The following is a 71850-nucleotide window of genomic DNA, read 5'->3' on the forward strand; positions in this document are numbered from 1 at the left end:
GCAAAAGTCGCCGATGCCCTCCCACCGCAGCGCAGCACTCCTGAAAAATATGACGTATTGCCGCGAGAGAGTCATTCACTCGCGCTTGAATATTAACGAGCGATTTGTGTCGCGCGGCAGGATTTACGATAATTCCACCGAGAGAGGAACACCGTCGCGGCGGCGATTTATCGTCATTGTCCGCATGTTCTGCCCGCGATGCACCGTTATATTTCGTACGTGCGTCGCGCGATTGCCCCTTACCCTAAACGCAAAGTATACCGCAGGTGCACCTAGACGCAAAGTGGCAAAGTATTACCGAAGCAGCGCAGCACACTTTCAGAGAGGAAAATCTGGTTTTGATAAAAAATAAATGAAACACTGATTTTTCGAGTTAAAAAATATCGAACGTTCCGTCTTTTACATTTTCTTTATTTTTTTATTATTCATTGAACAGATGACTCGATCTGTCCAACCAAATATAGCTGTACAATGTATGCTTATTTGTATTTCGTGTATTTAATATGCTTCGCATACACAGTCAACATACGCATATATATTAAACGTATTTTCCTATTAACATGCAATAATTTTGTAAGTTATTATAAATATATTACTGTATCAAATATATACATATCGGCATTATAAACGCTTCGATTTTATACATGTAAAAAGTATCTTAAAGTACATAGAGAAGTGCATTATTTCCAGCAAATAATTTTATTTTACTTGTTTTCTTAACATCTTAATCTTTGTCTTGCATAATATATTCGATAGATAATCTTTTTTAGTCTTTTGACATTTTTCAATCAGATCTCAAATTACTTACCAAACCTCGGATTCTCGATTTATTCGACACAATTTTTTTTTAAATTAAAAAAAACAATTTTTAAATTAAAGTGTCTCTTTCCAATAAAATCTCAAATCGCTCGCACGATGTTTAATGCAAGAACACACCATGATAGTTTTTGCCTTTTGAGAAAACGCCTTAGCCATTGACAAAGTTACTTCAGAAATAAATCCTTAAACGCTGCCATAGGGATATTTCCTAGAAAAGGTTGTTACAAAACTATTTGCGCTGATATGGAAGCTCGATTACTCTCCTGAGTCCGACGAGTTACTTTCAAATACGAGGAGATACTTCCTGCAAACGGCTGCAGACTTTTCGATTGTATTTGCAATTGCCGTGTTGTAACCGACAATTGAACTTGCCGTGTTGCAATCACATGTTGCAGTTTCGGCGAAGGAGCTATTAACCGTAAGATACGCAATAAAGAAACGATGTATTCCTCGAATCCTTTTTGGTATAAGAGTATATAATTACTGAACGTATGCAAAAAAGAGATGAGACAGAGATTTCGAGTTTCAGTTTTTAAAATCGAAATATAATATGTTCTATATATTTCACGCGTCAATAGATGTATTAATAAATAATGTTATTTTTCTTCTTTTGCTTCGTTTACTTTTCTTCTACTTTGCAATAATTGAACTACCTAATTTGGCACCTAAAAATCGAATAGAAAAAAAATTTATAGTATTGTGGATTGAACGAGAATCAAGAATCTGCGAATTTTAAGGTTTATAAAATCTTAAACAAATTAAAGATTTTATAAATATCTATTTAAACCGGATATTTTTTAAATCGTAAAATCGAAAAATAATCAAAATCTTTGAGATGCGGGAATTACTAAGATGACGACGGATGAAATAAAATAGTTTTGCCAAATCGGGAAATATCTTCTATGGAAAATTTGGCATCATTTCCTTGATTGTTAAATATTAGATTAGATTAGAACACGGAGTTCTGTGTGTGTATAACGAGATTAGTAATAAATACAGGAACTGAAAGGCATAATGCAACGACTATCGTATCACATCGAGATACGCAATCTTGCTTCAATTATAACTAACGTGGCTCGAAAATAAATTGCGTATTTTTTAACACTAATTTGAAACAAATTTTACTGATAATTTTGTAACGTTACGTTAATATATACGTAAATGATTCCATTCGTCCTAGAAACTGTTTATGGACGTTCTCGAAACTTGCAAACGGTTTGCGGTCTGCTTCCGGTCGATTTACTACCGACAAATGCATTTATCATATACCCTATCTACTGTCAAATATTTACTATCGTCATCATAAAAATGGTGATTGATTGGCCACGATAGTATTTTTACGTTATTGTTCGCTAACTTCGCCCACACTCGAGATTCTGTCTTTCGAGCAGGAGAAACCGCTATGTGTTGCTTTCTATGGCGACAGCGTTTTTTGAGATCGGTGTCAGAATACTGGACTCCTGATCAGAGTTGGGCGGCGTCAGGACCACCTGCGGCGCCATGCCGCTTTCGGCATCGGCGCGATCAGGACCGGCTTCATCACCGGACTTTGCCGTCATTCCGGCAGTATTGTTGACGATGCACTTTTTAAAGTGGGTCCTCATGTTGCTGCTCTGCGAGAACCTGCCGCCGCAATTAGTGCAGGAGTATGGCTTGGTGCCGGTGTGGTAGTTGAGATGAGTCTTGAGGTGATGCTTCTTGGTGAAAGCCTTGGAGCACAAGGTGCATTGGTAGGGTTTCAGACCGGAATGTAGTCTAGTGTGTAGGGTCATGTTGGAGCGGTCGGCGAACGCTTTCTGGCAGACCTGGCACTGATACGGCCGCTCGCCGGAATGAGTCCTCAGGTGCTGCTTAAGCAGCATCTTCCGCGAGAACGCCTTTCCGCACTGATCGCACTGGTGCGGCTTCACGCCCGTGTGTATGCGCACGTGCATGTTGTAGGCCACACGCTGATTGAAGCTCTTCCCACATTCCGCACAGCCGTACTCCTTGCGGTTCCGATGGATCTTCATGTGCGAGCTCAGGTAGCCGCGGTCGTTGAAGTACTTGCCGCATTCCGGACAAGTGGCGGCGAACTCCCGCGTGCCCTCATGCACGCTGCGATGGTACTTGTAATTGCGCAGCTGCGAAAACTGTTTGCCGCAGTCGGCGCAACGGAACGGCTTTTCACCGGAGTGCGTTCGGCTGTGCACCTGTGACGATCACACGGCGATGTATAGCTAGGCTATTTACAAGGCTACGGGGCCGAAGACAAAGGGCAAAAAAAGAGAAAATTTAGCATAGGCCGCGTCTTTAACTCTCGATATATCATTTCTCCTTCGTAATCGGCACAAACGCGGCGAACAGAACAGAGTTGCTATTTAAGAATATTAGGCCAAAAAGGGGGAAAAAAGTAGGTATATGGTACGACTTAGAGACATCAGTATCTCATTCATCATAATCGATATACGACATGAGAGTGTGTAAACGATCAAGTATGAAGTTACATTGTGCCTGTTTGCGCCAGGCATAATGTAATATCGTAAGGAAAGACGGCGGTAATTTAACTGACATTAAGTCCAACGTAACTGACACTTAAGCTCTGCGAAATTCCGCGAAATTAGAGACTCGCGGTGTCTAACATTAACAAAAAATGAAAAAAACATACGAGGAGGCCGAGGAGGTTGTAATTTGCAGTGACTTATGGAACATCATGCGTGAGGAACATCATCAGTGAGAAACGGTCGGGATTTGATAGTTTAGGACTTGTGTAACCCAAGGTGATCAAGAATCTATGTTAATAGTGAATAGAGTGAGGCTCCATGAGATCTATCAAGCTAAATCTCTGGTTAATGTGTGAGAAGATCAGATCTACGTGAGATAATGTCTACGTTTCTGTTCGGGAATCTAAATGTGTAGCCTTTAGACTCTGTAGAGTGTTAATGTCTGATTTAATGATTGAGAAGCATACCTTGAGTGATGCTCTCGTGACGAAAGTCTTTCCGCACTGATCGCACTTGTGGTCGTCGGTCGATCGTCCGCGCTGCGCCGCCTCCGTGCTTACGATCGTCTCGTTGTTATTGTTATTGTCGCTATTAATAAAAATCCTCGTGATCCTCTCTTCTCCACTCTTCTCCGCGCTCGCCACTTCCGTCTTCGGCGTCTCTTTCCTCTCGTCAGCCTCGATCGTGTCGCAGAGTCTGCTGATCGGATGGGACAGTTCGGGTTTCGTTGGCGTCTGCGGAACCACCTGTGTCGGATATCCCCCACTTTTGCCGGCACTCGCGATAACGCTGTCGTTGCTCGAGGATAACGGCTGCGTGGACGCGTTGCCGACATTCTGAAAGAGGGGTTGCTCGTTGCTTCTCGCCTCGTTCGCGGGCGTCGCGATCTGATCGGAGGGTGCGAATGGGATCGGCGATCGATAGATCTCTTGGACTTTCGTTTCCGGATCACTAATTATCTCGCGCGATAATCTCGAGTCATTGTTAAAACTCGTCTCGCAATTGGTAGGAACTTCGAAAGTCGTAGAGCAAAGCCCGTCACTTCGCGGGGCGCTTTTCGGAGAATGAACGATATTCTTCGGGCTCATTGATATTACCGTGGATCGAATTGGTTCGGCAGCCAGAGACTTCCTATGGATTTCCTGTAACAACCATCGAATTGCTTTTTATACAGAATTGATTTTCCTTCTTGGAAATAATTAATTTTAAATAACGGGGGATTAAACAGACATTAAAGTGTCTCTTGCCTTAATTGCCGAGACGAATCAATTTGTCTCAATTGACCACAAAACAGAATTTTATTATCTCAATTCTCTTATTAGCCTACTTTTATATTCAATATTTAAGTATATTATTGCATTTATTACTTTCAAATATTATCTTTTTGTTTATAATAAAACATTTAATATTAGAAACATTTAACACGCGTCAACTATTATAAGTAAAAACATTATACGTTAATGTAATTTTCCTACAGGACAATTGCATTTCTCAACGTATCAACGTAAAATCGGATATCCATTGATAGAAAAACACAATCAATCAAGTCAAACTTATCAGCATTCATTAATCTTGAGGAATAGCGTGGCGTATTTGCGTGAAGAATCGAAATCGTCACGGTGCATCAGCCGCCGCGTTTCAATGAGCTAGAAAGTGACGTCTAAATTACAGCGCCGTTTGCTGTTTTACAATGTACTTTTAGTCACGCTCGGTTTTAAGCAGTCAACTCCGTATGCTTGTTAACTTAGAACGACACCAAAATGTCAAGGTATAGCGAGTTGCGTGCAGAATTGTCCGTCCCTCTAATATATCTACCTACTCGTAATGTAGAACAACAGCAAGTTCTTCTTGAATTTACTGCAGAATTTTAAGTATTTTGCAGAAAAATGATTTGACGTCCAAAAGACAAGCACTTGTAAGGATGCTGAATTATTATCAATTCTTTAATTAATTTTTTATTAAATGTTTGTTTAATTATACAGAAGTTGTAACTGAATAAAATATTAAAAAGATTCATGTGTTCTGTTCTTCTTTTAGAAAAGTAACTTTAGGCTTCTAATTATAATTCTATAGAAAGAATTGTCATCTTCTGCAAATTTATTTAAGCATTGGGAAACAATTTCTAAACGTCACGTCCAGACAACACGGCATAATCCAACAATCGTACGTCGACAGTTTCCTATTGTTAATGCTAAATAAAACGTCTATAGTGCAGCAATAGTCGCGCCCAGGAATGCGTCCGCATAATGAGCAGTTGGAAGAAACAGAAGAAAGCAGCAATTAGAAAGCAGCTAGATTGTAAAACAATTTAACGCTATTGACCGTTTGAATGTAATAGTAATAGCTTATTACACTCGCTCTCGACCCGATAAAGAAGGTGAATTGTTAAGATGTATATTATTCGCGTCTTAATAATCACATTTGCGTTCAACGGAAGCCGAATATAAATCGTCGAGATTAAATTCACGAGATAAGATACGTATTCGAAAGTACCCTGTCGATTATTGTAATATTTTTGCACGTTCTCTGGATTTTAAGTAACGGTAAAAAGGATCAGGACACGTGCGGAATTCGTAGCTTTGGATCATAACTTTCGCACTTCCATATCGACTTTTGCTACACTGAGAAAAATCTCTCGGAAAACACTGTTCCGTATTGACCTTTGCTATGTTTTGTAAAATTGTGTAGTTCTTTTTTCCGAAATTCAATTTCTTAAATTCAAATAATTTTAAATCAAAGATTAGGGCATTATATAATGTTCCTATAGATTAAATGACTTTTTAAATAAAAAAAATTAAATGTAGATGAATCTAAAGAGTAAAAGAACTTTAAGAATAATTTGCTCGAAGTTTATTTTGGACTTTAGACAGAGTCCCGGTAGACGTAGTCAATTCTATCGCTACGCGTGAAGAAAAATCATGAGCGCGATCGCGCTGCGTTCTTATCCAGTTGAAATCTTCGCCAATCTCGGCGCAAGCTGCGGGAACCGTTGCTTGCGTAAGCAGACAGTCGTCGCGACAGCACGACGGTCCACGAAATCTGGCACGCATCTCCCGTTGTCGAAAGAGAAAACGTTCCCAGATCGGGCGCGTAATAATAATGCAATGGACGCGCGCGCAGCTGGCATTGCCAGCTGGCGATGCGCAATCACGGCGCGGCGCGCGGCGCGCGGCGGTCTGATAAACAGCCGCAGCGAGTTAACTGATAGCCACATTAAGCGGAACAGCATTGAGTTCGAGTGAAGGGCGACAACGCAGCTGGAAGCGGCAAAGATGCGTAATGTACGTGTACGAGGAGCGAATGAAGAACCAACAAATGGTGAACACGAGTCTTCCGGTGTTCGCATTCGTACATGTGCAGCGTTTACAGCTTTCAATTAACTCTCTTAACGCATGATATGTCACATGTAACAGATAATCTCTGTTGGTCGTAGCAATCTCCCAGTAAGTGTTAGCTGTAAGTGTTCGTAGATTTTATTACGTTTCGAAATCTGATAGCTGATGCTAAAAATAATCTTTCTTCAATTAATTTCAGGAGACTTAGTGTTATCCCGGATTCCGTGATTGAAGGTATAGGCAAAATATGAGAAAGGAAAGAATTTCTTGTATATAGTGACAGAGAGGATTCATTATGCAAATTGTAACTAGTTTTCATATTTTCTGCGTTTCGTTATATGTTCGTTTATTCATGAGATTACTCGTTTTATCTGACAAAATAAACTTATAGTAGGTAGGCTGAAAGTAGACAATTTTCAATAAGCAAGTTAATTTAGCTTATATATCACTATGATTGGTTTAAGCGAATACCGATTCAAATAGGAGATAGAATCCACGATAGAAAATAACACCATTTTATCATCGTATGATACTGATAGATATCGTGACTAAAACGGAAATATATAATAAAATATGAAATTTAATTCTTAGATCTTTACGATTGTTAATATTAAAACTTATTATTCTGCTGCAATTAAATATATAGTTATATATGCATCGCGAAATTTTTCTTAGGTTATCCTTAATTTCTTTATTTCTGCATACATTCTATCAATGTATAAAAGTTACATAATAAAACACTGAAAGTTTATTTTTGATAACAAAGAAGCGAGGATTATTTTTGTTCAAGGTGCCGACGTATTAAACGTTATGATAGATATGAATCATTATGTTTCCTATAAGCTAGAAAAATGGAATTAATAAACAAATATGAAAATGGAACAAGGGCCAAACAACCATTCTGCATTTCTACGTTAATTAATTGGAATGGCAAAAAGTATCAATGCCGCTAGATTAGCGACGCGAGGACCGCGGTTTCTATTTAATTAACTCCGCCGTTACTGCGATTTATAGAGATAGGCGGGATATTGAAACCATTTTCTCTCGTTAATCTCACGCGCAATGACGGTGACATATCGAGCGCATCCGTGTTGATGCTTCGTTTCTGCCGCAGTAATTAAGGGTGTAACGGTTTATCTTCGTCTTACCATTTTGCGGAAATTGGCTGACCATTCAACGCAAGCCAATCAATCGCGATTAATGATTTTCGATAAATTACAGTTTAAAAATGAATGCGATTTAATCGAAAAAAAATATATATGATGTTTAAAACTCTTCATATAAATGCACTTAAGGAAAGAAATATAAATTATATTAATTTTTTTTTTAATACATACATTAAGTGCCGTATTTTATAGGTCTCATTTGAAAAACGTTTCGTATTCATTAAATACGAAACGTGAAGGCATGTAAATGATACTCACGCGCTTGTTTATCGTTACTATTTATGATGATATAAATATAAATCACCGTATATATAAAATACATTCAGTTTTCGTGAATGCTTAATTTGGTCTCCTTAAATTATTCACGTTACAGTGGCCGAATCCGCTTTTTTTCATCGCTTGACCTGTACCAGTTTTTATCACTGATCGGACGAAAACGCGTTCGTTCGATCGTGTCGTTCAGTGTTATTCACCTTGGCATAGTTCCCATAATGGTCGATTCTTTTCGTGCATACGTGGGAATACGGATCCCCTGGCAACGGGATTTCGACAGATACGACGAAATCGTATCTGGCATCGTAATCGAGTATGCACAGCCTACGTTCTTCCCTGTTTTCAGTGGTCGTTGTTCGTTGTAAGTTTCGTGATTGGAAGTATCGACTGGAATAAAATCGTCTCCCGTAGCTGTCGTAGCATCATAATGCCTTCCAGAAATAACGGATCAATTCTAAAAGGATTGTCAACGGTGCGCTTTAAGAAACAAGCTGAATCCCTACATTGCGTATATTTTTTTTACTTTATTTTTAATCAGTCTTTATCAAATTGTTTAAAGTAGGAGCTTAATACTGCAAATGCGGAGTATCATAAAAATTGTGTAAGGAAAATTTTGGAAGGTCTTTGAAAAATGTGTTTTTATTCCTTAGACTCATGACACGATGTTCACCTTTTAATATTGCTTATATTTCCAAGATCGATTTGTAGTTAAAGTAAGCGAATACGCGACTCAACGTCTTCCATCCTCTGATAAAAATACCGTTTACATATTCAGAGAAATAACATTTGAAATTAAAATTGTTCTGAATCAATTGAATTCGGTCGATTTCGTATCGACGAACACGTGGGCTAATATTTGCCTGCCGAGGTACTCACGTCATCGATGTGACGGTGTGGCACGGGGATGGACCGCGGGGTCCTCGGTGAATGATGGGGCCTAACAATCTGGCGCCACGGCGACGCGGTGACACGATTCGCCACGTGCCTGCGAGCGGTTCTCCACCTACAACAACTTTCGCCGCAGCTGAGATCCTCGCCCGTCGAGGTCTGCGAGGCGTAATCGTGCATCTCGTACGACCTCGTCTGGCCGACGGTGGCAGTGGCGGTGGCGGTGGCGGTGGCGCACTGTAAGGACGACAACGGCACCGTGCTCCGGTAGGGACACTCGTCCCGCGTCGTTTCGCAGGACTCTCCCCCCGATCCTCCCACGAGAACGTCCTCGTTCATCATCACCTTCTCCGTTGAGCTACTCATGTGCAACCTCTCGTATCCCATCCTAATCTTCTCCAAGGTATCCGAGCCAGCGTATCCTTCCGAAGACGGTCCTCCGGGGAGACACGTGCCTCGCTGATATAGACTGAAGGACGATTCGTTACTAGGACCTATTGCCGGATTCTTGTCAGCAAGTATCATCGAGCCGTGATTCTTGTCGGAGGGAGGATCACCCGTTGCTCTATCCTGATGCAAGAAACCGCCGACTGACCACGTGCTCGGACAACCGGAACCAAACGATGGGCCAGGATTGTTGACTTCGTGAAGCGCTCCGATGTCTCTGAACACATTTCTATTGACGTCATCCGTATGGAATATTCTGATGTAGGACTCCTTTCTGTCGAACGGGTCTTCGTAGGACAGTCTTCTCGATCGGCACCAAGGATACTGATCGCATTGCAGGTACTTAGGGCTAACTTTAAAGTCCTTAACGTCCTCCAGCTTGCAGTCCGCTGCCTGCTCGCCGCAGGTTGTCATCACCGGCACCGGTGGAAGCCGGATGCGCAGGGCCTCGGCAGCGCGCAGAAACGCGTCCAGTCGCATCCGCGGTACTGTAGCGCTTCCGGTGTAGACGAACCCGAGAAGAGCCGCGAGTTCCGGCGCCTCCACCTCGGCGAGGATCACTGTGATCGGCTCGCAGTGAGCGGTGACTTTGCTGTGCGCCAGCAACACTTCCTGCAAACGAAAGCAACGTTCGTTTGTTACCGGAGTAATGAGAGAAAATAACAATTCTAATAGGCATATTACAGGGTGAATCACTGAAGGTGTTACATATAATATTCCTGAAATTTAACGAGATATGAAATTTTTATTTTCCAGCAGTATAAAAAAAATGCATATATAAGCATGTGTAAGAAAACATTCATAGGAAAAGTAACAAAATATTAGTTAGCTGGTATCTATATCTATCGGCTAATATATTGGATAAAAAACAAGAGCACGTGTTGATAGAAATGGTGTTCTAGCGTAGAAATCGTATAAGATAATTTGCGATAGGTCTGGGTTCCTATATTGATTACTTTATAACTTAACAGCGCACAAGTAATGACATGTATCAAGAACATGTATCGAGTTATGGAAAGGTTAATGCACGCTGGTTGCATATGTGGGCCAAATTTTATTAGTGCTCTCATTTTGTGGAGTGCTCTCATTTTGAAGAAATATATACGCGCATATATTTGCTTATCTGATATAACGGCAGTGATATGCAATAGGGAAATTTTACGAGAAGTGATGTTTTGAGTTTTGTGATATCTTTAACGTTATAAAATATATCAGAATAAATTCTCTTTTATTTTGAATGTAAAATGCAACTCGTGTTCATAATTAATTAAACTATAATTCTTTATCATCTTATTTGCTCTCTAACTTAATTTATCAAATCTCTTATATTTTCCATAACTCTGAACTATTTATATTAATGTTTTAATTTTTTTTTTAAATTCAGATTTATTTTAAAACTTTGCACGGAATAATAAGAAGCCGGAATCATTTGTAGATGAAATAATATATTTAATTGTAAGGAATAAGAATCCAAAAACGAAAATATTCTGATGGATCCACCCGTAGATATACAGTTGGATTAATAGAAGAATTGTGAAATCGGCTTCCGAATTGTTTACAGCTTTATATGCGCTCGTAAATATCGCGCGCTTGATTTACTTCATTCTTCTTTCCGTCGTTACCCGCGCGGATAATAATGAAACATGGACAACAATGAATTACGAGCATTTTCATTGTTGTAAGACTGAAGATCGTGCTGCATCGAGATAACTGTAATTACGCGACTGGCGGTCGCTTCGACGGCTCTTTCCGATTTTTTAAGACGATAATTAACCGTTATTGGCTGATAGCCGACCAGATCAAGAAACCAACTTGAATTAACCTTTGCCTTCGCACAATGTTGATTATGTGAGAATCGCTGTACATTTTTGTCTCATTATGTAATATATTAACAGAAGTTTAATACATTACATTAGCGTAAGATTAATGTAAAATTGCGCATAAAAACAAATTACAAACTCATATAAACTTTATTTTTATATATAAGATTGATACGTTGTTACATTAGATATCTTAAAAATAATTCCTTGGCCTTTCTAATTTGTACTGTGTCTTCATGTTGAAGTACTTGAAATTTCTATAAGACTTTAATATTTTTCTACTTCCGGATTTCTTGTTGATATTATGTTTGCCACGAGATTTTAGTCTTCAATCATTCTTCTTCGCGCCGTTTCGCAACCGTTTTAACGGATCGTTGGCGTCGAAAAATGACGAGAGCATCATTCCTGCACGTAGAACGTAAATTAAATGTTGGCTTTCAAACCGGCCCGCGGCTCGATGCAACTTTGCTGCACCGTTGTGTCCAGTGGCGTAGGAAGAACTTGCAAATCTTTCACGAAGTCACTCATGGATCCTGGATCCATGGATTTTGTTTTTGCAACAAACATCAATCTCATATATCTATAATTATTATTTAACAACATAAATTTTATAACTTTGAAAAAGCTTGAACTATAAGACTCGAAATAAATTCTATTGTGATAAAAAATAATAGGTTCTAATTTTTCTAACTTTAAGATGCTTTTAATATACCTCAAAGAAGCAACAATTGTTATCAAAATTCTACTCTAAAGATAATTTTATATTAAAGATACATTTTGTATACAAAGATTACTGAATTTGAATTTAAAATTACGGTTCATTTCTGATTTTCTTCTATAATGGAAAGAAAGAAGAAATAGGTTTGTGGGTTGCCTGTTCCTATATGCATCTGTGTCTGCATATTCTTATTATGCGATAGCTACACCCCTGTGCCACAAGGCCGCATCGGCTTTTTCTTCCTCTATGCGCTAGAAGTGCTCTTTCGGACGCAATTACTTAGGGTTAGTATTTGCGCTTATTACACTTGAATCGTAAACATTTCCGGAAACGTTGCAACGCCTTCAGCCAGAAGTATTCCATCACGAACACGCAAGCGAATATATAATCAAATGCAAATACTAACTGAAAAAGTAAAGCTCTTTTTCTTTTCTCGATTGCGGGATAATCAAGGCTAATGCACGGTGGTTATCAATGCACCTTGTCGATGTAATTAGGGATATAATAAGCACTACATTGCCTCTATCTCGTACATATTTTATGAACTTTCGCAGTGCTAGACGGCATTAGAGAGTACGGTACAGATAAATGCAGTATCTAGTTTTCTATACAAAGTTTCTTACGCGTAGTCAGATAATTCACATCTTGTCGTAACGATGTCTCTATCTAAATTCTATCTAGCTAATGGATCTCTGCTAATTGCTAATAGCTAAAACATTTTCATATAAGTATGCCATGAAATGGCTATCAAGAGACACGGTAATGTCTTGGGTCGTGAGTAAAACATGTGCATAAATCTTCACATAAATCAAAATATTTTTCTCAGTTCACACAAATTTACTTAGGGAGAATATCACTCTGGAATATTCAATCGTTATCATATTTATAGTATCTCATCTTATCTCTGGTTTCCAATAAATCAGTATATTTCAAAGTTTTATATACGATACTTTTTATATTAATTCGCTTTTATATTAATATAATAGTATGATAGATAATTTTCTATGTAAAAAATTAATTTGCGAAGGACTCATTTCCAGAATATATAATATTACGTATCCCAGTCGGATTGTAAAACGTTTTCTTGAGTAATAATTATTTCGAATAATTTGGCTATTTTATACCAATTTATAATTAGAAATATCCACATCAGCTATCTATATGAGCAGTTACTGGCTTCAAGCTGTGCGAAATTCTTAAGTTTGCTTTTATTAATTTATATCGATCCATCACGCGCGAAACAGCGATTACATGATTGATAGATTCTCCGAATCTATCAATCAATTACGATAAATATTACAAATATGTGCAGATAATATCTGTGATCGGTAAACGGTTTATGATTTCAAACTGCGCGAAATTTTTTAGCCTGTTTCTCAAAGATTTATAGATCAATCTATTGTACATGAAGCATCGCAGTCGGGATCTACCAATTAATCAGAATCATAGTGATATTCTGAGGAGTGCGCTTTCCACATCTGATGCGATCTCATCCGATCTATACGTTACGAAATTCAGGGTGTGATCGAGAACACCGATTAGATTGTCATAATTACGGTAATCCTGTATCAGTTTTCGCGGCGTGAGCGATCAAGTAAATTTTCGTTCGATCGGTTTTAAGTGTTTTAACCTCCCGTAAAATAACGCGCGAAATTTCGCACTTACTTCGCGTAATTGTAAGTGTTCCACAATATCTCATGTGCAACAGTGTGTTGCAGCACTTTTGCAAACGCACACATCTCACCAGGGGACGACTACATAGGAGGAGTCGGTTCCACAGTTCGCATCATGATGGACTGACGTATGAATAGAAACAGATTTAAAATTTTCGCACAGCTTGAAATCAATAACCGTTAAGTAATATTCATAGAGAGCAGACGTGGATATTTGGACTATAAATTGATAAATATCGCGAGAGAGAGATGATGATCGTCTTTTCAAACAGAAAGAAATTTATGGATCAATATAAATAAAATAGAACAAAAATTATTGTGAAATTAAAATGGGAGATTTATTAGAAATCATTTAGAAATTTATTAAAGAGTTTTTTAACATATAGATATAAATTTTTCGGATAAACGATATCTAGAATCGTTATGTTTGGATTCAGACTACTTCTGGTCTCACAATCAGCCTCACGATCTCGCTCACTGGGCGGTTCACGATAATAAGCAGAGCGATTGTTATTACGGGAAAAACTCGGCATCTGGGTTTTTTGGTGTTTAGCGCAACACATTTTGCACGCCTCGTTACGGTGCAGACGACGCAATTACCACTCGTGGTAGTGGGCAGTGTACCCGCGATACAATGTAATGGTGAACGAATATCACTCGGTTTTTACGATATCGTCGATATCGCTATTCGCGAGAAAGCATCGTGAGTAAGCAGCGCCTATATATGTACATTCGATCCGCGCGTTCGCGATATTGCACCTAAGACCGATAATTATCCGATTCCGACGTCGAGAGAATGCCGAGAGCCACGATTTAATCTACGAGTTTACCGCTTGAAATTATTCGAATCAGCGATCACGTAAGCGCAATTGCAAATAATTATCGCGGCGAGAGGGGCGAGAGGGGGCGATCGGCAAGCGTAATCGTTAAATGGCACAAGCTCCGTTTAAGGGTCCATTTGCACGATATAACATCACGTGTCGTCAACGTCATGTTGAAATATTCCGTAATGCAGTCTGAGTGGTTGTAATCCACCAGGTTGATTCATGTTATACGTAATGGCATCGTCAATTTACTGCCATGCCGCTACCGTTACGGTTGCGCTATACTAGAAAAACATTTTTATGTAAGCGAGAATAACTCGCATGTAAATCATGTTTCCGCATTGAAGTAAAGGATTGACGGGCGTTTCCATCTAACATGACGATATTAATAGTAATAAACGATAATAAATTTACGTATCTGCGACCGGTCTCTACAGCCACGTCACATTTGTGTTTTAAAATATGGAACAGGAACAATGTGATCGAAAGTGAGAGATACATAAAGGCGTTGTGTACATAAACATGGAATTGAGATAGGATAAATAAGAATTATACGACATAATATTGAATCGATTGCTGATATCATAGATTATTTAATTCTAATTTATGTTTATATACCTACACAAACGTCTCTATATGTATTTCTCTAAGTCTTTCGATCATTTCACGTTGTTCTTGTTCCGTAATGAACAAGTTGCGTTTGAACCACGAATCTGTAGAGACCAGATTCAAATCGATTGTTGAGATTGTGTCATAGATAATTTAATTCTTATTTATCTCAATTTGTCGACATTGCATCTTCAGTGCAGTATTTGTGAAACGACAGAGAGAAAGAGAAAGAGAGTGCACAAGACAGATGCGGCCGTACCGGTATCTGTCTTTGTGCAAGAAAGCATAAGTGATGGTTAAGAAATGGTTAACGACCAGCTCATACGAATCGTAACGCGTGGAATTTAAACGTCTCTTACGCACGCGAGAGGCCGGAGCTGTAAACGTGATGAGCGATGAGGCGAGTCGCGAGCGTGAAGCGTAACGATTTCTGCCGACGTGAGATACAGGTATCACCAACAGGTACCCAGAACAATATCCGCCATTAATCATCCACCGTGAATATCGATAACCGGCCGCCGAACGAACCGCATTATATGTTAGTGACGTACGATGTTAGAAGCCGCGCCATCGGTGCCCGCGGCATCCACGACGAGGATCTCTAACGCGATTGACCCCTAACAGAGAGGGAATGCGATACTATTAGAATACAATAGAATATGGAGAATTGAAAAACGCAATTAATCTTGTTCGACTGCAATGTTTCTCATGCTTGCAATTAATAATATTAGCGCCTTGCTTTATTCAAATTTATAAAATTCTCAATTTTACAGCAGGTAAAAAGAGAACGAAGGGAAAGGGAACGAATCACTAATGAATCGAATTTTAAATGTTAATACAGATATTTGATATGCAACTCTCTAAAACAGGAATATATTAATAAAAAGCGACAGGATATTGTAGCTCATTTTAGATAGTCTGTAATTAGCACATGTAGATTTTAAGGTAGAATTTAATTTATAATTTTATATGCCGTATATCTTGATATATCTGTGTATTTTAATGCATTTTTTATGTTGTATTTTAATTCGTCATATAGTTTTTGTATTATACGATACATAAAAGTGTAAATATAATATCCTATCCTGAATTCTGACGAATTAAAGATCGTCTAAAGTGGGTTTAGGACATCATAATGTTATCGTCATAACAGAATAAAGTACGTTATAAAATGTATCATGAAACTTTGGGCTATTTTAAAATGTGGAAATTGGCGTAGCAAATTAAAAACAATTGGGTTCTTAATATATAAATTAAAAGATTATACTTTTATAATAATTATTGCAACAAGAGCTTAACTTTCCAGAGAAGGTAAAAGTATTTAATCCCTCGATTTTGCCGACGGTTACCTCGAATGGTACTTTTCTGTCAGTTTAACATTAACGCTGTGCAATAGCTTAAGGCCTGCGTAAATGAAAGGGCACAATTGTTACGCTGTTGTAGATCGGCTGATATGTGATTTGTAATACTACACTTCTGCATGTGTTATCAGTGTTGTCGCGGTTACGCTCAGTTGCCCAGTTATTTTTCCAGCCGTCATCGCGTCATGTCAGTATTCTGCAGTTGCACTTTAAATGAAATAATTTGTCATTGCAACGTTGTCTAGCCTGTCTATCTATATCCCTTCAGCGCGGAAGATACAACATCTCGGTAAAGAGACTTCGGTCATATCATGTTATGACTTGAAATATTATAGCCGAAGCTGAGGCTTCCTTCAGAACCGGTATATCAAGATTCAATATTCCAGTTCCATGTATTGTATCTAAAAAAAAAAGGAATTCCTCTGAGCTCATCGCCACCAGTCAATCGATCTTTATGTGTTAACACAGTTATTTGATATGCAACTCTAAACCAGTAATACAGATTTATCTTGTTCGCACGAACGGAAGGACGGTACGGTGTTCGTAAGACAGCATGTTATTGGCATAACAGAATGTAGACCTCGCGTTCTAGAGTTAATGCGCCAGATTGAAAAAGTTACTCTTGTTAGCGTCAGCTTCTCTACTTTCCTAGTTATTCCTACATGCCGAAGTAGCAATTATACATCCTGGATCGAAACGGATGTAAACTAATAAACGTGAACGCTCACGTTTGCAAGTGATCGATATCGACGTATTTATGCGATATCTACGCCAATTACACGCAACGACTAGAAATGGTACATTCGAAGATCTCGCGTCTAATTATAATCTTACAGACCGAGAAAAAATGAGTGCTTAATGATCTTTCAAAATATTTTTTTAATATAAATTTTACTCCTTCAATACAAGACTAAAATACTTATTTATTAATTATAATTAAAAATTATGAAAGATTTATTAAACATATATATATTTTTAATACATACGTGTGTGTATAAAAATAATAACGTATACATATTAATATATATTATGCATATTTTTTAAAAATTATTTATATACCTATATTATTTCTTATATTTTTGTATTATAACTTTTTTTGGATAAATTCTTTCTTTCTATGTTAAAGTAAAAAAATAACAACCTGACGTAATGTAAGCTCAGCTATGCTTTGTATATTCGCTCAATATCTATTACATCTCTATCTTTATTTCAATTTAGTATTTGTTACGACTTATTTTACTTATCCGTACGATTCGATAACGCGAATGTCAAGGCTCCTATTCCAAAGAGCGGCTCGCGACTAGTTGTGCATTTAGAGGCAATTCTCTCTTTCACGTTGCCGGAAGTTTAGATTTACGGAATTACACGGCTGATTTGAAATATTTCTCCCATGGCAAGGATAGATAATTTTTGAAACCGGTCGCTAACGACAACGATATTTGAGCGTAACACGCGACAATCGCGTCCTCGAATTATTTATTTATCTTATAGCTTGTACTTTAAATACTAATGAATATATAACGCATATTTTGCACGACATAATATTTACTCTAACAGATTTTTATTTTAATTTGAAACTTGTTTGCTATTTAATATTTTAAAATTAAAAACTGATAGATATTTAACATTAAAAATGGATAAATTGTGGGTAATTGATGAGCTTCTATTATATTCTCGCTGAAGAAATATATTAAGTGCAATGAAAAATTGCATTATTATGCGATAAATATATAATAGTCCTTATATACATTCATGTATACATCCATTAATAAAATTTCCGTCAAAACGTACATATTCTTTCTATATAATTGCGCGCACATTAATTTCTCATAAATAGAGACCTCCTTTTACTTCTTGTATTATGAATATATCTGATAAATAAATAAATTGATTTATCCTGCCTGTCATCAACCAAACATATCTATAGATACTCTAGTATATGTATATTCTAGGTCTTCAACTCGCCAAATTTAAATGCAAGATTTATAACGTTTTGATTAAAAAAAGGTGATACATAAGAAGGCAGAAGAATTCCACGGCATGTGTCAAATAGTAAACGGACAAACATCCTGAGAATTACCGTAGTCGCCAAGTGATTCGCGTATATATTTGTAAATTTATTTCGAACATAATTCAGGTCAATACAAAGAGTAATCTTTTTGGTGGAACGACAGCGGTATAAATAAATAAGTATAAATAATGTGCATATTTGTATGTAATCCTGCGGAATGGTATTCTTTCGAATTGGGGAGCACTGCCCCGAAGTAATGTTAGAAGAGCTTCAGAGCAGCTCCGATTTGCATATATAAGCGATCCGAATGCGTGCCGAGGATATTGCCAAGCGGCGTGAATTAATAGCTGCCGTGATCGCGGACGATGCTTGCTGTAGATAAAACGTGCGAATATCATTACAACTCTCTTAGCTCTCAACGTACATTTGCGAACGATTGCGATCGATCGATCGCTTCGTTAGACTTTGCAACGGCTTTGTAGAATTTAACGAAATTGCTCTAGGCAAAATAAAATCAGATTAGATCGTTCCATTGTGGAAAAAATCTTACGAGAGATTGCTATAGCATTATATCGTTTTCATACATCTATATAAGTACAATCACGTCATATATGTATATCATATACATATAACATTTTATCGCCTGTTTATATAAATATTAGAATAAAAGTTAATGTTTTTTTTTGTTTTAGTTATTCTGTTTTGTAGAAACTTGGAAAAGATAATTTTTACCTTATTTTATTGAAGTTATATAAAAATATTTACATTTATATTTATTATAAATATATGTAAATATTTTTCCTTAAAATTTATATGTATATTTTCTTTATTTAAATCAATTTTGAGCTTCTCGATCTTTTTAAGACACAAATACAACATAAATTAAAAAGATACATTTATTATCTATATAATATATAAATAAATATAAAATTTAAGCATACACACACACACACACACACACACACACACACACACACGTGTACTTGCATATCCATTTGAATAACCATTGGTATATTTCTTGTATCTTTTGCTTTATATATATTTACATTTAAGTTTTAAGATTTTGCGCATTTATAATTCAAACCTACCCAAGTAATAAAATAATATACAAAAGCGAAATCTATGTAGATGACCATGTCTTTTTATAATATTACTATCTTTTATAATATTACTCTGCTACTTGGCCACAAATATACAAATTAAAATTATTATCTATAAAAATAAAAAATATATTTAAAATCGGAGAATGTATATATTCAATGATACAAAGAAGAAAAGAACTCCTACTAATGTCGCACATTATGTTTAAAGTTCAAGGGCCTATAATACGAAGAAGAAGAAAAACTATTCTTTCATAATGCGTCGAATTAATAGCCCGTTACTGTTAGTAGTAATGGACAGCTGCTGGACGGTCTTTTTTTCCGTCGGTATTTCTAACGAACTGAAAGTCTATTATCTTCAATTAGCTTCTTCTACTAACGGGTGTCAAGATTTTTTATGGGTTTAAAGGTGACTATAAATTTATTATACGTACCACTCAATGAAGGAACTTTATATAAATCATATTCTAACATCGTTAGGCGTTGTTGCTTGAAATATATTGGCTATTTCAAAAAATTTTAATAGAAATTAGTATGTTGAGTTATATTTTATGAATTAAACGTCGACATTAGCGGCTTTAGGATGAATTCAGACTTAAAATACTGCACTTGTTCGATCATTCTTTATGATAACAATCTTCTTTCGAGTTATATAAGTTTCCAATAAATACAGAATCGCTCTAAATTAGATTTTAATATGATTCACAAAATATTTTTTATGAAATTGAGTAGAATATTTGAGATTCTTATTAAAATTTTAAATAAAACAATTTTCTTACAATAAGGATTTATGATTTATTAATCTGATACAATTGTTCGATAATTTAAATATTATATATGTTTTAATATATTTTAATAACTTTAAATAAATTTTAATACGTAAATATTTCAAAGACAGAAATAAAATTAGAAACTGGCAAAACAAGAAGCAACTAAAAACAATTAATTAGTCGATTTCTTAATTAAATATTGTTTCTCACAAATTATATCCTTTACATTAATTTGGATCTTTTTGATCCCCCCATGATGACCTGTCGTCTAATTATTATAATTCCATGGTGAATTTTATTTCTGCAGTATTTAATTAGCATTTCCTGGTATAAGTAGATGCATTGCTGCGGTTAAAACGTTGCCATCGGCATGACATTGCGGTTCTGCCGTTATACTATCTCTTCTATGTATGTCGTTAATGGCTCGTAGTTTATTATAATAATCTTGGCTTATTAATGTCGAACATATGAATGTGATATTTTTGCAACATATATTAATGTGACGTATGTAGCTCCAGCAACATATATTTTTTATTCCAGTTTTGTTTTCTGATCGTTTTGATGTCCTCAATAAATAGATAAATTAATCGAGCAAATCAATTTCTTTTTATAAATAATTCTATAAAAAATAGCATAAAGATTTGAATTTTAACGTAATGTCTAACAAAACAACACGCAAATGTTTCGTTCGATAACATTCTAACCATATATGTTTATAAACATAAAACATGATTCTTTTCAAAGACATGTTTCATTCTCTTAACATACGTAAGGATTTATAAAAAGATATTTATTCTATATTACAGCATTATACTCAACATTCATCAAGATACGTTCTTCTTTGTAAGATATATCTTTGAATAATGTGTATATTATAAACTTTTCAAATGTTTGAATCTCAAGGCACAATGTGTATATAAGTATGGCTCAACAATAAAAGAAAATATGCATGCAATGGAAAGATATTTTGAGCCACAAAATCGTATAATACAGACGTGTCGATATCTTATCTCTCGATTAATGTGAGCAGTACCTACATACTATCGTGAAATATCAGTTCGTCGCTCCCTTTCAAGTTACGATAATCTTAATTAAGCAATGAATATGTGATCTCGTGCTGTGCCGGCATCCTAATGATGGACCGTGTCATGAGGAACACGTTCTCGGCAAAGTGCTTACAAAAAACGTATATGGACACACCATAATCTGCCCGCTGCGGAAAACCATAACTCCTCATCACACACGACGTTTAAAAGTTTTTTGTTTCTATCATGTCTTCGGAAGATAAACCGTGAATTCTTAAATTGCACGTTTGCATAGTCGGTGAACGTCCGTACGTATACTACGTATCTTTTCTTGATTGACTGCTAACACATATTTATGCTCAATTTACATATGATTTTGTTATTATTTTTCAATATTATAATATAATCAATAATGTACCTAATATAATTTTGTATGGAATAAATATTAGTTCTAGTAAAACCTGTCCAATGTGAAACAAATTTATGATTTGACGTGAAAATAATTTAAGAAATAAGAGCAATTCTTCGTAGTTTTTATTTACATCAATAAAACTTAATTCTTTGATAAAAAGAATCTGTCTTTAAAATATTGTTTGACAATTTTGAAGTAATTTTCTTAACAACGATGCGCATCTTGAAGAATCGGATATTTATAAAACACATATTATTCCCTTGTTTACTAATACTAGACATTACAGACGCGCGCGCTTCGCGCGCGCCATTTAGCTTTAACATTATGCTATTACTATTACACTATTAACTTCTTGATACACACAACTGTCAAAATATACAATGACAGCTGCAAATGAAGTAAGCGCATCGAGATAACCAATCGGCATCGCGAAAAAGAGGCTTCAATTTTTCGATACAAACGAAATTCACTCAGTTAACACGCCTTTTTTAAAAGTGGAAAAGTTGAAAGCTCCTTCGAAAATAAGAGACAGATATAATCCAATTAAATTCCGTGTAATAGGTGCAACGCTTGTAAAAAGCATATACCTACACGTACACTATAATCTATTCGCGCTAAAAGACCATAACTTCTCATCACTGGCAGCGTTTAAACCTTCTTATCCCTATTACCTTATAAAAATAAACCGTGATCTCTTAATCTTTTTGCATATAAGACTATATAATGTTTTTTAAATAGTTGTATATCAAAATTACATATTTTTTACATATAAGCAGGAACATATTATTATAATAATCTTTTTCGTAATTGATTCATCTAAAAATATTTGAAATTAATATTGTATTTTTAATCGATATCGAGTACTTTAAGAACTCGATACTATTTACCGTTATTATTTATTCATATTTTTTAACGGTAAAAGGAAACTCTTAATCCCAGAAATTTCTTTTAACCATGACTGTTTATGACAGATAAAAACGCAATCGATCATCACACCGAGATTAACGAAAAAAAATAGTCCAACCATAATTACCCAAAAATATTTATAAGGTCGTTAATGTTAGTGAGGGGCTATAAAGAAGTCATAAAATGTCGCGGAAGAAACAAGCCAAATGCATACATACATAAATCCCATTCCGGGTTGTAGCGCGCGCGAATTCGGATTCTGAACGTAATATTTTTCTTGATTGTGGACAATTTCAGCGTAACTAAATTAAATGTAAAGAAATTTCAAATAATTTTTTGTGTTAGCAATCCAACATGAAAAATAAAATCGAAAATAAATGATTGTACGTCTTAAATCGGTTTGAAATCTCCTTCAGATTCTAGATCCTTTGATGCGAGGCGTGTATCATAATATCACAATTTATTACGTTTTCATAATTCTCTTGTATATTAAGAATACAATGTATTAAATGTGTTTCATTGTGACAATACTTTTTCACTCGCGCGCGACTGCGAGAATCAGCCTACTTCCCTAATTGTCCTCTAATCAGTCGCAGTAATTAAAGCACGTGTGATTTTCCACGCTCGTCAGGATGAAAAAATACCAGATGTAAAAAGCCGGTAACGCAATCATGTCTACAAATCGCGCAACATGTTTCGTAACGATGAATCTGTTCAACATTTATGTTTTATGTGATATTTTCTACGATTTATATTTCTCTTTTCTTATTAAATTAAAGTAATTTATGTTAAAATTTTATTAATTTATTTTCTGATTGCCTAATATCTTCAGTTTTAAGTAAAAGAAGTATTGTACATATATATACATATATGCATGTGTATATGTATATACGCACTCGATTATATGCATTAATCAGGTCATTCGCGCTGGAAGCACGTATGAATTTGCTAGTTTCGAGATGACGCTATAGCGAGTTTATCGTAAATCATACGATTTATTTTGCAATAAGGAGCCCATTACGAGATCGTGGCTGAATCATAGACATTTAAAAACTCATATTCGTTTATTCGATTCATTTTCTTTCAATTTCTACTCGTAGTGAATTATTTCACCGCGTGAAAACATTATTAGATTGAACTGCTACAAAACCGGATATCAATCCTTTATGATTCCCATTAACTGATGGCTAATTAGCCGTGAGACGTGCGTCAATGAAAAGCCTATTTCAAGCGATGGACAAATCAGAGATTGCACTAAATGCATATGCCAATCTCTTTAAAACTGTAAAATGTGTTTTCTTTCCCTTTGGACAACGCAACATTGTTTGATAAAAACAGAAATATTTTGTATATCTTATAATAATTTCCAAACGAAAAAGGAAACTACAATTACCTGTACTCAAATATTTTAATAAAAAATAAAATAATAATTTAAGATGTAAAGAGAGAGAGAGAGAGAGAGAGAGAGAGAGAGAGTGTGTGTGTATTTTCACTAATGTTTCATAAAAAATATTACAATATAAAAAAATATCCTCTATTGTTTTTGTTAATAATGCTTATAATTAGTTTAAAAATACGTACAATTTAAAAAATCTAAGCAGAAAAATTTTTAAATATTTTGACTGTCATTTTTTCCGCGTTTTTTTGAAGGGATAGTGGGAAAGTGGGGAATTTTGTTATTATTATTCTTTTCACGCCACGCGACGCACGAAGGAGCGCAAGAAAAAGTAGGAATCTCGCTTGGAGTAAACAGGTACTGGGTCAAACGGTGATAAATCGAGATGCCGGGACTTAGGAATCCGCGAATGGCAGTACCGGAAAGATGCGTTGCGCTCCGGTACGTTCCAAGAACCGCAAAAGGGGTTGTTTAGTGCCGTCGTGCAAGCTTTACGGCATCAGAGATCTGGGTATCTGCCAACATTGAAGTCAAGGTTGCCATATTTGTTGCGACAAGAGAGCAAAACCTTTTACGCACATCGTTTTCTTCCTCTTCCTTTTTCTTCTTTTCTAATGTGAGACGGGAAAAACGATTGCCTTTCTAACGCAGCACGATCGCAATGCTGCTTTTGATTCAGTCTCTAAAGCAATCGATATCATCTGTATTAAAAAAAAACACACAACTAAAACATTGTAAGTAACGCAGAAATTGAACGAGATGTATACGTTATGTCCCGCGATTAAATATCCTTCTGAGAAAGCCAAGAATTTTTGTGGAATAAAGTGAGGCATGAATAAGACAGTGGACTGAACCCGTTTAACAAATTTCCATTTGTGAGGAAGTACGGGAAATTTTTCTTTTCGGCATTCCGCTTGCTATAGAGTTTTAGAAAGCGCGATTCATGGCACGAATCACAGCAGCGACGCATAATTGACAATTTTCACGTCGCTGACGCGACATTACTTTGTAATTACGTTGTACGCTGGAGTGCATCAGGATTTATTTCCTAGGTTTTCCTTTCGCAACAAGATTCTACTCACGTAAAACTGCACTTAAGCGTTTTATGTGATAAAAACAACGGGGCGTAAAATAAAGTAAGTGCGCAGGAGATCGGATATAAAAAGATATAATGACTAATAATTGCTTGATAATAACGGAATCCAATGACGTTGAAATTAAAGGGAATTTGAGGGAACACGGTTTCAAAAGAATTCAGGTAAATAATAGACAATCTTATTTGTTACAATTCTAGTTCTTTTCAATCCATTATAATCGAATTGTCGTTTCGAACCGAACGAACACAATAAAGCGTAAAATAAAGTAAGTTTAAACGCGCAAGAGATTAGGTGTAAAGAGATATAACGACCAATAATTGCGCAATAACAACGGAATCAAGTGGCGTTGGAAATTAAAAGAAAAGAACAAAGTTTCAAAAGAATTCGGACAAATAATCGACAATCTTAGTTTTCCAATGTATCATAATTGAATTCTCGTTTAACCGAATGAGCACAACGCAACGTATAATAAAGTAAGTTTACGCGAATACTAGAAATTAGATGGATTAGAAATTAGACAAAAAGATACATAAGACTAAATAAACGCGATAGTTGCACGGAAAAAAAGTGATGTTGTATCAACATCAATATTAATGAACAAAAAAACATCAGATAATTGTTTTAATAATTTAAATATTTGGTCCAATAATATCCAATTGAATTAACTATTTATGCTTGTGGCAGCCCGTGACGTTAACGTTTAATTGAACCAACTTTATTTTTTTTCCGTGTGCGGAATTAAATGGCGTTAGAAATTAAAGGAAAAGAGTAATGTTTCAAAAGAATTCAGATAAATATGATAAACACTCTTAATTTTTATAGTTTTTATTTTCCAATTTATCGTAGTCGCGCGCGCGTGAATTCTCTTTAATTGAAATGAGACAAAAGTCTTATATTTCGTCGACTCGATATAGGCTAACTCTTTAAGAAATAATCGATTCTCGAAGGATGTACCAAGAAGTATTAAGAATACACGTCCTGTTGCACATGAATATCATCAAGTCTGCTATGGTCGCATCTGTCTCGTTAATTTTGCGCTCATGTTCCAATCTAGTGGCGCAATAGTTTAACAATCGCGCAACTCGATGAGTTCGCAATGCGCATCGTAACGTGTCGGCGCGGTTTCAAGAAACCTCGAGTGCCGAGTTGCGCGATATCGCATTATCTTTATTTCCGTGTGACATAATTCGGCGGCATTAAATGCTCGTCAGCGGGGCGCACACAATCGGTTTATATCGCGACGGTGATTCGCGCGATCGGATACAAGCCGGCACGGAGACGAGCGAGAAACATCCACCGCGAAATGCACCTGCATTCATGTGCAGAATTTAACAGCTCACCGTCTCTGTTATCCCGGTAACTAACCCGCTAATTAAACGGCAACGCGAACTATATTTTCTTTTATTGCACCTCTCTTATTACGAGCGAAGGTACGAGTAACAGTAATATAGGAGCTTCTCTCAAATCGCGATGAACGCACTTGAGAAATGCCACATTGTGAAACTTTCTATAAGTCGCGTATAAATCCGCGACGATACAATTATCTCTTACAGTTAACTCTTCCTGTTACTTTCAAGTTATTTTGAGTGTTAAGAATGTTAATTATGAGAATATCAATAAACTCTACAGCTGTTTCCGTATTTTGATTACACATTACATTATTAGCAGATAAATAAATAATGAAAGAGAAGAGAAAATCAACAAGAGCGCGGATAAAACATAACCCAGATCTCCTCTAATTTCAAATCATCAAATTAATTTAATCATTCAGTTCAATAAAAATATACGTTACGAAGAAGAAAATTAAAATAAGACCTTAACTTTTTTTTCGATTTCTCAATTGGTTCGAAAAAGTTAATTCGCGTCATTTTTACAATAACCGATTTAATTATTAATTACCGTTAATTATGATAAATTAGTTAATTACAATACTATTAATTAATTAATAGTGTCGTTTTATTTGATACTGACTTGAAGATAGGAGCTGGCTGCTGACAGAACCAGACGATGAGCGAGGAACCTCTGACCTCCTGGACAACACAGGGCCACATCGGCGAACCTCTGCGACAACATGGCCTCCTTCAGAATGTCACCGACGTCCGGTGCCCTCCCAGAAACGCGGATCACTTCTCCCATCATACTCCACTTGTTTATGATCAATGATCGCTCGAGACACTCGCGGAAATACGCACTCCCCGTCGAAAGTCCTTGGCTACTTCATTTGCATGCGCGACTTTGCGATACGTGGGAAAGATATCTTCGCAAAACTTCGAAAGTTCTTAACGACTGCTCTTCAGTCGAATTGTCGTTGTTCATTCCGCCGCGGCCGTCAGCTTTCACGTAAAACCATCTTCTGGGGAAATTCGCAGAGGTCTTGAAATCTTCGAATGTCCTTCCTTTCCTCATTCATACGTAAATTCGAGCGTAATTCTTTATTCTTTATTCTTTTCTCGATCAAGCTCAGTCGTTTATGTTGCTATTTTTATCGCGCAAAGTATTCGTAATGTAGGTATGATATAAATAATTACAATCTTAATGAATACCGTTGCACCGGAACACGTCTCGCTCGCTTTTGAGAATCTTTCCTCAAAACGATTCGCTTGCAAATTCTTGTTAACACGCGATCGATCGATTCACACTTACAAGTGATATTTGTTTATTCTGTTGTGTGACGCTGACTTATGGCTATATATATATTGGCATTTATCAACGATAACGGTGTTGGCATCCGCTGTCACATCGTCATTGTAGGATTTATGACTGGCCGCATTTTTTTTGTTTGCTTTTTATTCTTGCTTTTAATTCACCGTTAAAATTAGCTCGAAGGTTGGGCCAATCGGAATAAAATTCCCATAATCTTATGCCCATTAATTTATCTCCTTTCTAGTCGCCGATTCCTATCTATCTATACTTGATAGATAGATCAAAATCAGATGAGTCTTCCTGGAATCAGACTCGTAGAAATTCGAATTTCCCAGATCTGGCGATTCTCTTCTCTTTACATTAACAAAAATTCTATTTCATAATATTTTAATAAAGCTGAAGATGAATTTTTGAAGTATATTTCAATGAAAAATTATTTAACACTTGGATGGCTTTACATTTTTTTCGTACGTTCGTAAATTTATATGAAGCATCAGCTATATAGGTGTCTTAAAAATTGTTTGTTTCTTCTTCAGAAAAAGCTCGGAAAATCCAGCTGTGGAAACGAGTCTCTACTTTTTTAAATAAATTACACTGTCGTCTCTACGACATTGTTTGCGTTTCACAAAGTTCGTCCCTATATTCTATATATTGATCCATCTTGAATAAGACGCTTTCATTGACCAACATGCGCGCACGCGGTACTTTTCTTCCTTGCCCCGTCGTTCTCTGCAATCCTATAAACTCCGACTTGAGGTTTCCTTCCCGCGGTCGGTTCTTTAACCAAGCGCTTTTTGCAGCTCCGCTTCAGTTGTTATTACGCGATACCCTGATAATTCCATCAGAATGCAGTCGGACGAGTCGATTTCACGACAAATTTATACGACGCCGTTCGGGAATGCTTTGCACACGTCGACATACAAATCCACGAGATCGTCAGGATCGTCAAGATCGTCAGGATCGTCCTGGTTTGTTTAATGAACGCCGATCTTTTCTCTCAGATACTGCTCCTCGATCAAATTCAGTCGTTTATGTTGTCGCAATTAGTGAACCTCGAAATCACCCGAGGGCGTGCACTTTTTTCACGCTGTGGATCCGCCTCCAAATCCTTGATTCTGTCGATCGAACGTCGCAGGGTATGATCAATTATCACAACCGAATCTCCGCTTGGTTACTTTATCATATTGATGCGTCACATTGTCTTTTATAAAATACTTCGTGATTCACAAAGGTTTCAATTGTACGAAGTTTCAGAAAGTCCGATAAAGATTGAGAATCCTTCTGATTTATTAAATCAACTAACATAAATTGTTGGATCGATAATGTCGCCGAAAATGTACATTTGCTTTAATCAACGAAAATATATAATTACATTAAATCAATCAACTGCTCCATCGAAAATCTTCCTCCAGTAAAATCGGTCTGATTTAATAATTATATAGTCCCTGATTAAACCAGTTAAGTTTACAACGATCTCGTCTAGTCGAACTTTATTTTGCTAAAATAATCCTATTGATCCCCCCCCCCCCTTATATTGCCCCCGTCTGAGTAATTAGTTCTAACGTCTTGTCTCTCAAGGTTGCATTTATAAAAACAGATCCGATGGATGCTCCATCGATCTACGGAGGAGAATTTGGGAGATCGCATCGCAAATACTCGCGGATTCGCTCGACATCTCAATCTCGGTCTCGAATTCGCGGATCTCAAATTTCCGGAATCGTTAAGTCGTGTGTTCTCTGGCGAATCGCGCTCGCTCGCGGCGCTCACGCGAGGAGAACCCGTCGCTGAACGACTCAGCAGGGCGACTGCCACCTGAAACGCTCAGGTGAGCAGAGACCACCTCTGCCATCGCGAGAGTGGTCTCTCCGACGAGACGGAGAGAGCACTCGCAGGGAACTCCTCCCATGTCTCGCTGCTCTATCCCCTCCCCCCTCGAGTAGAGTGCACCTGCGTGCGCTCGTCCCGTGCGTGCACATCCTGTGTGTTTAGTGCTATGTCAGTTTACAATTAATTTCCAATCATTCTCAAATGAGTGAAATGATAGTGAGATAAGGAGCCGGGAGTTTTTCAATTTTTTCAAAGTACTTACATGGAATTATATACTTTGATTTTGATCGCATATGCTTTTCGATATTTGAAATATTCGATAAAAATAGTACAATCAATCATGAGCAAAGAAAAAATAAAGGATTATAGGAGACAAAGATGCGAAGTTGTCTTTCTAGGTGAAGACGACTCAAGTTAATGACAGAGAAAATACATTGGAGATGAATCACAAGTGGATCGTCTGGGAATGTAGACAATTAGGATTCGTCTCAGCTCGTCATTTGGCCTCATACCGATCGCCTTTTCCTAGAAACCGTAGACAAATGAAACGCAGAGATCTCAGGTTGCTTGACGTTGAAATAAATTGTGGCGTAAAATGAGGAAATACATCTATGATATACCTGGGGCATTCTAATTATTCTTATACAGGACGATTCATATGTATCTTATTAATTCGCAATGTTCGGAACAGAAATATACATTAAAAAATGAATTCTATCAGGAAAATCGCTGTGCGAACAACATAAATATAGTCATTTCATTTATTTCTTTAATTTTTTAATCAAGACATATAGGCTACGGTCAACGTGATGCTACAAATGTTTCGAAGCATTCCTCTTCTCTTTTCTTTTAATGAAGAAAGAAGGAGAAGAAGAACGCTCCAAAGCATTTGTAGCGTCACGTTGACCGTAGCCTTAATCATATATTCAATTTGTTTTTATTCTTTAATTTCAAATCAATATGAAATTGGAACCTTTTAATGTCAAAATAAATTTTAAGAATATCTATTTTTTTAAAATCATTTTTATAGAAAAGAGAGGTAGAGAAGGTGAGGAAAGAAGAGGAAATTATTGTATAGTAACTCTTCGATGAGAAATTAAATTCTGTATTGCAAAAACATGTTCGTATCTTTGAAATTACGTGTACACGTTATGGTCCTATCACCTGTAGAAAGGTGAGCGTAGATAGAACTGGGAGTATCAAAAGCAATGCGCGAGAGAACGCGCGGCCGCTTCGCGCGGGAATTCGTGTGCTAATGTCAGCTGTCAGTGAGTTAAGCGGATAATCGTTAACGCGTTATGTTTATAATCGTCGAGAAAGAACGGCATTTTCTGCAATATCGCTCACCAAGAGCCGGTTTATCAAGCATAATTGACCACAATATCAATATTACTATAGGGGGAATAGAGTGTGCGCAATTTTTCTTTCAGCTGCATATATAAATATAAAATATAAATATAATTATATACGTAAAGATACATAAACATTTGTTATGTTCTTAACACTTGTTAGAAAGATTTAGAAAAAAGTCTAAAAAGATCCATAATAAATCCATTTAAATGTCTATAAATATAAGGAAAAAAGAAAAGGAATGTTAAGAAACCTAGCTGAAGCTCTCTGAAGAGAGAGATTTAGAAAATAAAAAATTTTCAAGAGTTTGTGCAACCCAAAACCAAAGTAAAAATTTAATTGTGTGATTAATATATCAGTTAAAGCATCCTTGAGCGAGAAGATTTAGGAATCAAGAAATATAAAAATACACATACGCCATCAGACATTTACGAAAGCGGGGAATATAGGAATCAAAATTATATATATATATATATATTTTGTTTTATATAGAAGAAACAATTCGATGGAATTGTGAAATCTAATAATTTCAATATAATTTTCTTAATGTTTTATTAAGACTTTCGTGCCAAGAAAACATCTTGAAAAGAAACAAATTCGCACACGCTGAGTCACGTGAGTAGTAAGATTCTTATAATTTGCAATGGAACTGAGAGCTGATCATTACACACCTTTTATTCGCTTGCCGGAACATGGCAATCATGTTTCGCGGTATACCTCTGGAAGAGAGTACAGTGTATATAATTAATATCCTATTAATGCGAATCAAAACTGTTTGATAAATTTAAATTTAACCTACTAATTTATCACCATTTACGCTCAAAGATCTTAATCAGACGATCATAATCAATCCTGCGTTTTTATATACGTCGATATACGTGTGCTACTTAAAAGAAAAAAGTTTTAAAATCATATTTATAACTTATTGAGATAATTATATAATTCTATATTTGCCAAATTGCGTTACACGATAAATCTGAAAGTTTATTATATTAACTTTTATTCTGAATTTAATTTTTCTGATTTTATTCTACATAAACAGTTATTACTCTAATTTTTATTGTTCAGAATTTTTCGAGATTTGGCGAAAGTCAAACATCCATCATCGAAGGATTAAAATTAATAGTTTCTTTAAAGAGTTAACTACCGAACAACTGATGATATCTTTTCACATCTTGCACGTCATATTTGCGAAAGTTTTGCAATCATAACACAGCGATATTTTATCACGCAAAAATGATTTCGCAACAGGGATATTCTGCAAGAGATCGCGATAATGGCGCATACTTGGATTCTTATCTGTCTAGAATGTAAATCGGTACCAAATTAGGGAGTGTCTAAGATAGAAATGACATATAGTCGGATATCATTAGCTCGGTTTCCTTGATTCTAAAATTATACGACGCGCGCGCACACGCCCGGTGATAACGGCCTTAATGTGTGCATACTTCGGTTCGTAGTTGGTATACGATGTATTCTAGGTACCATAAACACGTGTCGAATTTTAATATATGTTTTTTCTTTTATGACTGCGATATATATTTTTTTTTACCGGCAATTACATGCCTCGTTGCCTGGAATGCATATCATCCTTTAGAACCTTATCTAATTGACGAGTTTCAAGAATTGCGCCTGATGAAATTCTGTGAAAATCGATGCATGCCTCGAATTATCAGTGTGATCATATTGAAGAAAATATGTGAAAATATCAATTGCGATGATATTACTACGGTAATACTGTTTAAAAAGACAACGTAAAATAATTGAAATGTTATTTCGAATTAGTATCGTTTTTAAAAGAACAATAATAATCAAATAATACTGCGAAGCTGTCAAAGAATAATATTAGATAAGCGATGGCTTTTCTCTCTTCAAACATGTTTCATACCTAAAAAATCGAATTGACAGTACCGTAATGTTTTCAAGAATAAATTTTGAATTGCAAATCGTTAATTAGCCTCATGGTTGTTCAAAAATTATTTTAAAATTGGCTTCATGCTTGTTCAAACAGATGATTAAGCCGTAATGAACGTTAATAAAAGTTCTTTTGACACGGTGTCCGTCATTGCTGGTTCCGTTACGGTGTGATTATAGACGTGAGAGAACGGCGCTACTTCCGGCCGTATTATCTCAAGACAAGCGAGGGAAATCGATCTCTCCCTCCGTCAAATTGATGAACCCGACCTATGAACACGTGTGACGGATGATGATGGAGAACGAGCTGAAACTGCTGCCGCTACTTCGAAGTCATCCTAAGAGCGATACATTATAACGGCACAAGTGTGAAGGTCGAAACGAGTTCCTTGAAAGTATCGTCGAACTGGTGATGCCGTTTATTTAATGCACGAAAGAGATGGGTTTCAAAAATTTGCAAGAAAAAACATTACATTAAATGTTCATCGATAGTATACTTGGTTAACTTGGTCTTCAGAACACACCTATACCTCATTAGAATCTTCATTATTTGAACAGAAATTAAGGACACAATCTGACTAATTCAATAATATTGAATAATTGCATAATATTTTATTGCATAAATGAAATAAAATACAAAATTTTATGATTAATTTTTTCAGGCTTTTATTTTGATCCTTTTAGTGGAACATAGAACATACTAGAGGATGATTGACGGAAAATAGTTGAAACTAAATAGCTAATATATAAATAGACAAAATGAAATTTATTAAACACTATTTTGCAGAAGAAAACCGTTATTTTTATTAATACATTGTGCAAAAGGAAAATGAGAAGAGGTATGACGATTGATAATGAAAAGTATAGATTTTTTTAAAAGAACAAAATTTTAATACATCACTTAACAAAGTTGTCGAAATTTTCAAATTAATTTTTTTTTGGACCAAGTTTTGTATCAAATATTTATCGTATTATATCAATTTTTCGAATAAAAATTAATTGTTCCGACATTACATAGTAATTTTAACATATAGTAATAGGGTAAATTTAAGGAAATTGCTCGAGAAAAATTCCTTTTTCTGATGTCATTAAATCCAATAAAAAGAATAATATTTGTAAATTTGCAACGACTGAATTTCGGTCGCAAAAATGCAGAAGAAATACTGATCCAGAGTGAAAGCGGTATCAAGATGTATTACCGTTTACGCCTTATCAGGGTCGCGATAATTACACGAACGGCTTGTCGAAAGGTTCGGACGAATGAAAAGACGCTATCTCTCTAGTGAGACGAATCGATAGTTAAAGAATTTGAAATAGAAATCGCTTATAACTTTTCGACCAGCTATTAATTAATTTTGATAATTGAGTTCATATTTCGAGAACTGAAAAACTCTTTTATTCAGTAGACATTTCTCTTGCTCTGGATTTCTCTTTGTAAAATAATTCCGGGAGAAATGTGTCGATTGAGTATTTAATTTCTATAATTCTATAATTTATGTTTCATATTTTTGTTTTGTCCTCAAAAGATTATTTTGTAGATTATATTTTATACACACATATTTTATATAATATGTTTTTTCTTTCTTCTCAATTTACAGGATTTTATATTTAAATCTATATTTATCTTATAATTTCTCTATACTCTGTTAAGGTGAACCTTTCCGTTGAACACATACTACAGAAAGGGGCAATTGAATATATTATTACTTGTTACACCGTAATTACATCTACAGAGAGGTTCTCAGGAAATGCATAACGGTGGAAATTCCATGATAAATCTACGAGGTACAAAATAACGGGGATTGTAGAATGTAGATAATCGCGAGGTTCCGACCCGAATTCGAACGATCCGACCGTGTCGATCGAGCTCGCTCACGGCAGAAGAAACGAAGAAACGCATGGGGTTTCGGCTCACCGTTGTTTGCTCGCATGTGAATAAAAATCTCATCGATCATCGTTGGTGAAACACGCGGCACGGCAAACAGACATTTGCACAACACGCGCGTGCCGGCCGCGCGTGGAGCAACGCTCGTTCGTTCGGAACGGGGCACGTGGTCCCGCCATCGCTAAATCCATTAGCACGCGGAGAGAACGTTTTCCAGGCTGGTTATCGGGCAAATATTGTTCCGCGCTCGGTTACCGTTTTACTCACACGCCGACCCAGCTTGCTGACACTGTTTCGTACTACGTCACATGCTACTATGCCTGCTATCAGAGGTTGTCAAAGAAACACCCGGAAATAGCTTAATCCTTCGTAATTCTCTCTCTCTCTCTCTTTCTCTCTCTTCCTCTTCCTCTTCCTCTCCATATGTATACCACAATATATTATTTTTCCATACTTTTTCCCTCCCTTCATGTCAGACAGTTCTTAAATCTAGATATAAATATATTTAAAGAAAGTTTATACATATATATATAAAGTCATAACATTAAAATAGTTCAAAATAATGGTCTTGATAAATAACGATTTAAAAATATTGATTTTAATGATATTTTGAAGATAAGATAACGATTAAGCCTCCTCTTAATAACGGAGAGAATTCTGCGAGTAATGTCAACTCTTTAGGTTTAAATACGACACACTTCAGAAATAGAAATGAAGATACGCTTGGCGCAAAGCGCGTGCCATTCTTATCTGTCCTTGTAATATTCACTCCATTGGTTTATTATTACTCTCACTTGTCCAATTTGGGAGCTGCTGCTTTAAATGCAAAGGTGCGACGACGCGACGCAATTTCAAACGCTCGTCGTTTAGCGCTTCTCTCTTTGCACGAGGTTGTAACTTAAAAATTCGCCTCGCAGCCGCACAGCTGGATGAGATATCGAGTTCCTCTCGGCCGAGATCTCGGGCCTTTTTTCGTTGCGTGCACTCACAGATACGATTTCTTCAGATAGGATTGTTCTCACTTTTCCAACCATTTCTCTAACTTGTTCACGTACTTTCGCAAAAATATCTGATAGCGAAGAGATTAATCTGTACACGTACCGACGAATCTTTTGCTAGATAAAATATTCGCGCGTTTACCTCTCACATTCTTCTACAGATACCATGCAAAATTGATTTTGTTATATAAATAAATTATTACTCCACGAAATTGGCATTCTCTCAAAAAATACCGAGAAATCGAACTAATAATTTACTGATTATCATTAACATCTTAGTTTTAACGCTTTTATTATGCAAACTAACACATATTTTATAATTAGAGATACGATTTTAAATAGATTTATTTATATATATATAAAATATGCTAAAAGGGAAGAAAAATTATATATTTAGATCTGCGTAGGTTAAAACATTAAAACATGAAATCGCTCTTAGATTTTAAATTACAGTGACGTTATGAGAATTTTATTCGCACTGCCTGAGAATAACAACTTACTCCGAGGGATGATGCGAGGAAGGCAGACAGAACGGTGCCTTGTTTGCACTTGATAAACGAGCGACGTTTTCTTCCGCGATGTATCGGCGATGTTTGCTCGTCGTTTAATGCCGACGACAACCTGACTCAAATATTTAGCACGTACAAGACGAACAACAAGACTGCCTGCTCGGACTTGCCATGTCCGAGCTTTCGTCCCTCTCGTTCTCTCTCTCTCTCTCTCTTTCTCTCTTTCTCTCTTCATAAAACTCATAGTGACGCATGTTCCTCGCTAATGTAAAAAAAGTGGACGACAAGTCCAACTAGCACGTATACTAAATTACCGAGGATCGAGAGTCACGGTGATCTATGTTAATATAATCCATCACACATATGTATATTTATTTACTTATTTGTTCCTACTTCATTTTATATTATTTTGTCTTCGCCTCTATAAAATTCTATTACGTGATGTGGATTTGGTATTTGATAATATCTAATAGAATGGCATTAATGTGCAGGTAACATAACGGGCTATTTATTTTGCGCATCATATTTATAATTAGTAATGTGAAACTCGTAATTATATAAAAGAAAAATGAAATATACGGAAAATTGTTCTCCACATCGTGTATCTCGTTAGCTTCCGCTCGCCTTTCGAATTGCGGAGAACTGCAATTCTCAAAGTGCGCAACGACCGACGCAGCAATCTCTTCATTTCCTCTCTTACAAAAAGACCGGCGAGTGATAGAAAGGGAACGGCCGGTTAGTTTCGTCGTCCTGGCACTAATCATTCTTCAATCAACAGATCGAGCTTTAATCGCTTCTTCAGGATTCCGTTATAGAATTCCAGCCGCGCGGGAAGAGATATAGGGGAGCGTTTCTCTCCAGGAAGGAAAGTTACATATTGTGCCGCGAGAGATTTGTATCGGGATTCCCTTCCACCCCGAGCACGACTCGACCAATCACTGGCATACCTATCGCGCAAATTGTCTGTAATCTTGCTGGCGCTTTTCTGGAAATAATACGCCGAGAGTGCGCTCGCAACTCGCAACGAGCGCATCCGTTGCGCTCTTGGTCGAAACAAGCCCGCATCGTCCCGCGCAGTTTTTCTTCGCGGTGACGTACTGCCTTTTGAAAAGACAAGTCGCCGTGAACGATAGTTACTGTTTGCTACAATGCAAGCATTAAATGTAATCAGGATTTAACCATATACTGAGTGGATAGATATATTAGAATGTAAGAAAGGTATCAAATGATTGGACAGATTGGACTTGTCCTTAGTAGTAAACCAAAACGTGCGTAACGGATGCGTTAATAACGGATGCATTTGGAACAAGCTTGTGACAGCTGTGCTAGCCTTGCCATCATGTACAGCTTATTTCATTACCATAATATATACATATGTTAAAATAGATTTATGGACGTAAAAAGAGATTCCAAATCAGACATTTTTACATCGCCAATAAATGATTAACGATAAGGATTTCTTATTCGACCCAAACTGGCTAACTTTATTAATTATAATCGTCACGACGTTGACGATTATAATTAATAAAGTTAGCCAGTTGGGTCGAGTAAGAAAGAGAGATTCGATCAGTCATTAATTCTACACTTCGATAACTCGATGCGGATGCGTTTACGATAATTCATGCAACGTAGAACTAATTCCAAATATTATCGTTCCTTTTGATTGCGATCTTTCGTGAAACAAGATTATGCTATAGATATTAATTTCTTAACATTACGATTTATCTTGAATAGTTTCTCTGAACAATATTCCAATTTTTTCTGAAAGTGGCATTCTTTCCACCCCACGTTCAAATTCGTTATATATATATTCGTTAATTGTATAATCATAAAGCCAGAATATATAGCTTTCGATAGTTTTATTAATCTTGTTGACAAATAATTGTCGTAAAATCTCGCGATATCCTCAAACTTTTACGAGGTAAAAACGGCACTGCGCGGCCGAAGTAATTGGATTTAAGATATATTATCGAGTCTCACGGTCATGTCGCGATTTTCGATACACAGTTGTTAAAGGGAAGAGCCAGGACTCGTTCAAGGCGAGCCACATGCCACTGCAATTAACGGCCCGATATTTCATCGGGAAAACAAGGCGAAACAGCCAATATTATTGCATCATGGTCTTGACGTGGCAGCTGTAAGCTGTAAAGCCTTGTGTCCACGATGCTAGAACTGCGTCCGAGTTTCGGTTTAAGCCAATGAAACTGCTGCTTTTCTGTAAGAGTTGCTAGTTGATTGGCTTAAACCGAAACTCGGACGCAGTTCTAGCATCGTGGACACCGGGCTTAAGAATACATTAAATCTCGGAAAGTGGTGCAACGAGCGCGCGAACGCGCGAATTGCTTTCCCGGATAACGGTGCGTCAATAAACGCCACATTGTACGAATTCTGCGAAACTGCGACGATAAATAATAAGAATATTACTCGTCTCGCGGTAATGGCGGTTAAACGCCATTTTCTGCTGCGAAATTAATAGACAATATATCGTCGAGATGCGCCGTCGTGCTCCGTCAACGCGCACACATCTCGGCTGATTGAATTGCAATTAATTCTCTCTCGCTTTCCTTCCGGAAAAGCTCGTAGCACACGTCGCATAGCGCTCCCGACTTATTTAGCTATCTGAGAATAAATAATCGCGTTACACTGCTCGCTGTTAATATGCGCCGTGGAAACGAAAAACAACGCGCAGAGAAGAATGCTAAATACCAGAGATTACCCAAGAGCATGCAACTATCTATTTACATTATTGCGTAATGCGAGCGCACGGAGGTAATTAACGGAATAATTAATCGGCGCGCAACAAGACGCCGCGTCGGCTCTTTAAACGCCGCAAATCCATCTAGGGAAATTAAACAAGCGGAAAAAAGGCCGGCACCAGCCGAACAACTTCATTCGATATATCCCTCGCGTATAACGTTACGTCGCGTTAGGCCATATTCCGTTTCTGCCGTTTCATTGCAAAACTAGGCACGGTATATTCCGTTACGCGATATCGCATTGTGTCATTGTGTGAGACATATAGGTAAATCCCTTAATGATCGTTCGAGAGACAATGGAGTACTCCCCGGTAAAACATCGAGAATAACTAAATTTTAATTAACTTAATTTTGTTAAGTTAATGTTACGTTGAGAACTTTCTCTCCAAAAATTTTAAATTAAATAAAAAGATGGGAAATATCGAGCAGGTGCTATAAATTATTTTACAAGTTACGGTAAAATGCTTCGATCTTTATGTCCTTGTAATATAATATATACTGTCTATTACTTTGACATCTTGAAGTTGATTTTTTCACACATATACATGTAAAAGGAAAATCAATGTCTGAATATACTTCTATTCCTGTACGTAATCTGAAACGTCATCATCATCATCATCATCATCATTTCTCTTTTATTCTGTAATTCATAACGTTAGGGTTATAATTAACCTTTTTGTAATTAATTCTCGTTTAGATTTTTGTGGAAGTGACTATGAAACAAGTACTTGAAATTGAGGGAAGCGCGACGATACAAGAAGGTATTGCACATTCTTGGTACCGAAAATCGCATAATTATTATGAGCCATCAGAACAAATTACAAGAGAGTGAGTATTATACCAACAAGAGGTTAATAAAATAGCTGGCCAAGCAAAGGGATTAAGACAGATTGAGCTGTCTTTATATAATCGATATTTCTTCTTATTATACAGTTACAAAAAGTTCCCTGATAAATGTACTAGATTTGGCAAACCGCCAAAGAATCGAGGATCGGAATCTCGGATTAGAAGAATTTTGACGTGGATTAATCACGACCCGGTTACTTTAGTAAATCGTCGACAAGCAGATTTCATAGAGCGTACTAGATCGTTTGTCGGACAAGTCAAGTAATTACAGTTAAACCAGCGATTGTTAATCTAGCGATAGTTGTATAATTTATAATGCCATGAGAGATGACAAAAATCTCATCAATCTCTTACGTAACAAACCCCTTTCGTCATATAAATTATTATAAATAATTAGATAAATACAAATGTTTTCGTCACAAAGTTTCGATTAAATATTTATAACTTTCACTATTTTTTCCAATTATTAATTCTAAATATATTATACTATATTATTATTTTTAAGATGCATCAATTTAATTGCTTTTGGCAGCCTAATAAAATAACGTACTTATTTTAAATTATGTACAGAATGTGTGGTCTTTTTTAATGTTTACTTTCTTCGTGTAATAAATAAATAAGAATTTAATTAATTAATAAATAAAAATAACATATTGCCTTTTTGTAAAGAATAACTAAATTTGTGATTCAAGGGATCCAGAATTGTCGCGTTTTTATGCAGATATCGTACACGGTAGAAAGAATATCAAAGACGAATTTGGTGTATCAGACATTTTACGTGATTTTGATTTGAACGAGCAAGAGCTTTTCTGGTGGCAATGTTTACAAGATTTAAATGATTTTCGTCGAAAACTCAAAAAACGCATGCCGGAAGTGTCATTCTTGGACATAGAGGATGAGTTTTCTTGTCTGGATAAGGTATACATGCATATATATACCTATAATAATATAAGTCCACTTATTAATATATCTAAATATACCATATGTATGTGTGTTAATAACTATTATTTTATGTATTTATTACAATAGTGGAAATGCATATTAATTTATAAACTTGCACTCAAATAAATAGAAAAAGTCGTTGATCAAATTAACTGAAATTACATATTAAAATCATATTTTTATAATTATGAAATTGTTATAAAATTTTAATACAGAAATATGTTGGGGTTCTGTCTGAAGATAATATTTTTCTGATTTTCGACAAGCATCGCATATATCCAAACAAGAAGTTTCTCGTACCGTTAATGGACAAATTGCAGTTGCGTGAAGATGGAAATGTTAATTACAGGGAATTGCTGAAGCTTTTGAATTGGAAGCACAGTTTACCCGTTCTACCAACGATAAAACGTGAATAAATTGATCAAGTAGAGAAATTACAAATGATAAGCCTTTGTGTGATAATTAATAATAATTTAAAATACATCTTAATTTTAATTTAATTTAAAATAACACAACAATAATATTAAAGGATATTATTTTAGAAGCGTCAGTGGCGAGTCCAGATTGTACTACATACAATGACAGAATAAGAAATATTCAGACAATTGATAGCGCAAGTAGGGCTTTCTTTTTATAATATCTGTAGATCTTGAAAATATTTCTTTCAAAATGAAGCGAGTATTTGGATACAAACTTCAAGAAATATTATAGAAGTACGTGTGGCAGGACTTCCATCCGAAAGATCGGATTTTCTGATTACAACGTTACCGCGCCCCGGCCTATATCCAGACAAGGAGAACTTAGGCGATCAAACCTCCGTTCATTGCTTAATATCGCCCAGCATATTCACAAGATACGGCTTGACACATATAGATTTTTTCAAGGTAGATCGCTTGATCTCGTATCATCAAATTATTTCATATATTATTTTTGCTCTTAATTCGACATTAGTTATATCAAATTACAAAATTCGAACGTAAGATTTCCTCACCCTGAAAATTCGCCAAAATTCCTAATTAGGAATATTAATTTATATATTATTTTAAATTATTATACTATTATATTATGTTGTTGTATACTAATTTATTATATTACTATATCATGAAAATATTAATTTATATTATTTTGTAACTCTGTTATACAGACTCGCGACAAGGAAGAAATACGAAGCATATTCGAGATCATCGGTTTCGAATTTCCGGAGGATAGTTTTGATACACTTTGGCAGGAAGGAATGAGGAAGGACTGCACCGACGGCGTGTGCGTGGAAACATTTCAGGAGTTACTCGCCACGTCGGGTCTCGTGGCAAAGAAAATTACATGTAGCTAGATATAAACAAAATCTGTCTTGAAAGCTCTATAGAGAAAAAGAAGCTCTATAAAAAAATATATAAATTGTGTATTTTAAGTGTAATAATCATAAACAATAACCATGTTTTAGAAATTAATATACAACCTTTATTCAACGATTATATTAAAGTAATATAATAATAAAAGTTTGTCAGATGTCAAATTCATGCGTTGAATATACAAACTATACGACATATTTACTTAATACATCTAAAATTAAACACATAATTATACAGTTATTTACCATGTAGATTTAGTCTGCTGGTTTCAAGAATTTTGGTTTCTTGTTCAATGGTTCATCTTCGTCATTTCTCTTTCTATGCTGTGGTTTTCTATGCCTATTTACGGTGTCAAATTTCGCTCGCATTTTCTTCCACTGAACAGCCATTTGTTCATCAGATACGTCTTCTTGTTTCTCCTCTACTTTGGCTCGTTTGCCATTCTCCTTTTCTTCCATTAACTTCTCTATAACTGGATTCATCCCTTGGAAGCTTAATCTACCATCACCGAGTTTCTCACAGAAGACATAGCTCGCCTCCATAAGAAATTTTCCACTTAAACATAAAAGTGATTGATAGCAGCAATACTGTCACCGGAATAAAATATTTGGGTCTTATGCAACGTATTTCAATATGCAAAACATCCAAAAATTTATATTGTATATTAATTTACATTATTATTGATTAAGATACAGGGTTGATACACTTGGAGAAAATAACATAAAACACTTACGATGCTTTCTTCATGCGTGATGTAAGCTCGCTACCAAAGTACTCTTCTCCTTCTTCCTGAAATTGTTCTTTCTCCACTTTGTCTTTTGTCCGTTTCATGAACTGCAACAACAAGCCCACATATTATCGTGCAACAATGCTCTACTTTCTATGATCTTTCCAACTCACCTTCATCTGTAGTATACTCTTCGACAGAGCTATCCTCTTCGTATCCATGTTTATAACACTCATGTGTACGGATGTGAAAAATTAACGATATCTCTCGATAAATACCTCTCGAGAAATAGTCAAAATGCGAAAAACTGATAATTCTGCTGCAGCAATAGTCAAAATTTAGAAGAATTTCTTCGAGAGATTGTACGCGCGTGTCAATAATACCAGACCTATAAACAGGACAATCTAACCTGACTTTTCCATCACACTAGCTCCACTAGCTGCAGCACCCTTGCCACCCTTGAAGATTTCTGCATTACTATCATTTGTAGCAGCAGAGCAGCTTTGAAGAATTCCATGTTATCAACTATATTCTGCACTTATATTATTAATTTTGTTGTATCGAGTGTCGGCTCGCCATTTTCTTTGCCGGGTGAGCGACCATATCGACCGCGCCCGACTTCTCTCTTTACCTTCTCGACCATTTACTTTCCCGACCTGCCGCGTAACGGTTATTTTCATTAGTCGAGTGTATTGGCGTGTCGTCCCGACTGGTCCCGACCGACTCCTCGGCCTTCCCGCACGACTCTCTCACTCTCTGGGCTCTCATGAGATCGCACAAGATGCGGAGCAGAGGTCCGCGACGACCAATTTGGCACACGAGGCGCAACGCATCGGAGAATGGTCAGTGACGTAGCCGCGAGGCCGAGGAAGCGAGGAACGGATCATCGTGGAACGGTGGACATAGCGGCGTCAGCGGAAATAGTTTGATCGCTCGTACCAAGGTAAATCCGCGCCCGCACGCGAGCACACGCGCGCGCGCGCGCGCGTGTGAGTGCGAAATCAATAACAACGGCATTATACATTATTTCAAGGGTATTATTCCAGCTCTCTAAAAAGTCTCATTAATGTCTACGAAGCCCCACGCTTGGTCCAGTGCGATTTCGTTCCAGTTACGTTCTTCATCGTTCACTCGCACTGGCCACGTCTGGTAGGCACAAAAAAAAAGAGCTGAGGAAACTGGACGACATTTTAGGATTCGTCGAATAACGTATTATGAGATTATTCAGAAGATTTCTCGTTTTTATATTTTCGAACGTGCTGATCACGTTGGTCATTAATGTTTTCAATACTGACGACTCATAGGCAATGTTTATGTAGACTTTCTCTTCGATACAAATCATAACCTCTTGGAAGTTCTTTTATCTTTTTTTTTTTCCTAAAGTTAAGACCTGTTGTATCATATTTATATCCAGAGAATTTGCGAGATATAAGATAGGTGATAAGAGTAATTCTCCTTTTTTTCCAATTTTAGTATGACGTGTATAGTTGGAACTAGCTTCACGCAAACCAGTAGTTTACCTAAATTTTTAGAGAGTACATACATAGCATTCGGCGCACCAGGAGACATTAAACTTTACAAATGAAAAGTGAATCTTCCCTCAATATTTCAAACAAATTACTCATTACACTTATTATTTGTGCCTGGCAGATATATCACTGCGTGCAAAGATGTCGAAACGACCCGCAGACAGTGGGGACTCTGGTTCCCAACCACCTATAAAGAAGGTGCAATTTGAGCCGATTCTAATTGGACCAATATCTACTCTTGAAGAAATGGACATGAAGGTTTTGCAGTTCCAGAACAAGAAGCTGGCGCAGGTATAAAAAAATTTATATTACACTTCTATGCTTAATAAATTGATTTATAACTGCAAATGAAGATAATGAAGATTGAGATGCATATAATTATATGTATATATAAAGAAAGTAGTAATATAGCTTTATATAATAGATAAATATATTAAAATTATATTATACATATATGTAAAAAAAAATATAATTATAAATATGATTATACACGATAACAGTTGGAAAGTTTGAAACTAAGTTGTTATCTTTTGATGAGAATGAATAAAGAAAATAGTAATATAACTATGTAATAAATATATTAAAATTATATTAATTATACGTGTGTAAAAAATATAATTATAAATATAATTATACAGAATGATGGTTGAAAAGAAAGGCTGAAAACTAAATTGTTATTTTTTAATGAGAATGAGCAGAATAAAATAGATTAAATATTACAAGTTTTGCAGAATGGTGTTTAATTAATTTTATTTTGTCTCATAGGATAATTTAGTTTCAACAACTTCTCAATTGTCACTCTATTATATGCATATTGGTGTTACCTAAAATTTAAAAGTATATATGCAATATAATATAAATTATACTTTTATATAAAAATTATTTTTTACAATATTGTACAATTTTTAGTTTTTATATATCTTTTTTCACGTATAATTTTCTTTTATTCCAGAGATTAGAACAAAGGCATAGAATGGAAGCTGAATTAAGACAACGTATCGAACAATTAGAGAAACGTCAAATGCAGGACGATGCAGTACTTAATGTTGTTAATCGATATTGGAATCAACTCAATGAAGATATACGTGTATTATTGCAGAGATTCGATGCTGAAACTGCTGATGAATCAGAAAATAAAAGTATGCTTTGGAAAGAAAAATATAATGTAACAACATTTTCTACGACAAATTCTTACAACAAATCATTTTCTTTTTAATTACAGACGAGAGCGAGGCTACAACGTCGTTTCTTATGCAATTATCTTCTTGGGACAAAGAAGAGTTGGATGACAAATTGGCAAACCGTGTACAGGTGTCGAAACGAGCTGTGTCTAAAGTTGTACAGGCATTCGATCGTTTATCTCAAAGAAACGAGAAGATCACTCTTGCGCTTAAAGGAGAATTTAATGGTGGTAAGTTGTGTGCATCTAGAATTCCTTCAAGGTTTCAACTTAACGCAACAATTTGAACAAATTGACATGTATATCTTTACATTTACCGTAAGATTCAAATTTTTCCACGAAATCTCGGAGAAACTTGACATATTACATAACTATATTGCGAAAAGTCGTACTAACATCTGAGGATACAATTAATGCAATTATGAATTAATATACAGAAGAAGCACCGAACATCGACGAAGTCGTACGTCGTGCCAATGCGGAAATACAAATGGAAAACAGAAATCTGCAGGCGATAAATATACAATTGCACGAAAAGTACCACACTATCTCATTAAAGGTAATTGATTTCTGTTTCATTTATATTTAATTTTCTATTTTTTGTTTATTATCGATTATGTACAACTGACACAGTTATGGTTTATCACGAAATTACAAGTCGGTCTAAAGAGTCGGAAATAAAGAAAAGATATTCCTTCTTATATGAGTATTATTTTTTTAATAAGTAATTAGACATAAGATCTTGCCTGATAATCAGAAATCTCAATATTTATTCTGGCTATATTTTCATAGATGTCAGAACTGCAAGATACAATAACAGGAAAAGATACGCTTGCAGCAGAATTGCGAAATCAAGTCGACGATCTGCAGTACGAATTGAACAAAGTACGAGCGAGAAACGATAAATTAGAACATCACCTTGGAGAAGCAATTGAGAAGTTGAAAGCTTTTCAGCAGATTCATGGCACAGATGAGAAAGGCAGTAATAAACCGAATACTTTAGTTGCATCCAGTGTTCCTCAAACTAAGGTAAAATTTCGTTTTCTTATATAAAGCTACAAGTATACACTAGTTTAATATTACAATATTATTCTATATAATTTATAATATATCTAGATGCATATTATTTACAGCTGGACGACTTACAAAGAGAACTTGAAGAGACACGTGAATTGGCTAACAATAGACTGCAAGAATTAGACAAACTGCATCAGCAACACCGCGACACCTTAAAAGAAGTAGAAAAATTGAAAATGGATGTGAGTAAATAGTCACATTTTCTAAATTTTATTTATATTATATAAATATTGTGATATTTTTAATTTAATTTACTTTGTTACCGAATAGCTGAATTTGAGTATTTCTTGCTGCAGATAAGACAGCTTCCCGAATCGGTAATCGTAGAAACGACAGAGTACAAATGTTTGCAATCGCAATTTTCCGTGCTATATAACGAGTCTATGCAATTAAAAACACAATTGGATGACGCTCGCCAACAATTGCAGTCGAGCAAGAATGCACATCTGCGCCACATTGAGATGATGGAGGTAAGACCTTCATATATTCAGAGACTATATTCACGAATATGTAAATTGTTTTATTTTTATCAATATTCTTTTCATAATATTCTTTTCATAGAGCGAAGAGTTAATGGCTCAAAAGAAATTGCGCGGGGAGTGCATACAACTCGAAGATGTTTTAGCACAATTACGCAAGGAATACGAAATGCTTCGCATTGAATTTGAACAGAATCTAGCTGCCAATGAACAGACAGGTCCAATTAATCGAGAAATGCGGCATCTGATTACCTCTCTTCAGAATCACAATCAGCAATTGAAAGGAGAAGTGCACCGATACAAGCGAAAGTACAAAGAAACTTCTATTGAAATACCTCGAGTATGTACACATAAACATATATCGTAAATTTTAAGTAATTGTGTCTTATTTTTTATTTTATTATAAAATTTAACCATTTTCTGTGCATGGTATCAACTTTGATTTAAATAATATGTATGTATCGATTTATTATTATATACGAAATGGGTCACAATTCACTTTATATTCCTTTATTATATTTACTTTATTATATTCCTACATTCTAATGCCTTCAACTTTAATTTTTCAACGAACTTTTTATTATAAAATGAGTTATATATTTGGGGCAAGGGTCAGGGTAGAAAACCAGACCTGTTGATTACAAGTCAACCACTCTTACCCAGAGCTACGTGTTACCCCAATAATAGAACAAAATTTTACATCTATATTACGTATAAATTGTCATCCGATATATTATTTAACCGCTATAAAAATAGATAAAATGGTTTTATTTTTATCAAATTTTTCCAGCTAAAAAAGGAAGTAGAGGAATTGACAACCAAGTTAGGCCAACAAACGGCGCAAGAAAATAAAGAAGGGAATAATTCAGACGGCAGCGGAAAAGAAGAAGATGCCTCAAATTCGTTGCCAGGTTCTACACAGGTATGTAACGATAATATAAATAAACTTAAATCAAAAGATGACAATTTTTCGCATAGGCGATTATATTAATTTTTTATGTATTTTGTTTGTATACATGTATGTAGTACTAAAAAAAAGAATTTTTCTTGTACAAATGTTACATTTAATATATGGAACTATTGCTCAATTATTAAAATGAGATTTTGTTTGCTACTTATTATTTTTGTGTTAATTGTTGGTTTTGGTATATAGATAAAAGAAGAAAGTGGTGTTACAATAAAGAGGGAGTCTGGTGCTGATGAAGAGGTAGAAACTATTGAGGTTGGAGAAGGTGAAGGCAACAAAAACACGCCAGATTCTCTAACGTTAACATCGCCGACTTTAAAGAAGGAGAAGGATATAAAACGTGAGAAGGATATCAAGAAAGAATCTGTGAAAACTGAACATCGGGATCCTGCACATCGCACTAAAGATGCAAAGATGGCGGAATCGGAGCTCGTGAGGGACTTGAAGGCACAACTTAAGTATGTCCGCAAAGATATCCAGTGTTTTTAAATAAAATACTGATATTGTTTTATTGCGACGATGTATAGTTTTAGAAAATAAACGAGAATAAATATCTGATTGCAGAAAAGCTGTGAATGAGATGAAAGAAATGAAACTTCTATTAGATATGTACAAAGGTGTTGGAAAAGAGCAACGGGACAAAGTACAGTTAATGGCTGCAGAGCGTAAAACGAGAGCCGAGTTGGAGGATTTGCGACAGCAAGTCAAAAAAATTCAAGTATGTTGTAATATATTTTATAAACACTACAATTAATATATGATTTTATATAATGTATAATTTTATATATAGCACGATAATATGATAAATCAATGAAATAAGTAAAACATGTATTCGATCAGTTATTGCAGTTTGGTTGAGGAAAATAATTTATTCAAGTGAAATATTTTACTGTTTAACGTCAATAGTATATTGATATCATAATATTGTGTGAATATTTGCACTTATTGACGAGAGTTATTTTTATTTGGATAATATAACAGTGAATTGCGTTGTGTTCTTGCAGGAAAGTAAACGCGAGGAACGTAAAAAATTAGCTGATGAAGATGCGCAGATAAAGATTAAAAAATTGGAAGAACAAGCGTATACATTGCAACGTCAAGTTGCATGTCAAAAACAGGTAGATCACATTTATTCTTTCTTTTGAAAGCGAAATTTGATGCGCTGCATATAAAAAGATTAGAAAATTAATTAATTAAAGATAAAATCAATTGTAAGAGATCTAAGTCAAGAATTATTTTGTTATTTATGTTAATCATTTATAATGTTAAAAGCTTCTTAATATTAAAAAATAGTCGACAGAATCGTACGCGAACGGAAATGTAACGTTGAACAGAATTGTATCTGGCTGCAGGAGGAAGAGGCGCTTCTGAACGAGATGGAAGTGACCGGGCAAGCATTTGAGGACATGCAAGAGCAGAACTCTAGACTCATACAGCAGCTGCGTGAAAAAGATGACGCGAATTTCAAACTTATGACAGAGAGGATCAAAAGTAATCAATTGCACAAGCTCGCGAGGGAAGAGAAGGACGTGCTGAAGGAGCAAGTATTAACACTAACAACGCAAGTGGAAGCGGCCAATGTAGTTGTACGAAAGTTGGAAGAGAAGGAGCGTCTCTTACAAAACTCTCTCGCCACGGTGGAAAAGGAATTGGCGCTGAGACAGCAGGCAATGGAAATGCACAAGCGGAAAGCGATAGAGAGCGCACAGTCTGCGGCTGATCTGAAACTTCACCTTGGTAAGACTCAACGTGCAAACGCGAAAAAGCTAAAATAAAAATGTTTAATTATGTAAATCTTTAATCATAAATCTCTTATAAATCATATAATTTCATGTATATTTTTTCTTTATCATATAAATAATACACTCTAAGCGTTCGCGACGCTTTTATATATTCTTATTGTTACATCAGCTGGAAAAATAAACGAAAATAAATGATAAAAACTATACACAGTCACTTCCAACAAAAAACTGACATACAGCTTTTACTGTTACAGAAAAGTATCATTCCCAAATGAAGGAAGCGCAACAAGTCGTAGCTGAGAAAACAAGTTCCTTGGAAGCTGAAGCATATAAAACTAAAAGATTACAGGTATAACGATTTAATTCTGCACTATATTTCTCGTGTGTTTTGAACTTATATACCAGTTTTGAATACCATTAATATTCAATTATTGATAGAAGTAAAATTTAATACATGAATTGCATTGTAGGAGGAGATAGCGCAACTCAGACGCAAGGTTGAGCGTATGAAGAAGATTGAGCTCGCTGAAACTCTAGATGAAGTAATGGCGGAAGAGTTGCGGGAGTACAAGGAAACTTTAACGTGTCCGTCTTGTAAGGTAAAGCGTAAGGACGCCGTCCTCACTAAGTGCTTCCACGTGTTCTGCTGGGACTGTCTGCGTACACGTTACGAAACACGGCAACGGAAATGTCCCAAGTGTAACTGCGCTTTCGGCGCCAACGACTACCATCGGCTGTACCTGTCCACATGAAGAAGAAGGTGCTGACTCATTGGAAAATACGCCGCGACGTAGAGTAATGTTTTGTAATATGTTACGTAAGCATTTCTTCTTTCTTTTTTTATATCGTTTATTTATTACTCTGACTTTTTGTGGAATTATGCGCAATATGTGACTATCCCTGCTGAGTGTGTCGATAATGAATCACGAATTTTGCTAAGTTCTTATTAAGACCATAGCACATGAAGAACATAAGTCACAGAATTTAAGTAGAATCACAGTCGAAAATTCTAGAGACTGAATGATTTATCACTTAATTCTACTACTTATGTTTTTTTCATGCATTATGGTCTAGTTTATAAACCAACATATAAGAATAAATAAATAGGTAAAGTGAATGATAAATGAGTGAATGAATGAGTGAGCGAGCGAGCGAAAGAGTGAGCGAATGAGCGAATAAATATGAAAAAGAAAGAAAGAAAAAAGAGAGAGAGGCGAAAAGAGACAGCTGAATTGCATTTTTAGTTAGTCAGTACAGTTATATGGGCTGCAAGCTTTTAATTTTATTTACAATATAAAAAACAATTTATTCAATTTTCTTTGATCTCGTTTTTAAGATAAGCTCACGCGAAATTATCGTTAACATCTATATATAGCACGATGGGTTGCGATCAATGCCTTCTTAAAGCAGATACTGTCCCCCGAGCGACGACAATTTTCTATTTGAAATGTCTTTTATAAGATAAAGTAGAGATCAGTTTGTAAAGTCAAACAAAGCATTGATAACCATTAATCTAGTGAAAAAATTTTGTAACTAATTTAAATCGCAATAACATTTAATAGTTATAACTGTACCAACTAAAATTGATTGATTAACTGACACATTATTCAAATTCAATTACTGTTTGAAATTCATGTAACTGTAAACCTGTTGAATGTGACTAAAGTTCAGCTGCAAGACTCATGTTCTGTATGTTAGGCCTGGTTAAATCAAAGTTGAAAAGTCTCGAAGGAGTGATCTAATAACTCCTCACTCTTAAAAGTAAAATAAATTCATTATTGAGTTAAGGTTCAGAATTAATAATTAGTAATTTGTATGATAATCACGCTTATAGTTATTTATTTAATCAAAAGGATATAATTTAGCAAACACGGTCCAAATTCGCTTTGTCTATTGTTTATAATACGAGACAGGCAAACTGGTTAATAACAGGGATGTCCTGTACGATAATTACTCGACATTATCCAATAAGAAACGAATTTCTTTGCTGATCGTAAACATGTTTGTGATGATTTTCATCGAAATTGCTTTTGGAATTAATGTATTAAAATCAGAAAAATGATATATTTTATTATATATTTCTGAGATGTCTCGGTATCTTAAAAGTATGAATTTTATTTAAGAACTGTAAGAACTATATTTTTAAAAATAAAAAAGGAATATATATATATATGTATAATTATATGAAATGTTTATCAAATCAATATATAAATATTGATTTGATTGTGAAGCGTCAATATTAGCAAATGTTATTTTTAACACTGAACTGTATACATTACTAAATTTAAATAATTTATTCCATTCAAGGCTAGTTGTTTCAACCTGTTGGTAAACTAACTAATAGTTAAATCATATGTCTATCTTTGTCTAATTTGAAGGAGAAACAAAGTATATATATGATTTAACTATTAGTTTATCAACAGGTTGGAACAACTGGCCCTTAGATCATTTAAATTTAAGTTCAAATTTGCGCTCACTAAATCGTTAAATATTTGATACTATTATACTAACATTGTATTATAGTATAAATAATTTTTGAATATGTATTTTCGCATGTGTGAATGCTAATTATGAATGTGAGCATCCATGTATATGCGTTTGTAAAAAAAATGAGATGCAATAACTTATTTTGACAAAAAGATGCATTAATGCGTAAGAGCTCCGTTTCAATAGAATAATTTGTTTTATAGATCTTTATTTTACTTAATCATGCAGAACTATTTTTTCTTTTTTGATAAATTTCGACTATGTTATGTAATAATTCGGAGAAATCTGTCCTTTTTAATTTTCCTTTTTTTTAGGTAGGGAAGTTTATTTAACCCTAGCTCGCCACTCCGGTCCAGTAGAGCGCTAAACGCTTTTTGATTTTCTAGTTTTCACATAATAACGTAATTTTTTATTTTTCTCATAATAAGTTCAGGCTAAATTTAAATCATTTTCTTGGCCTGATATTATCATAGACATCTTATACAAAGTCTTTATTTTCAACAAGCTTAAAAATATTAATTAGAATGAAAATGACAATGCGACAAAGTCGCATGATCTCACGGACCAGTGGAGTGGGTTGAAAATAGGTGCGGCTAGCTAGGGTTAAATATGTAACAATATAGATGTATGATGTAGAAACGTTAATGAAAAATTTGACTTTGCTAAAAATAAACTCTTATTTCTTTGTATTATTTATTCGAGAAAAATACTTTCCAAATCTTAAAATAAAAATATTTCCATATTGGATTTATTCCAATTCTAAATTTGCAAAACTATTTTTAAAAAAATTTTTTTTTCGCTTAATATTTTTTAATTATTTTACAATATGTGTGTGGAGGATAAAAATTGACAAAAGGCGTTCTAAATAATTTCTTATACTTTGAGACATTATTTTGCATTCTTGACGCATTTTTTACATTTGTCTAGTTTTGCTCTTTAACATTTTAAATTTTTTCGAAGATAAACTGAATCGAAAACCGTATCGAAAAATTACACTTATTTCAATTTTCTTTTTCTTTACGTTATGTAATAGTATCAATTAATTCTCATAGCTTTGTATTATAATCGATGTACACTGCAAAGAAAAACACTAGATAAAATTACATGAACAAATGTAAAATTTTATTACGATTTAAATAATGGTACCTATACATGTAATATACATTTTCTTGTTGTTCATGTTATTTTACATACCTTTTTTACAGTGTACGTAAAACATAAATAAAATCGAAAATCGACTTGCATTAATTGATGTACGTGGTAAAAAAAATTTTTGCCACTATTTTGAAACGACTTGAGTCTAGTGTTCTGGTTTTTAATTTTACGAAATTGAGAAACAGGACTTTAACCTCTTATTTTTGAACTAATTTTTAAAGACTTAATTATGTAGAACATAAATCTAGGAAATAAAAACTTTACGAAGGTTACAGCATTTAAGAAATAGCTCTATTCTTTTTTATAATAGAATTAAAAAATATATTTTTCATTTTTTTCAGTATATAGAAGATGTAATATTTTAGGCATAATTTATATTTAATCGTTTATATAAAAAATATTTTAAGAAATTTCGTAAATGTAATTATAATATTTATATTACATTTATTATAAATTAAAAATTAGAATAATTTAAATTCCATATTTAATAATTTATTAATAATTGATTAATAAATTATTAAATTATTTAATAAATAAAGACTAAAAATAAATCGAATCTTTATTTTCTTCGAATAATTGCTTGAAATTAGTTCAAAAGTAAGTAATTCTTCGGAACAAAAATGTGTATAAAATCGTGCATACATATAAGAGCAGCATATTATGTCTGTGGAATCGTTGCATATTACAGTAGTCTTCTCTGAACAACATAAATTGAATGGAAATATATACAAGTTTTGTTGAGCGCTAATAGCGTGTAAACACCTTTCTATTATATGATGATTGAATAAAAAAATGCAGTGAAAATAAAACACATTTAAATGAAATTCCATTATTTTTTCTATTATAAGCTTCTATATTATTCCATTTGTTCCAATGTTTGCTTTTTTATTATGCGTAATGAGTGAGAAACACTTATAAATATTTACGCAACCCTTATATTTTTTATCGGAGAATGAAAACTAGAAATGGGACGCGGAAAGTCAAATAATTCAGCCCAAATGAATTTGTCGTACGAAGTTCTTTCCGATTTTATTCTATCTTACAATATATTTTAAAAATCCTAAGAAATACTTAGTTCTATATACGAAAAGAGAACCTAAGTTCGATCTAAATTGTCTTTTTTTTCTTTTATAAAGTTACTTTTTCCGACGTTTATTATATGCATGTATCGAGTTAAACTTGATTGAAATATAACTAGAATAAAAATACGTATATCGAGTGCAGTTCTTGTAAGGAAACAGTTAATTTAAAAAATAAAAAATTAAGAATGTAATCTGTAGAGTAGCAACATTCTGAGGTTCGAAATCAGTCATTGATTTGAAAACAATAAAATCCTTTTCTGCCCTTTCTTCAACTGTTCTATGAACGAATTGATAAATAACTGATTAATAAGAATTAAATGTTATAGTAAATTTTGTTGTATTACACATATTTAATTCGTTCACTGTGCGCACAGCAGAAAAAGAATTGAAAAAGACTATATCGAATCCAATTGTTTATAAAGAATGCGAAATGATATTAGTAAATAGCAGAGCTCTCTTCTCTGGTAAATAGTATAATAATATAAATAAACGATTAGCAGGAAATCCAAACAATTTAACAGAAGTTCTGAAGATCAAGAATTCGATTTTACAGGTAAATTTCGATGGCCGTGGATGGACATTTCTGCAGTGGAAGAAGAATTTATTATTCGTCATCTAAAACTGAAGAGATATACGTAGTAAAGTCCATAAGTTTCTGGCCCGGGGGTAGAAGGAAGATAAAAAGGAAAAAAAACGGTATTTACCGTTTTTCAATATAATCCCCCTTAAGTTCAATACATTTCTTACATCTCCTTGGCAGCATCTCTATACCTTTAAAAAAATAGTTTTCTTCTTTGGTGGTAAAATGGGCATCAACGGCTGCTTGGATCTCTTCATCGGTCTCAAACTTCCTCCCCCGCAAGTCAGATTTCAAGTTTGCGAACAAGTAGTAGTCGGTGGGGGCCAAGTCTGGGCTGTAAGGTGGGTGAGAGATTTCTTTGAACCCGCATTCCTCCACAGCAGCCTTGGCAATAACGGCTGTGTGCACGGGCACGTTGTCGTGGAGTAGCCGAACACCCCGAGCCAGTTTTTCCCGTCGTTTCTCCTTAATGGCGTCTCGCAAACGGTGCAGTAGAATTGCGTAGTACTCTACGTTCACAGTGGTGTTCCCTTCTTTGTAGTCAATAAGCAAAATTCCTCGGAAATCCCAAAAGATGGTAGCCATAATCTTTTTTGACTGAATGACCCTAAAAGCCTTTCGAGGGGGCACATTCGTTGGTTTTCTCCATTCTATTGACTCCCTTTTGGACAGGGGGTCATGGTACAGGATCATAGTTTCATCTCCAGTGACAATTGATTCCAAAAATTGTTCTGGCTGGAGGTCGTATTCGTTTAAAAACTCTCGGCAACAATTTACGCGCTCGTTTCTTTGTGCAACAGAAAGCAGTCGCGGAACCCATCTTGCGCTAATCTTACTCATGTGTAAATATTGTTTAATGATCGTGTTAACGGTTGTTTTAGAGAGTTCTAGTCTTGCCGCGATTTCGTCAGTCTTCAAACGTAGGTCACTGATCAGTTCAGCCTCCACAAGATCAATGGTTACCGGAGTGGCGACTCTCACAGGCCGACCGGGGCGAGAATCGTCTTCCAGAGTTTCTCGCCCCAATTTGAATAATTTAACCCATTCTTTCACAGTTGAATATGATGGGGAAGAGTCCCCGTACACCCTATCCAAACGCTTTTTAATTTTCATCGGTGGAAGACCTTCTTTGCTCAAGAATTTGATTACCGCACGATACTCGATTTTAAACATTTGAAAAAACTTAGCGACACGTCCACTTTGAATGAAGGTCAAAACCAAACTACCTCAAATAGAGATGTGCGGCGATGCACACAATGGGTATGTTTTCTGGCGGGTTTGCTGAACTGGCTACATTATTCAGCGAGTTTATCTTTTTCCTTTCAACGTGGGGTAAAAAAGATAAACTCTGAACTAGTGCAGCCAGTTCAGCAACGGAAAACAGACCCCATAAGAGCAGATGTCAGGTCACGTGACGGGCAGGGTCAGGTCCTCGGATTCGGTTCCAATAACCACCCCGAAGTTCATGGTCAGGCCGGAAACTTATGGGCCTTATTACTTACGTACAGAGCACAAAAATAAGAACAAATATTCTATCAGGAAATGATAGATTTATCATATTTACGATATGGATGCTACATTTACTTTTTTAAAATTATTTTAAATTCGTATATAAGTTATAGCGGTTTAAAAACTGTTTGGAGACTAAAAAGTAGAGCTAAGAAACTGAACTATATATCGATTTGAGAACTTTTTAAATAGCTCTTAATTTACCGCAAAGCTTCATCGGATATTGTTATTTTTACACGGTGGGGAGGTTAAGTTCAGTAAACGTTGCGATCCACAACATTGGCAATGCATTTATATTTCCTAGTATTAATAATTCATATTGGACATTGACGCATTATAATTATATATCGTCAATTAATATATTCATCGCAATATATTGGAAACGAATTTTGTTCTACCAATAAGGATGCTTGGTTTCCACGCTTTAACAAATCTACCATCGAATTCTGTTTACTAGATTCTATGATATTTCCGCTGGCATTCTGCCGACAAAATTTGTTTCCGACAGATTTGGCAAAAGTACCTGCCAAAGACATATTTGCCAAATCGCGAGAGAGATATTTGTAATAATGACTTTAATATTCTCCATGCTTAGCAACCCGCAACCGCTTCGCGCCATGCGACGCGCATTGACGCGCATGAGTGTAGGGGTGGCGGTGCAGGGTGCAGGGTGCAGGGGTTTCTGCGCGCGAGGCGGCGTCGGCGGCGAGGCACACGATACGTTATCGGTTATATGATACGAGGGCGAAAGCACGCGTACGCGACGAGCGACGAGTGGCGACGAGTGCCTCGTCGGGGAGGATAAAGTGCGTGCCGTACAAAGTGGCAGTAGTGGGCAGTGGCACGGCGACGTGCACATTCGACATTCGACGTCTGACAATAGTGACAATAGACGTCTGGTAGTAGGATTATGGTGCGACCCGCGAGGAGTCGAATACTCGATACACCATTCGTGGCGGCCACTCTGACGCTGTTCATGATGCTGTTGCTCGATCAAGTAAGAACGGAGAGATACGCTGTACAATCTAACTACGTCAGTTCGCGTTATCGCTTCATCCCGCGGAGGAAACGCGTAATCGCGTGTTACACGAGAAAGAGAAAGAGAGAGAGCGAGAGAGAGAGAGATACGTTTATTGTCGTTGGATACGCGTTTTATCCGCACCCTCTCGTCCGTACAACCCTTGTCCGTCCGGCTCCTCCGCCGCGCTTCCGATCAATACACGCCCGTCGCCCGTCGTCGTGTTTGCCATTCATGCGTAAATCTCTTCCATGCTCCTTTTATTTAACCCATTAACGGTCGGTTTTTTGCACGCGATTTTATTATAAATAGAACAGTTTTTTAATTTTAATAAATATTGTAATAAATAAAGTAACTAACTTCTATTAATAAACAGTTACCTCTTGAGTAATTTATGTAAACATGCACGTTCTGTAAACCAAAACTTTCAATCAAGATATATATTGCTGTCAAATGTCAGTACAAATTGCAAATTTAAGGGAGATGGTGCACTTAAAAGTGACTGAAATACTAAATTCTTTGTCATTTGTCTTTAACATTGTTTTCTTGCATATTTTCAATCATATAAATATAAAATGATTTTTGAATACACCTAAATCTCTAAAAAAAATAAACTGAGTAGTCTTTTGGATGATAGAAGAAGCGGATAATAAAAAAATTAAAAAAAATGTTTTTATTTTTTTATTTGATTTGTCACATTTGTATAGCTTTGATTTAGAAACAGACAAAGAAAAGAGTAGAGAAAGGAAGGGAAAAGAGAAAAAAGAAAACTCATTTTAATCGTGTACTTTGGATTATTAATCTGTAATCGATTCGTTATTTATTATTTAAAAAATGATGATATAACATATGTATAATTATAATTATATCTTGTATTGTTTTTTAAGGTGTCTTCTCTACTGTGCCCTGGAGGGCATGCGTAAGTATCTTGTTTTATACCTTATGTTACATAATTGAATACAAAATTGAAAAGTGTGGGGCAAACTATAAATAAAAAGATGCAAATCTGTTGCTTTTTAGCTGTTCTCCTCCAAAATCATGCTGTCTCTATGGCTGTTGTTACGATGACTATACATCATTGCATCCTCGCGTTACAGAAATATTAGATTTCATGTATTGGTATCTATGGTTGGTATATTTTTTCAATCATTTATGTTATTGAACGACATATAGAGGAGTAAAAAGGAAATAAGTTTTTTGTCTTTTTACTCATTACGACTTACAAATTAAGAGATCACTTTTGTAGCATGTACCAGCAGTTTGTTTTAATAAACAAATAAACTTATACATATACACACGTACTGTTTGCCGAACATAATTTTATTTTACACATACTAATCTTGCGTACTGGTTATCATAGTTATCATAGTAGTATTATGTGGATCGAGTAGCAGTCAAGTATTTTATTTACAGGGTAGCGGTACTCGCGATCTTAGTTATAGCCGCAACGTGCGGCTTTTGGCTATGGAAACGTCGCCGTTCGGCATTGTCAGAAGACACGTCCTCGGAAAGAACTTCCACAGGACCGTGGTATCCACCTCCTCATTATAGCCGATGTAGTTCCTTTGTTCAGGCATTACCACCACCATACAACGAGGTATTTGAAAAACTATTATTAATTTAACAAAGAATGTCCTAGTAAAAAATGTTTTATATAAAAATATACATAATTATATACATACAAAATGTCTATATATGTTTTTTCTTGTATAATCTCTGCCCGTTATATTATAGAAAAAATAAGAAGAACAATTAAAAAATAATTAGAGAAAAATAACTTTTGCATTTTTTTTACAAAAAGTAAAATGGCGATTAGATTACACAATATTCTATAAATAATTGTAAAACTGGACGGAGACTGAGACAGACAAAACGGAGTAAATCACACAAGTCTATAATTTATACTAATACGGATACTATACTTTATTTCATATCTATCTATCATCAATAACGCGTTTCGCATACATACATATGTTACTGAGAAGGGAAGAGAGAGAGGGAGATAATTAGAGCGTTCACGCCGTCCTTCACAACATCGTCCATCGCCAGCAACCGTCTTAACAAGCAGAGGTCCGGGATACTCTCGAATCGGCTAAGCCACGTAGGGCTGGATCCTGCTGATCGTTGGCCACAACAGAACCAAGGATCCTCCTGAGCTACGAAGCCCCGAGATCGCCGAGAACTATTGCTGGTCCGTGCCTCGTCTTTGTCCCTCCGCAGAAGCGGGCTGCGGGTCCACGAGTATAACTCGGACCCTTGGAAACGAATCCTCTGGATCCCTAGTAATACGGCAGCACGGATAGAGAACCTCTGGAGGCCGGGTCGATCAACTTTCCGGGAACTCTCCGTATCTCATTATTCTCCCTCTTCTCGCTTATCTCGCTCATCTCGTACACTCTCTCTTCTCATCCCTCTCAATCTCGTTACATAATTCTGTATAATTATATCTGATATATGATTATTACATTTATATATGATTATATAATATGTGGGCAAATTTTTCTTATTTCCTCAAACTTTACTTTTTTTTATAAAAAAGCAATGCAAGGAATTATCCTTTAAATTATCTCTGGTATTCTGGTATATTATTTTTTTGTATATTCGAACAGCGATTATACAAGAGAAAAAAATATATGAACATATTTTATAGAAAATTATGTATATTTCTATGTTTTTATATGAAAAAATTTAATTCGAAACTTTTAAATTTAATACTGGATATTTGATTAATTTAATCAATATCCCAAGATCGTTGAAGAAAATTAAATCATCACAATTTACACAGTTTCCCTCCTACATCATGTACGAGTTTATAATTAAATGTTAAATTAAAATTCAATTAATCATTATAAGCTATTAAAGCTTTATTATCAATTTATTTCTCTGAAGCTTTATCTGCAAATAACTCTTCCGTTTCAATTGCTTATAATTTAAATACTATTCGAATCTCGGTATTTTTATTAACGTAAAATTCACTCTAAATTAAAAAAAGATGTATAATGTTGTTAAAAAGATCTACAAATATTACTAATATAGCAATATAATTTATTTACGGTGATATAAATATTATGTGTGTTTTTCTTACTATACTAATCCATATAAATTCGAAATCTATACTCTTATACAATTTATGCTTAGGTGACTGCAAAACCAGATCTTTATCCTTTAGTAATTGGCTACGACGATAGTTCAGGCAAAGGTACTTCTGGTTTTGTGATGCGCTACTTCAGATCGTTGTCACACGCAAGTACATTGGATTCATTGAGCTCCAGTTTCATGTGCAATATGGTGAACGAAGCAAATACCATTATTCCACCGCCGTACTCCTGTAACAACAGTGTCGACGAATTGTCGGCGACGGAGTGCGAAAGAAGAGAGACGGGCGACGTCGGTTCCATCGTCTCCTTGACAAATCACAGAACAGCCTCTGACATATCAAGCCTTGGTGCTCAATCGCCTTGTTCACCGCCGAGGGCCACCAGCCCAACGATAGAAGTACGCTTGTAATTATATTTCAACGACTTAAAGCCACAGCGTTAAATTTAATTGATGCTAAAACGTCTTTATATATATATATATATATATATATGCGAGTTATTAATCTCACGATGTTAATTTTTTACGTCCATTATTTTTCAGTTACGGGAATTATTGGATAAGATACAGCAACTTCCTCATTTGTCTAACGGTCATTCCACCACCATGCATTGGCAACAGAATCAAACCCCGATTTTGTACGTAACAAGTAGCGATGGTACTACTCAACAACGGCCTTTAAGTCCCAACGACGTCGGTTCGTACAAAGTTAGGAGGACCAGGGGTAAGCTGTACATGCCATTGGGATTGCCGAATTCGCGAAGCAAAACGAAGCGATGGCTGTCGCGCTCCGCACCAACAACGCCCTCGGATACGACACCAATGTCCTTCTTGCCGGGACAGAGCAGGAGGCCTTCGGAGACCGACAACAACAATCAGCAGGCGGTGCCGTTGCTTTACGAGCAAGACGAGAACGAAAGCAACAATATGGATCAACCGTCGTCGGGTGTTCCATTGCTCGCTGAACAAGAGAAAGAACGACAATCGACATGACATGATGTCTAAATTGTTCGTGCCATTTAATACTCGACATCGCAATGATCTCGCGTAAGAGAATTGCCGATATCCACACACATAACACACACAGACACATACACAGACACATATACACAGATTTAAATATTTTATAATATGACTCTGATACACACACATACACATTCATCATGTATGCCGTATCATAAAATTATATACATTCGGGACGTATTGTAGATATTGATGCAACATGTGAAAAAACCTAAACTTTATTTATATTTAATTAAAATAATATTGTACACACAGGAACACATACAAAAATAGATATTAACCAAATACCTAAATATATGTCATTTGATTAATATCATTATATTTTGTATGTGTCCCTTTTATTTAATATCTATTTAGTTAATATGTGTGAGTATGCATATGTGTGTGCATACGTGTGTTCTATATTATTTATTTCTTAATGTTATGCTTAATCTTTTCAATATAGTACAAATTTAGTTATATTCAACTGTTAAATTTAAAAACACTTCCGAATCATAAATATCCAGACATGCATACGCCTTGAAGGTATGCCCCGAAGGTGCCTATACTTTACTACGTGATAAGACATACATGATGTTTATTGTACAAGATACTGTGTTAATCGATTTTCCGATTATTGTTAACCGATAAACGCCGCCTATCTTTTTAACTAAAAATCTCAAGAAATTTGAAGGGACTTTACGGCTGTCTTTGACAAAGTGACTTAAGGCCTTACTCACAGTTTTAGAATTCGATTCTACCATTCTTGAATTACTTGCGATCTTAAACATCAACCCTTTAGCTGCGGTACGCTTCAAATAAAAACCGTCCTCTGTGTGCAGAACGATTACAAGTTACAAGTCATTGAAACAATCGATTTTACTAAAAGTAAAACCGCGTGAATAATTTTAATTCCTCATACAAGACATTTGTTTACGAACGTGGTGTTATAAAAGATTGAAAAAATAAGTTGCAAACTTGTCATTCTTCTATTGCAAATGTATATTTTCAGAAAACCTCAAAAAGTAAATAGTAACAATATAGAGTAAATAAATGTAATATATTTTTAGTTATATTAGATAAATTATCAAACATTAACCGATAGTCAAATCTATCAAAAACAGATTTTGTAAAACATCTATTATATTTTATCAACAGAATACCAGTGTAACAGAGAATCTGCTACCAGAATATGATGACAGATTGATTGCAAAAACCGAGTAGAATACACACACACACACACACGCACACATATACGCATGTGCGTTTTCCGCAGCTAAAGAGTTAAGAAATTAAGATATCGTGGTAAATAAATATGTGCCGTTTATTTCTCTGACAATGGGAAATATAAAAGAAACAAGTCTCAGACTCCTTCTAGTTCTATGGTTTTCAACTGATGCTGTTGATACTTCTTGCCACTTTACATTTAACGTATAAGCTTCGCTTCTTTTCAATAGATATATATTGCGGATTCGCGTCGTCGCATTTTTTTTTGCGACGTAAAATTACGATATTGGAAATTGCGTTATGTTAGAATGGGAAATAGAAGATTTTTATCCGAATAGAAGATTTTTCCACGAATGCGTGTTACTCAGTAATGCACGCGAAATAACGTAAGCAGATTCGTGTTGGGGTAGTACAATAGTAGTGAAACTACGAACGAAGTGAGAAGAATGTTTCGTGCTTTACTTACAAAACTGGAAAATATTTTTTATTTTGATCTATAGGATATCAGATTAGCGTGTGTACATCGAAATTTATTGGTGCGTAAATATATTACGAAAATTTCAACAACCGTCTGATTAACATATATATATAGAGATATAACTTTTTATTATCATATTTATATAGGTTTCATTGATATATATGTAATATTCCATCCAAAAAAAAAAACAACTGATCAGAAAAGAAGGAGTTAGGACAATATCGCGCAATCGTGTAGAAGTACGAACGCTGCGGCAGTAACATATACGAGATACATGAACCAATAGGCTTGTTCGTTTTAGCTGAGCTTCTTGCACAATTTATCTTTCCTCTTTTCTTTTCCACATTGGAGAGAAAAAGAGAAAAGATGAACTGTGCAAGAAGTTCAGCTAAAACGAACAGAATCAATATATAATGCGGATTCCGTCAAGAAATAACAATATAGATTACAGAAATTAATAGATATAGAAAGATTCGATCTCCGTTTAATTTTGAACAAGCAGACGAGACTACCACAATTATAAATACGAATACAAATAATAAAAGCGCAAGAAAGGTACTGGATTAAAGTATAGTTTACATACGTACATCTCTCTGCTATTGGTTATCCAGGCAGACAGATCTGTTAAAAATAGATTTTTTTAAATGTCTTCTACAATAAATTTTATCGATAGGATATCAGCAAAAAATATGACAGAATCTGCCAGTAGAATTTGGTGGCAGATTGACAGTAGAAACCGAATATAAAATGATTATACATTCTGTTTAAATATTCTATTTGCTTTCTGCTAGCAATTCTGCCATCAGATTATATCCGCAGATTCTATTGACAGAACATAAACTTAATATGGACGCAGTTGATTCCAATCTGCTGCAATATTCTGCTCAAATATAATTCTGGTGAAAAAATTCTCATAAGTCATAATTATCATAATATTTTTATTATAATATTTCTTATAAGAATTATTCATACTTTTTTATGAAGATTTCTGAAAAAAATACCTTATACTTCGTTAAATTTTATAAGTTTTCTCCGGAAATTATAGAATAATAAATGTAAGAATATTCATTTCAATTCAACAAAATTTTAGAAAAAGATACAGACTTTCTCAGCATTTTTGAAAAATATTTCAATTCGAATGAAACATCTAAGGAATTGTTTAAAAAGTTATGAATTTACACAGAAAAATTCTGAAATTTATGCAGAAATTCTGAAAAATTGTATGAAGAATTCTAAGAAAAATTTTCACCATTGATCTGCTGACAAACTGCTAGCGTATTGCTAATATTTTGCTTGCTCTTGAGTCTCATTGTCAGCATACATAATACTCATGTTATTGTATAATCGAGAGCAAAGAATACTGTCCTATTCCGATGTAATAAAATTAAACTGCATCGAGTTTCCTATTCGATGACCGATCAATCGACTATGTACCGAAAGAAAACGAGCGGTGAGATTTGTAAAAAAAGAAACTCGGTAAAAGTGCAGTTTTACTCTTTACACTTAATCGAACAGCATTTTGCTCGCCACTGTATTATTATCGCGCACATTTAAAGTTATCAGAATTATGTGGAATCTTGAATTACATGGAATTCTTAATAATTTTATAATTAATTTTTAGCCGCTGATATTTAAGTCGAATGTTATTTACGTATTCGCATACAAATATAAACATATTTATATCTACGCATATATACGATACAAGTAGAACATTTTTCCAAAGTTCTGATTAATTGGAAAATTTGGGAATGTGTTTATATATATTTATCGTTTCGAAAAAAAAAACATGGAAAACATTTTGTTTAATCTAATTGTTTATGTATTGTCTTTTGTTTAATCGTTTACAACCCAAGTTGTGTAAGCAGCAAAACACCTTTTAAAGTTAGTAATTTGCTAAAATATTGAACACACACGCACGCGTGCGTGTACACACACACATACACACAAATTATTTCATTTTTAGTGTAAGAGAAACATGATAAAAACACCAAACACCTGCGTGGTGCTCTGTAAACTATACTTTTACTCCCTTAAGAAAGATTCTGTTTATGTACAAGATATTAATAATTATATAGAAATTGTTGAAAGCATTCAATAATTTTAATTCTAACATGTAAAAGCAGTCACACATTTTAATTGTACTAACATTGTTCATGTATATCATGTATTGACATGTATTTTTTTATAAAGCCAGATACGAATAAATTCAAGCTTTTATGAGGTGTTTTTGCTTCTGTCACGCATCCTATGAATTTTTCCGAATTTCCCCCTTAATACTGAAATCACTGTCAGATTCTTCGTTCATGTTGGTTATTTTTAATTGTTACGCGATAAGTATCATGAAATAATTGCGCATCGGTAGAGAATATAAAATAGACTGGTAATTGGTAGAGATAGTTACAGTTTACATTTCCCGCCAAAAGTATCAGAAGCCTTCTCGAAGTCTCAATTCAAATTTATCGATTTTAAACGCGGGAAGAGCAGGGAAGAAGTCGATACTCGACTCAAATAATCGGTCGACATAATTCGGGATGATCCACGGCTACGGGAATTGTCGGGAATACAAGTTTACTGGTTTACTCCGATTTATTCGAAATACGATGCATTATTGAGTGGTATCGCGTTTTCCATTGACATCGTCGAAGGTCCACTACTTATTTCCGATTAAATTTATCCTTCGTGTAATCGCAAGGATGTCCGTAAGTTGCGAGACTATATACCTCTCACTTTTCTATAACCTCGTTGAAAATTGAATCCTCGAGTTAACCTCACGATTTTTCTTACAGGCGCCGAAACAGGTAACTCATCACACGCGTAATTCTGAATTAATCACATTCACCTCAGCATACCTTTCCTATTTTTTGTAGCAACAGAATGTCGAGCATAAAGAGAAAAAGAGAAAAGAGAGTATTCTTGATCTGTCCAAGTATCTCGAGAAGAATATAAGGGTGAAGTTCGCCGGTGGCAGAGAAGCCGAAGGTATACTTAAAGGTTATGATCCTTTACTCAACCTGGTACTCGACAACACAAAGGAATATCTTAGAGGTGATGTGTAATTAATAATAATAATAATATACCATTTAATTTATTAGGGCGATTATAGATTGTCAATTATAACCTTATTTTACATTATTTTACGCATCTGCTTAATGCTTCTTTATGTGTGTATTTTGACATAAGTATAAATATGCATAATGCTTTTATTAACTCTACGTTACTCGCGTGAAGTGTAAGATAACACTCCAGCCTTAGAAATCTACTAAATATACAGAGTAAAACTCTATTATTGATTGAATGCTGCACGATTTGCCTTACAATTAAAAAACTTTTGCGCTTATCTTTATCTAGAAGATATATAGAATATCATAAATCTTTATTTAATTGTAAATCATCAAAGAGAAGAACGAAAATTGAGATAAAATATTGGGGTGTAAAATACACTCCATGCGAGTAATGTAGGGTTAATTTGACCGCTTTTTAGGAGCTTGCGTGTATTTAAAAATGTAAAAGATGATTTTGTTTATAAGTAAAGTATTAATATTCGTGCGTAAAGAAGTGTCTTTATGTTTATTATTGCTTATTAAAAAATGCAACTGTTGATCTTTTTTTTAATTGCAATTATATATTATATTTGATTTTTAATAAATCTTGTAACACAAACAAATTCTCTTAATTGTGCAGATCCAGATGACCCATATAAATTGAATCAAGACACTCGTATGCTAGGCTTGGTGGTGTGCAGAGGAACATCCGTAGTGCTTATCTGTCCTGTAGATGGCATGGAATCTATTCAGAATCCGTTTATACAACAAGAAGGATAGGCGGGGAGGATCTTCACAATCAATATGTGTTACATCCTAGAGGTGAACCATTTAATCTTGAATATTATTTCCATCTTTATAAATAAAAATATAATTTATTTTTTGCATTATAAGGAAGCTTACATATATAGGAAATAAAACCCATTTTCTTATAAAGATACATGTTTTTATGTCTATGTTTACAATAAATAATACGATTGCACGTCTAAATAAGGTACTATGTGAACTCTCGATTATATACAAGCAGCATAGGGTAATAAGTCCTATAGGTCGCTTTTACTATTTTTATTCGATCCCGAATTCATTTCTCAGCCATGGATATTGTTTCGGACATTCAAAACATGTATGTAAATACCTATATGATTTGAGCACTTTACTGGATAATTTGCAACTATTTGGCAAGTCACAGGCCATCTCATACGGTTCAAAATGTCGCTTCGCGCACTGCCACGGTGCAAACTTTTCGATTTCACTCAGGGGTGTTGGTCTGCGCATCCATTCCACAATCTGATTACTCGTGACGAAAAACACGTCGTCTAGCCGAAGTAGATCGTCGATGAATTTCTAATTACATATGAAAAAATAAACATTATAGTTTATAATTAAACAGAAATAACAAAGTTTATCATATTAGGTAAATTACAATAAGTCAAAAAGTAAATTATAATAATCTTAAATATGCTTTCTTACTGCTATAATTTTTAGTTTTCTGATTTTTTTAAATTAATCGCATAAAATTAAATGCATAAAAATTGATATAGTTATAGTAGACATTCTCCTAAAAGTAGAATAAATAATAAAAGTAATAGAGTAATAAATATGACATCAAATAATCTTGTTTGTGTTAGTTAATAATAAGTACCATCGATTTTAATAATGGCTAATGTTTAAAGTCTTACTTACATTAAATGCATAAAAATACATTGGATTTTGAAACCACGATGCATGAAAATGTAGGCCGAAAGGTGCGCGATTAGTGAGATAATGTCTTTTAAAATTCAGCATGAGCATCTTATAAACGTCTTCGCCAGATAAGTCAGGGGGACATGAATCCACAGTGCTGCACGTGTAATCCTAAATAAAAAATCGATAAATATTGCTTCTATAAAACAAAGATAAAAAAGAGTAGAAACCATAGTAATCTGATAACGGACAAAAGTATTAGGAAATAATAATTATTATCAATTAATTAATTATTATTGGGTGTATATTTCTTTTATATTTTGGTATTTCTTTTATATTTTAGATCGCTTTCAACATGAAAAATATAAATTAAGTTTACAGAAACTAGAATAAAAAGAAAATTTGATAATATCGATTATAAGAACTTTCAATCATTCGATCTTTCTACGCAATGCAGAAAGATGAAATTTCATTGTCATACATTAACAATCTTATATTAAAGTAATCTTGGCTTTTTGTCTTTATTTGGTATTTATCGACAAATTTCCATTCAGTCGCATGTGACTCACGTACATTTGCCAAAAGTTGATTCAGAGGTAGTTCCCAGATACCCGGATAAGAACGAGTAGGGCAGAGTTGTCCTGCACGGACGCACGGATGCGGTGGCCTGTAGTCAAGCGTGTAGGGCCAAAAGGGTGGATCGGAAAATGGTGCAACGATTGAGGAATCGTAAACAAAGCCAAACTCAGACATCATCAGAAACTGGCGATTCCACCCGACCTGTAGAAAAGGCGCCCTTACCCCTACGACATACATAGATTACTTTATAATAAATACTCTTATATTCTCTTGAACAAGACCAGATTACGTTGAAAAGATACATGCAATATTTGTTACAATTCAATTATACAAATACAATTTAAGTATGCATGAAAGTTCTGTTAATAATCGTGACATAGGTCTTTTCTTTCCTTCAATTTGATCTTGATATCATATCGAATTAAAAATAAGATTTCTACCTTTTATATCGGCTATACGAACCGCTGCATATTTCTTAATGATGTTCGCTATTCCGACCATCTCGTCGAACCAGTCCTCAATCGTCGCATTCTTCGACCACCATTCTTCCGGTCCACGATGTCTGAGAAATAATGTTCGATTCATTTTACGTTACGAATCAAACGATTCTTTATGACTTTCCTTATTACAGCTTCTCTTTTGCTTTATATTTAAATTATAGAATACTTACGTAACGGAATGTGCGGCTATTTCGTGACCGGCATTCCATAAATATTGCACATCCCTGTAATTCGTGTATTGATGACTAATATAGAAAGTACCTCTTATAGGACAGCCATTGGGATTTTTTCTGTCATCCGTAAAAATTTCTGTAAATAATCCAACGATTATTTTCTATAATAATCTTTTTCTTCGCCAAAAACTCCCTATTATTATAGGATAAGGATAAAAATATTAGCATTAATATACTGACGTATTATCTCTGGACAATTCTGTGTTGACTTAAAGTTATTGCAGATTTATTAAGATCTTTTAAATAAAACAGAAAAGAGAAATGAAAAAAGGAAATGATGTGAATACGTTAATTTAGTCGATAACTTCTTATTAACTTACTTGAATAGAGTTCGAAATTTTCAGCATTTACAGCGTCATCGAAAGTGATTGTTATCATTTGTGGAGTGGCGAGTGCAGTAAGATTTCCTGGAATTTGAGTCCCTTCCTTAGAACACCAACAATTTGGTAACTGGCATTTCTGCGTGTCGCAAACTGGCGCGGCATTGATATCATGTCGCATGTCTGTAACAGATTGATATTTTTATTAACAGCTGACATGCATAATGTCATTTTATTTTCATAGTGTGATCGAAAACTAAGAGTGCCATTTTTCATATATTTTTCAATTTATGAACAAAAGCACATTTTCAAGATTCGAACGTACTTCACTAAATAATATAATTTGGGAAATTATAAAATACTAAACTTTTTCCGTTTAATCATTTTTTATGCATCAACAAACATATAATTTTAGTTTTTCTATATTTAAACATTTAATTTTACCGTAATGTTGAATTTTTATCTCAATAAAACTGTCTATAAATAAAATCATTATTTATTGAAGAATCTGCTGGTTGAAGTAAATGCGCTCAGTGAAGAACGTCTTTTATATGTGCCAATAAAGAGCTCGATATAACATATGTTTGCGCATTCTTCGCATTTCTTACCGCACCATCCTTCGTCGGAACCATCGGGACAATCGACACTCCCATCGCAAAAATATAGAGCCGGAAGACACGTGCCATCTCCGCAAGCCAAATTGTCCTCGTCACACTCGCCATCCTTGAGCAGCGGCTTCGCCGGTTGGGCATCTACGAGAAACTTTGAAAACTTCACATCACCATTCGATACATAGTTGATAGTAACTATACTTCTTTAAATTACGAACATAAAACATAACGTGAAGACAGTCCTTCCACGAGAGAGGGTTTAATTTTTATACTAAAAGATTAAAGCAAGAATTATGTAGGTATGTATGTTGCGTATATTTTACTTGTAAAAACGTTATAAAATATGCGTGTTTGTATTTGATGTACATTTGCATCTGTGGCTATAATAGCGTTATTTGCATTAAATGTCTAAGCTGTTTAAGGGTACTCTAATGACACATATGTTCCAAATTGGAATTTCCAATAAGAGATTTAATGCTCACAAACAAAGAAATGACTAACTTGTCACCGTTGTGTGATTTTCCGGGTGAAAGTATTGCGTGTATAACACTCGATCGCTTTCTTATGAGTAGAAATCGGCATAAAGTTTGCCAGCGTTTGTTTGTAGTTGCAGGGCCTTCTCAGCCTTTCGTTCGCGTGTTTCAGTAGATTTAGCATAAATATCTAAAATGTACCTGAAGTTACGTCGCAATTATCGACGTTTGTCTTAAAATCACAGATCTGCCTGGAGACATCGAAAAGAAGTCCTTGCGAGCACTTGAATTCGAACACTTCATCATCTGAAATACGATTTAACGATGTAGCAGATGTATATCAATTTTTTTTTTTTTTATATTGCAATAAACTTAATATGATTTTTCATAAACTTAACAAGCACAATAAAAATAATATAATAAATAAAATAATAGAAAAATAAGAAATAACTATGAATAACAAGACATATTAATGTGATTGCATTTGTAATTGCAAATATTGTTTCCATAAGTCTTCGTATTAAAAGAACGTTTTAAATAAAAGAAAGAAGAAGACTTTTAATTACTCAAATTCATCGCCATTCTTACAATGAGCAATGACAGCAACTTCTTTCTCATATTAAGAATATCCTGCAATTTTAATGTAAACTTATACAGAAATGTAAGATTAGACGTTTTATCTCAAAATATTTTAACTGTGTTTTTTAAATATATTTATCGAAGAAATCGAAATAAAAAGCATAATCGTTTTTTTAATTCTAGTTTTACGTGGAGACAATTGATTAATAAAACTTAATTGATAATTTAAATGAATTTTCCTTTTTGTGATCTATAATTACCTAAGCAGAGAAAATATTTAGCACATTCTGTAGGTGACCAGACGCTGTGTGATGGTGCATTAGGATTACGATAGAACTTGTTGT

General features: G+C 35.0%; 7 protein-coding genes across 11 annotated transcripts in view; 4 read left to right on the plus strand and 3 right to left on the minus strand.

The window, feature by feature from the left end:
• Nucleotides 1–364: 364 nt before the first annotated feature.
• Nucleotides 365–29589, minus strand: LOC139777959 (uncharacterized). Its single transcript, XM_071715671.1, has 5 exons — nt 29433–29589; nt 27105–29121; nt 8953–10023; nt 3770–4444; nt 365–3011 (listed from the first exon to the last, which is right to left on the minus strand). The coding sequence occupies exons 2-5, from the start codon at nt 27270–27272 to the stop codon at nt 2220–2222; spliced, it is 2706 nt and encodes a 901-aa protein (XP_071571772.1). The 5' UTR covers nt 27273–29121; nt 29433–29589; the 3' UTR covers nt 365–2219.
• Nucleotides 29590–38843: 9254 nt separating this feature from the next.
• LOC139777968 (EF-hand domain-containing family member B) lies at nt 38844–42381 on the plus strand. The gene is made up of 7 exons (XM_071715685.1): nt 38844–39843; nt 39949–40122; nt 40554–40779; nt 41019–41211; nt 41346–41420; nt 41515–41687; nt 41948–42381. The coding sequence occupies exons 1-7, from the start codon at nt 39731–39733 to the stop codon at nt 42131–42133; spliced, it is 1140 nt and encodes a 379-aa protein (XP_071571786.1). The 5' UTR covers nt 38844–39730; the 3' UTR covers nt 42134–42381.
• Mpp6 (M-phase phosphoprotein 6) lies at nt 42239–43307 on the minus strand. Its single transcript, XM_071715686.1, has 3 exons — nt 43053–43307; nt 42886–42986; nt 42239–42707 (listed from the first exon to the last, which is right to left on the minus strand). Exons 1-3 carry the CDS (start codon nt 43113–43115, stop codon nt 42407–42409), a joined length of 465 nt encoding a protein of 154 aa, XP_071571787.1. The 5' UTR covers nt 43116–43307; the 3' UTR covers nt 42239–42406.
• Nucleotides 43308–43556: 249 nt separating this feature from the next.
• Nucleotides 43557–54319, plus strand: Bre1 (E3 ubiquitin-protein ligase Bre1). 3 transcript variants are annotated; one of them, XM_071715681.1, is made up of 16 exons: nt 43557–43822; nt 44530–44699; nt 45361–45547; nt 45631–45819; nt 46026–46147; nt 46381–46617; nt 46722–46847; nt 46962–47135; nt 47227–47484; nt 47935–48066; nt 48298–48569; nt 48676–48829; nt 49116–49229; nt 49446–49848; nt 50108–50202; nt 50324–54319. In XM_071715681.1, the coding sequence occupies exons 2-16, from the start codon at nt 44550–44552 to the stop codon at nt 50603–50605; spliced, it is 2895 nt and encodes a 964-aa protein (XP_071571782.1). In that variant the 5' UTR covers nt 43557–43822; nt 44530–44549; the 3' UTR covers nt 50606–54319. The 3 variants fall into 3 exon arrangements, with proteins under 3 accessions (XP_071571782.1, XP_071571785.1, XP_071571783.1); XM_071715684.1 differs by having other exon boundaries at nt 49464–49848; XM_071715682.1 differs by lacking the exon at nt 43557–43822 and adding an exon at nt 43889–44028.
• Nucleotides 54320–57248: 2929 nt separating this feature from the next.
• On the plus strand, nt 57249–65704 carry LOC139777945 (uncharacterized). The gene is made up of 6 exons (XM_071715650.1): nt 57249–57663; nt 58572–58603; nt 58705–58812; nt 59098–59281; nt 60823–61179; nt 61324–65704. Exons 1-6 carry the CDS (start codon nt 57577–57579, stop codon nt 61771–61773), a joined length of 1218 nt encoding a protein of 405 aa, XP_071571751.1. The 5' UTR covers nt 57249–57576; the 3' UTR covers nt 61774–65704.
• A 286-nt stretch (nt 65705–65990) lies between these two features.
• Nucleotides 65991–70424, plus strand: Lsm7 (U6 snRNA-associated Sm-like protein LSm7). 2 transcript variants are annotated; one of them, XM_071715676.1, is made up of 5 exons: nt 65991–66186; nt 66274–66285; nt 66355–66532; nt 67169–67350; nt 69868–70424. In XM_071715676.1, the coding sequence occupies exons 1-4, from the start codon at nt 66181–66183 to the stop codon at nt 67306–67308; spliced, it is 336 nt and encodes a 111-aa protein (XP_071571777.1). In that variant the 5' UTR covers nt 65991–66180; the 3' UTR covers nt 67309–67350; nt 69868–70424. The 2 variants fall into 2 exon arrangements, with proteins under 2 accessions (XP_071571777.1, XP_071571776.1); XM_071715675.1 differs by lacking the exon at nt 69868–70424 and having other exon boundaries at nt 65992–66186; nt 67169–67468.
• Chld3 (Chitin and LDLR binding deacetylase 3) overlaps nt 67487–71850 on the minus strand; it is a 6671-nt gene continuing 2307 nt past the window's right edge. For both annotated transcript variants that reach the window (XM_071715674.1, XM_071715673.1), the window contains 9 exons: nt 71767–71850; nt 71129–71233; nt 70452–70595; nt 69844–70026; nt 69461–69599; nt 69231–69352; nt 68785–69014; nt 68212–68382; nt 67487–67872 (listed from right to left, as the gene is read on the minus strand). The exon at nt 71767–71850 is cut by the window's right edge. In XM_071715674.1, the coding sequence (XP_071571775.1) occupies nt 67594–67872; nt 68212–68382; nt 68785–69014; nt 69231–69352; nt 69461–69599; nt 69844–70026; nt 70452–70595; nt 71129–71233; nt 71767–71850 (1457 nt within the window). In that variant the 3' untranslated portion in view covers nt 67487–67593. The remainder of the gene's footprint in view (nt 67873–68211; nt 68383–68784; nt 69015–69230; nt 69353–69460; nt 69600–69843; nt 70027–70451; nt 70596–71128; nt 71234–71766) is intronic.

Source organism: Temnothorax nylanderi, unplaced genomic scaffold, assembly GCF_030848795.1.
Source record: "Temnothorax nylanderi isolate EJ_2023f unplaced genomic scaffold, tnyl_v1.0 TNYL_tig0169_pilon, whole genome shotgun sequence".
Taxonomy (NCBI): domain Eukaryota; kingdom Metazoa; phylum Arthropoda; class Insecta; order Hymenoptera; family Formicidae; genus Temnothorax; species Temnothorax nylanderi.

Excerpts from the sequence above, each read along its gene's own strand:
- LOC139777959 (XM_071715671.1), bottom strand. The coding sequence starts at position 27,272 with ATGATGGGAGAAGTGATCCGCGTTTCTGGGAGGGCACCGGACGTCGGT. Across the intron at positions 4,445-8,952 it reads CACACCGTCACATCGATGAC|GAAATCCATAGGAAGTCTCT; the intron begins GTGAGTACCTCG and ends TGGTTGTTACAG. Across the intron at positions 3,012-3,769 it reads TCACGAGAGCATCACTCAAG|GTGCACAGCCGAACGCACTC; the intron begins GTATGCTTCTCA and ends TGATCGTCACAG.
- LOC139777968 (XM_071715685.1), top strand. The coding sequence starts at position 39,731 with ATGAAACAAGTACTTGAAATTGAGGGAAGCGCGACGATACAAGAAGGT. Across the intron at positions 39,844-39,948 it reads TCAGAACAAATTACAAGAGA|TTACAAAAAGTTCCCTGATA; the intron begins GTGAGTATTATA and ends CTTATTATACAG. Across the intron at positions 41,421-41,514 it reads TCAGACAATTGATAGCGCAA|AAGTACGTGTGGCAGGACTT; the intron begins GTAGGGCTTTCT and ends GAAATATTATAG.
- Mpp6 (XM_071715686.1), bottom strand. The coding sequence starts at position 43,115 with ATGAGTGTTATAAACATGGATACGAAGAGGATAGCTCTGTCGAAGAGT. Across the intron at positions 42,987-43,052 it reads AGAGTATACTACAGATGAAG|TTCATGAAACGGACAAAAGA; the intron begins GTGAGTTGGAAA and ends TTGTTGTTGCAG. Across the intron at positions 42,708-42,885 it reads TCACGCATGAAGAAAGCATC|TGGAAAATTTCTTATGGAGG; the intron begins GTAAGTGTTTTA and ends TTTATGTTTAAG.
- Bre1 (XM_071715681.1), top strand. The coding sequence starts at position 44,550 with ATGTCGAAACGACCCGCAGACAGTGGGGACTCTGGTTCCCAACCACCT. Across the intron at positions 44,700-45,360 it reads AGAACAAGAAGCTGGCGCAG|AGATTAGAACAAAGGCATAG; the intron begins GTATAAAAAAAT and ends CTTTTATTCCAG. Across the intron at positions 45,548-45,630 it reads TGATGAATCAGAAAATAAAA|ACGAGAGCGAGGCTACAACG; the intron begins GTATGCTTTGGA and ends TTTTAATTACAG.
- LOC139777945 (XM_071715650.1), top strand. The coding sequence starts at position 57,577 with ATGGTGCGACCCGCGAGGAGTCGAATACTCGATACACCATTCGTGGCG. Across the intron at positions 58,813-59,097 it reads TTCATGTATTGGTATCTATG|GGTAGCGGTACTCGCGATCT; the intron begins GTTGGTATATTT and ends TTTTATTTACAG. Across the intron at positions 59,282-60,822 it reads TACCACCACCATACAACGAG|GTGACTGCAAAACCAGATCT; the intron begins GTATTTGAAAAA and ends ATTTATGCTTAG.
- Lsm7 (XM_071715676.1), top strand. Across the intron at positions 66,533-67,168 it reads CACAAAGGAATATCTTAGAG|ATCCAGATGACCCATATAAA; the intron begins GTGATGTGTAAT and ends TTAATTGTGCAG.